The 69,585-nt window shown below is 44.0% G+C and overlaps 3 protein-coding genes across 5 annotated transcripts; 2 read left to right on the top strand and 1 right to left on the bottom strand.

The window, feature by feature from the left end:
• Window positions 1-20,425: 20,425 nt before the first annotated feature.
• On the top strand, window positions 20,426-32,188 carry LOC123150131 (structural maintenance of chromosomes protein 5). 3 transcript variants are annotated; one of them, XM_044569943.1, is made up of 30 exons: window positions 20,426-20,934; window positions 21,144-21,217; window positions 21,303-21,452; window positions 21,578-21,682; window positions 21,782-21,927; window positions 22,327-22,438; window positions 22,527-22,682; window positions 22,857-22,978; window positions 23,050-23,194; window positions 23,282-23,347; window positions 24,148-24,276; window positions 24,672-24,770; window positions 24,863-25,028; window positions 25,111-25,256; window positions 25,342-25,405; window positions 25,470-25,594; window positions 25,689-25,766; window positions 26,092-26,164; window positions 26,630-26,733; window positions 27,542-27,658; window positions 28,319-28,396; window positions 28,496-28,595; window positions 28,682-28,736; window positions 29,368-29,416; window positions 29,518-29,605; window positions 29,734-29,806; window positions 29,945-30,048; window positions 30,138-30,218; window positions 30,447-30,457; window positions 31,877-32,188. In XM_044569943.1, the coding sequence occupies exons 1-28, from the start codon at window positions 20,514-20,516 to the stop codon at window positions 30,194-30,196; spliced, it is 3,204 nt and encodes a 1,067-aa protein (XP_044425878.1). In that variant the 5' UTR covers window positions 20,426-20,513; the 3' UTR covers window positions 30,197-30,218; window positions 30,447-30,457; window positions 31,877-32,188. The 3 variants fall into 3 exon arrangements, 2 of the variants coding, with proteins under 2 accessions (XP_044425878.1, XP_044425870.1); XR_006474972.1 differs by lacking the exon at window positions 31,877-32,188 and having other exon boundaries at window positions 30,138-30,314; window positions 30,398-30,775; XM_044569935.1 differs by lacking the exon at window positions 31,877-32,188 and having other exon boundaries at window positions 30,447-30,775.
• Window positions 32,189-32,841: 653 nt separating this feature from the next.
• On the bottom strand, window positions 32,842-34,554 carry LOC123150121 (putative RING-H2 finger protein ATL12). Its single transcript, XM_044569925.1, has one exon. It carries the CDS (start codon window positions 34,437-34,439, stop codon window positions 33,141-33,143), a length of 1,299 nt encoding a protein of 432 aa, XP_044425860.1. The 5' UTR covers window positions 34,440-34,554; the 3' UTR covers window positions 32,842-33,140.
• A 1,011-nt stretch (window positions 34,555-35,565) lies between these two features.
• Window positions 35,566-37,823, top strand: LOC123150113 (uncharacterized). The gene is made up of 4 exons (XM_044569913.1): window positions 35,566-35,788; window positions 36,228-36,401; window positions 36,501-36,571; window positions 37,131-37,823. The coding sequence occupies exons 1-4, from the start codon at window positions 35,753-35,755 to the stop codon at window positions 37,474-37,476; spliced, it is 627 nt and encodes a 208-aa protein (XP_044425848.1). The 5' UTR covers window positions 35,566-35,752; the 3' UTR covers window positions 37,477-37,823.
• The last annotated feature ends 31,762 nt before the right edge of the window (window positions 37,824-69,585 follow it).

Raw genomic sequence — 69,585 nt, 5'->3', positions numbered from 1 at the left:
GGGGGGGCGCCGGCCCTAGTAGATGAGATCTACTAGGGGGCGGCGGCCTAGGGGAGGTTTCCCTCCCCCCCAAGGCACCTAGGGGTGCCTTCCACCACTAGGACTCCTCCTAGGGGGAAACCCTAGGCGCATGGGCCTATAGGGGCTGGTGCCCTTGGCCCATGATGGCCAAGGCGCACCCCCTACAGCCCATGTGGCCCCCCGGGACAGGTGGCCCCACCCGGTGGACCCCCGGGACCCTTCCGGTGGTCCCGGTACAATACCGATAACCCCGAAACTTGTCCCGATGCCCGAAATAGCACTTCTTATATATAATTCTTTACCTCCGGAACATTCCGGAACTCCTCGTGACGTCCGGGATCTCATCCGGGACTCCGAACAACATTCGGGTTTCTGCATATACATATCTTCATAACCCTAGCGTCACCGAACCTTAAGTGTGTAGACCCTACGGGTTCGGGAGACATGCAGACATGCCCGAGACGCTCTCAGTCAATAACCATCAGCGGGATCTGGATACCCATGATGGCTCCCACATGCTCCTCGATGTTGTCATCGGATGAACCACTATGTCGAGGATTCGATCAAACCCTGTATGCAATTCCCTTTGTCAATCGGTACGTTACTTGCCCGAGACTCGATCGTCGGTATCCCAATACCTTGTTCAGTCTCGTTACCGGCAAGTCACTTTACTCGTACCGCAATGCATGATCCCGTGTCCAACACCTTGGTCACATTGAGCTCAATATGATGATGCATTACCGAGTGGGCCCAGAGATACCTCTCCGTCATACGGAGTGACAAATCCCAGTCTCGATCCGTGTCAACCCAACAGCTACTTTCGGAGATACCTGTAATGCACCTTTATAGTCACCTAGTTACGTTGTGACGTTTGGTACACCCAAGGCACTCTTACGGTATCCGGGAGTTACACGATCTCATGGTCGAAGGAAGAGATACTTGACACTTGCAAAGCTCTAGCAAAACGAACTACACGATCTTTTATGCTATGCTTAGGATTGGGTCTTGTCCATCACATCATTCTCCTAATGATGTGATCCCGTTATCAACGACATCCAATGTCCATAGTCAGGAAACCATGACTATCTATTGATCACAACGAGCTGGTCAACTAGAGGCTTACCAAGGACATAGTGTGGTCTAAGTATTCACACGTGTATTACGATTTCCGGATAATACAGTTATAGCATGAATAAAAGACAATTATCATGAACAATGAAATATAATAATACTTTTATTATTGCCTCTAGGGCATATTTCCAACAAAATCTGCGAGAGGGAGTTGAGTGCCGGGGAGACTATCATTTGAAGCACAAGAGCAAGGAGTTCATCATCAACACACCATCTATTACCTATTGGGAGTGGTGTCTCCTAGATTGGTTAGGTGTCACTTGGGAGCCTCCGTCAAGATTGTGGAGTTGAACCAAGGAGTTTGTAAGGGCAAGGAGATCGCCTACTTCGTGAAGATCTACCCAAGTGAGGCAAGTCCTTCGTGGGCGATGACCATGGTGGGATAGACAAGGTTGCTTCTTCGTGGACCCTTCATGGGTGGAGCCCGCCGTGGGCTCGCGCAACCTTTACCCTTTATATGGGTTGAAGTCCCCACCAACATGGATGTACGATAGCACCACCTATCGGAACCACGCCAAAAATCTCCATGTCTCCAATTGCATTTGCACACTCCAATCCCATCCCTTTACTTTCTTGCAAGTTGCATGCTTTACTTTCCGCTGCTCATATACTCTTTGCATGCTTGCTTGAATTGTATTGTGAATGCTTAAAATTTTGCCTATCTCCTACCTTAATTTGAAAAACTTAAAAACTGCTACCTTTACTTGTTGAGGGTCTAATCACCCCCCCCCCCTCTAGACACCTCTTCTCGATCCTTTCAATTGGTATTAGGGCTTGGAAATTGATGTCAAAGGGGGAGAGAGAAATCACATCAAAGCTTAAACACATCAAAGGGAGAGAGAGACCCTATGGGAGAGAAAGACTTCTTAATCCTCCCAGATGCTTGGTAAACAAAGAGGAGAGAAGCCACATGTCTTTAAGAGGGGAAAGACATGTTAGTTCTTTTGCTCTGTTTTTCATTTGCTCTGATTTTCTATTACCCTATCTTCTCCCATTATCCAATGACAGATTCAGGGGGAGAAAAGACATCTAGGGGAAGAAAATCTTGTTTGGAATTCATTGCATATCTTTATCCTTGGGGACATGTCAACATCCAAATAGAGTACTAAGTACTCACTTTCTACATGTCATCCCAGTCTTGGTACTCTTGTGGTTTCTTGTTCTTGCTCTGTCTAGTGGATTCCTATGTTATCTAACCTTGTTTTCTCAGGTTCATCTCTTCCAAAGTTAGCTCAAGACCACAAGGTAAGTATATGCATCACACTCATGTGCATGTGGATCTCTTGCTGATGTATATATTGTGTGCAAGAAGGACTCATGAACATGTAGGTACATTCTCTGCATTTCACATCATTTGCTCTGATGCATATAGCCAAGATACATATAACTCATTGCTTGCTCTAACATGTTTATGCTTTCACATACTCTTATAATCTATCTTCACATGATTGCATACATGTAGGGGGAGCTAATGCATGTTCCATGTTCTTCCAAAACTTTACTTGTTATACTTTATATATTTATCTAAAGCTTTGTTGTATGTTGTCATCAATTACCAACAAGGGGGAGATTGAAAGCACAAGTGCTCCTTGGGTGATTTTGGTAATTAATGTCAACATATCTTTTGTTGGACTAATACTTCTACCTAGTATATTTCAGATGAGTTCAACATTGGAGTGGCAGGACAAGAGGATGTGGAACCCCTTCAAGATGCTAAGGACAAACATTGGCAAACGCTCAAGACTCTACATTTTCATTTTAGTGATCCAAGATCACATTGAGTCCATAGGAAAAGCCAATACTATTAAAATGGGATGAGGTGTTGCTTAATGGCTTGCTTGCTCAAAGTGCTTAGTGATATGCTCCAAAACCCTCAACCACTTTCTCATTTCCACATATGTCCAAAACCTAAAGTAAAACTCGGCCCCACCGATTTGATTCATCCGCGCCACCGAGTTCACCTGACATAGCCACTGCCAGAAACCCTAATCAGTTCAGTCTCACCAATGGGATCTCGGTCTCACCGAGATGGCCTTGCAAACTCTCAGTTACCTATTGCAGTATTTCGGTCTCACCGAAATGTGTTGTCGGTCCCACTGAGTTTGCATGACCAAGTCTTTGTTTGCTTATTACTGAAATCGGTCCCACCGAGTTCATGTAATCGGTCTCACCGAGATGAGGTTTTTCCCTAACCCTAGCACATCGGTCCCACCGAGTTGACCTTGTCGGTCCCACCGAAAACTCTAACGTTCATATTTTCAACCATATCGGTTTGACCGAGTTGCACTATTCGGTCCCACCGAGTTTGGAAGATTGTGTGTAACAGTTAGATTTTGTGTGGAGGCTATATATACCCCTCCACCCCCTTCTCCATTAGAGAGAGAGCCATCAGAACGTGCCTACACTTCCACTACTCATTTTCTAAGAGAGAACCACCTACTCATGTGTTGAGACCAAGACATTACAATCCAACCACAAGAATCTTGATCTCTAGCCTTCCCCAAGTTGCTTTCCACTCAAATCATCTTTCCACCATAGCCAATTCTGTGAGAGAGAGTTGAGTGTTGGGGAGACTATCATTTGAAGCACAAGAGCAAGGAGTTCATCATCAACACACCATCTATTACCTTTTGGAGATTGGTATCTCCTAGATTGGTTAGGTTTCACTTGGGAGCCTTCGTCAAGATTGTGGAGTTGAACCAAGGAGTTTGTAAGGGCAAGAAGATCGCCTACTTCGTGAAGATCTACCCAAGTGAGGCAAGTCCTTCATGGGCGATGGCCATGGTGAGATAGACAAGGTTGCTTCTTCGTGGACACTTTGTGGGTGGAGCCCTCCGTGGACTTGCGCAATCGTTACCCTTCGTGGGTTGAAGTCTCCACCAACATGGATGTACGATAGCACCACCTATCGGAACCACGCCAAAAATATCCGTGTCTCCAATTGCATTTGGGTTCTTGCAAGTTGCATGCTTTACTTTCCGCTGCTCATATACTCTTTGCATGCTTGCTTGAATTGTATTGTAAATGCTTAAAATTGTGCCCATCTCCTACCTTAACTTGAAAACTTCAAACTGCTACATTTACTTGTTGAGGGTCTAATCACCCCCCCCCCTCTAGACACCTCTTCTCGATACTTTCAGCTGCAACTCCATTGGGTGCAGACAACCCTAGGAACCACCGGCGCCAGGTTTACCCAGGTCTTGTTTGACAAATTGGTGGCGGAGGACATTGTACATTTTTGCCACACTTTGTATTGATTCATTCGCCTGCTATGTATGCCATTCAATCAATTGTCATTGAATCATTTTTTGTGTATGCCACTGAATCTTTTAGTTGCATATGCCATTAGTTTATTTGTGATCATGGTCATTTTAGGAGGTTATCATGACATACATGATCAATGACGGTCAATATCCTATGCATTATGACTTGGGGATACCAACTCTTCTATGTATGATGTCGGGCAAACATCAACCACTCTAAACAAAAACAAGAGGAAGATGCTCAAGGCAATAGGTCTGACATTCCCAATTCAACACATGTTCTCTTGTGTCAAGCTTGGTTGGCCACAAGTATGAACCATATATATGGGCCCGAGCAAAATGGAAATAAGTATTGGGAAAACATCCACAACATTACAATCAACACAAGGAATATGTGGAGTCGAGCCCTAACCATACCACCTGCAATGAGACCTCTCTCGAACATAAATGGTGATGGGTTGATCTGGAGTCCGTTCGGGGCTCCAGAGAGGGGGATTCTTTGCCGTCGTCATCATCAACCATCCTCCATCACCAATTTCATGATTCTCAGCGTTGTGCGTGAGTAATTCCATCATAGGCTTGCTAGACGGTGATGGGTTGGATGAGATTTACCATGTAATCAAGTTAGTTTTGTTAGGGTTTGATCCCTAGTATCCACTATGTTCTGATATTGATGTTGCTATGACTTTGCTATGCTTAATGCTTGTCACTAGGGCCCGAGTGCCACGATTTCAGATCTGAACCTATTATGTTTTCATGAATATATGTGAGTTCTTGATCCTATCTTGCAAGTCTATAGTCACCTATTATGTATTATGATCCGACAACCCCGAAGTGACAATAATCGGGATACTTCTCGGTGATGACCGCAGTTTGAGGAGTTCATGTATTCACTAAGTGCTAATACTTTGTTCTGGTTCTCTATTAAAAGGAGGCCTTAATATCCCTTAGTTTCCATTAGGACCCCGCTGCCACGGGAGGGTAGGACAAAAGATGTCATGCAAGTTCTTTTCCATAAGCACGTATGACTATATTCGGAATACATGCCTACATTACATTGACGAACTTGAGCTAGTTCTGTGTCACCTTATGTTATAACTATTACATGAGGAATCGCATCCAACATAATTATACATCACCGATCCAATGCCTATGAGCTTTTCACATATTGTGCTTTGCTTATTTACTTTTCCGTTGCTACTGTCACAACTACTGCAAAACTGCTATCGTTACTTTTGCCACTGTTACCATTACTATCATACTACTTTGCTACTAAATATTTTGCTGCAGATACTAAGTTATCCAGGTGTGGTTGAATTGACAACTCAACTACTAATACTTGAGAATATTCTTTGGCTCCCCTTGTGTCGAATCAATAAATTTGGGTTGAATACTCTACCCTCCAAAACTGTTGCGATCCCCTATACTTGTGGGTTATCAAGACTATTTTCTGGCGATGTTGCCGGGGATCATATCTCTATTCTTTAAGTCACTTGGGATTTATATCTGCTGATCACTATGAAGAACTTGAAAGATGAAAGAAGTAAGATTTTCCCCTCAACTACGAGGGGAGGTAAGGAACTGTCATCTAGCTCTGCACTAGATTCTCCTTCTGTTTTGAGTAAGCTTGCGACACCTAAACCTGCTACTGCTATGAATTCTGATATGTCGCATGTTATTGATGATGCCACTTCTGCTATGCACGATACTTATGATGAAACTACTTCTATGCTTGATACTACTTTGCCATTAGGTGAATTTCTAGATGAACAACTTGCTAGGGTTAGAGAGAATGAAATTATAGATGATGAAATTATTGAAGATAGTGATGATGAAGGTTCTCCCCCTAAGTATGAAATGCCTGTAGTTCCAATGGGTTACGTTATGGATGAAGAAGCTGCTAGAGCTATTCTTGCTTGCAATGATAGATATGATCTTAAGAAGTTATTAGCTAAATGGAAGCATCAATCTCTGAATGTTAGAATGAAATATGACCTATCTTTGTTACTGATAAGGATTATGAATTCTCTGTTGACCTAAGATAATTCCTTTGGTTGAATCTGATCCTTTTTATGGCTATGAATCTGAAACTGTTGTGGCACATCTTATAAAATTGAATGATATAGCCACCCTGTTCACTAATGATGAGAAATCTTGCTATTATTATATCCTTAAGATATTTCCGTTCTCATTAAAGGGTGATGCTAAAACTTGGTTTAATTCTCTTGACCCTGGTTGTGTGCGTAGTCCCCAGGATATGATTTATTACTTCTCTGCTAAATATTTCCCTGCTCATAAGAAACAAGTTGCCTTGCGAGAAATATATAATTTTGTGCAAATTAAAGAAGATAGTCTCCCACAAGCTTGGGGGAGGCTTCTCCGATTACTTAATGCTTTGCCTGATCATCCTCTTAAGAAAAATGAAATACTTGATATCTTTTATAATGGACTAACTGATGCTTCCAAGGACCACTTGGATAGTTGTGCTGGTTGTGTTTTCAGGGAAAGAACAGTCGACCAAGCTGAATTGCTATTGAATAATATGTTGACTAATGAAAATAATTGGACTCTTCCTGAGCCAATTGAGCCAACTCCTGAGCCTATTCCTAAACCAACTCCGAAGAAGAGGGGTGTTCTATTTCTCAGTCCTGAAGATATGCAAGAGGCAAAGAAATCAATGAAAGAAAAAGGTATTAAAGCCGAAGACGTTAAGAATTTACCTCCTATTGAAGAAATACATGGTCTTAATATACCGCCTGTTGAAGAAACACAATGTCTTGATAACCCGACACAGGTAGTAAAGGTAAATTCTCTCTATAGATATGATAAGGTTGAAATCCCGTCTACTAAATTTCCTAGCCAATGTTTAGATGAATTTGATGACTTTATGGCTAGACAAGAAAGTTTTAATGCTTATGTTGGTAGAGAATTAAAGAGTAATGCTCACATGATTGGACGCTTGAGTGATTATATGGCTAGAGTTAAAGGTGAACTTAAACTCATTAGCAAATATGCTTCTATGGTTACTACTCAAGCAGAACAAGTACTTAAATCTCAAAGTGATTTGCTTGATGAATTAAATAATAAACATGATTTTGCTGTTAGAGTGGCTACTAGAACTGGTAGAATGACTCAGGAACCTTTGTATCCTGAAGGCCACCCTAAGAGAATCGAGCAGGATTCTCAGAGAAATAATTTAGATGCACCTAGTCCTTCTAAAAAGAAGAAAAAGGAAAATGATAAGACTTTGCATGTTTCTAGTGAACCTATTGTAGACACACCTGAGAATCCCCAATGATATTTCTATTTCTGATGCTGAAACACAATCTGGTGATGAACATGAACCTAGTGATAATGTTAATGATAATGTTCATGTTGATGCTCAACCTAGCAATAATAATGATGTAGAGATTGAACCTGTTGTTGATCTTGATAACCCATAATCAAAGAATCAACGTTATGATGAAACAGACTTTGTTGCTAGGAAGCACGGTAAAGAAAGAGAACCATGGGTTCAGAAACCCATGCCTTTTCCTCCTAAGCCATCCAAGAAAAAGGATGATGAGGATTTTGAGCGCTTTGCTGAAATGATTAGACCTATCTTATTGCGTATGCGCTTAACTGGTATGCTTAAAGTAAATCCTTATGCTAAATACATGAAGGATATCATTACAAATAAAAGAAAGATACCAGAAGATGAAATTTCCTCCATGCTTGCTAATTATACTTTTAAAGGTGGAATACCTAAGAAACTAGGAGATCCGGGAGTACCAACTATACCTTGCTCCATTAAAAGAAACTATGTTAAAACTGCTTTATGTGATCTTGAAGCCGGTGTTAGTGTTATGCCTCTCTCTTTATATCATAGACTTGAATTGAATAAGTTGACACCTACTGAAATATCTTTGCAAATGGCTGATAAATCAACTGCTATACCTGTCGGTATTTGTGAGGATGTGCCTGTTGTGGTTGCAAATGTCACTATCTTAACGGACTTTGTTATTCTTGATATTCCCGAGGACGATAGTATGTCGATTATCCTTGGTAGACCCTTTTTGAATAATGCAAGGGCTGTTATTGATTGCAACAAAGGCAATGTCACTTTTCATGTTAATGGTAATGAGCATACGGTACACTTTTCGAGGAAACGACCTCAAGTTCATAGCATCAATTCTATTGGAAAAATTCCAACTATCATTATTGGAGGTTTTGAATTTCCTCTTCCTACTGTCAAGAAAAAATATGATATTCTTATTATTGGGGATGTTCATATCCCCGTTGAGGTAACCTAGTGTTATTCAAAATTTCTCCGGTTCCATGTTATTCAGAATGAGTTTGTTAACAAGACTTGATCAACCTTGTTAGTGGATTCCTTTTGATGATCATGAGATGGATGAAACTAGAAGGCACAACCTTATGTATCCTCTTTTTACTTTCTGTTATTTAAAATAAATAAGCAAAAATTGTATTATCTGTCTGTTTTCTGAATTATCCATGCAATAAAAAAATATCCTGAAAATAAAAGTTATCCAAATGCCCTGCAAATTTAGTATGGTTTTTGATGGAATATTTGAGGATTTTAGGCACTGAGAACACAGCAAGGGGGCAAGCACCTGGCCATGAGGGTCCAGGGCGCGCTCACTCTTACTAGGCGCGCCCCCCTGCCTCGTGGGCCCACGGTGGCCCCCCTCCACTTATTCCTGCACCCACACACTCCATCTTCCTCCCAAAAAATCCCCATCCAGCTCAAGCACGAGTTCTAGCTCATTTTGCTGCGATTTTCGATCTCCTTGATCAAAGCTCCATTCACAAAACTGCTTTGGGAGATTGGTCTTTGGTATGTGACTCCTCCAATGGTCCGATTAGTTTTTGTTCTAGTGCTTTATTCATTGCAAATTTTTGTTGCCTAGGTGACCCTATTCTTGAGCTTGCATGCCAAATTTATGAGGTCCCAAGTAATTCTAATGCATGATATAGGCTCTAGGCACTTGTGAGAGTAGTTGCTATCAATCTTGTTGAGTTTGATTCACTTTTATTTTGAGTTACTAAAAATTTCAGAAATTTTTCAGAGGAAGAAATATGTTTAGGAAAATGTACCAAGGTGGTTCTTCAACAAAGAAAGGACCCAGGCGCGCAATGCGTGAGCAAGACGATGAACCACCAAGGGAAGCCGACGTGTGTCCTTGTGAATGGCCGTCAGAAGAGTTTATGGTAGATGCAGGCATCAAGGATGAATTTGATGCATATGTGCGTAATGCCGATCTTGAGGACTTCATGCAAGATAAGTGTCCTCAGTACTACTACTTGACTGATTCATTCGTGAGAAGGTTTAAATTTTCATCTTCGCGTAATTCTCAAAATGTCATGTTTGATATTTATGATCAATCATATACCATGGACCTAGAAGATTTTACTACTGCTTGCAAACTCCCGCAGTGGGGCAATGTTAATGAACCCCGTAAATCTGAATATAAATACTTTCTTGCTAGTATCACTGTGGGGGAATCTAGAGATATAACACAAGCTACCATATGGAGCATTCATTTTCCTGCTATATATTATTTTGCTCTCTTCATTGGTAGATGCATTAAGGTAAAGATGAAGCATGTCACATGTGCGTCCCCGATCTTTGTGTTCTCAAGAGTGTTGTATTAGGTAATAAAGATTACAATTTGGGGGCAAATGTTGCACGTAGGTTGCATAACAATGGTTTAGTTGGAGATTTGTTTAGAGGGATTTATGTGACCCGTGTTGCTAATTATCTTGGTATACCTCCACGTGAGGGTGATAGGGAGTTGCTTCCCGCTTATTTAGATTATAATGTTATGGTCAGCCATCATTTTCTTGTGAGGAATGAACAATTCCTCCATTATCGACTAATCTTTGACAGACGTCACGCTGTCCATGTTACTCTCCCTGCTCCTTCCCTTTTTGATTATCAGGCAAACAGAAGATATGGTGTAACCAGGGAGGAGGCAACCGAACACGAGAGGAGAGCGGAGGCAGCTCGCCAACATGCCGCAGCTCAGGAGGCAATGGCTGTTGCATCTCAGTATGACCCCAGTTATAACTTCTGATATCAGCCAGGCTATCTATGGCAATAGGCCAACTTAGGCCAAAAGCCTAAGCTTGAGGGAGTACGTATTTCTCACCGACATTACATTCATGTTCACACACTTATTCTAGTTGTCGGTGCTCATACTTTTTCATTGTATTATCCATGCTAGTTTAATTTCTTTTTCTTGCTTTCTTCTTGTGTGTTTGATAAACCTTAGAAAAAAAATAGTTAGTTTAATTTCCATGCTTGTAGTATTAATTAAAAAGAAAACCCAAAAATATTTCTCATTCTTCTTTTGCTTGTTGGGAGCTTTCCCGTGTAAATAATTTTATTTTCTTTTCTTTCCTTTGGGGGTCGAGAGGAGAAGACCATAATGAAAAATGCTTAGTGGCTCTTATATGCATGATTGTTTATTTAACCAAGAGCCCATATTACCTTGTCTTCTCCCTTGAATTAAATGCTTGCAGATTCTAGCTTAGTCCAATGCACGCGCACTATTATTATTATACACACCGTTTGGTCATGCAAATGAAAGGCAATAATGACGATATATGATGGATTGATTGAGATGAGAGAAGCTGGTATGAACTCGACCTCTTTTGTTTTTGTAAATATGATGAGTTCATCATTCCTGATTCAGCCTATTATGAATAAACATGTTTGCAATGACAATTAGAGATTATAGTTGCTTATGTCATGCTTAATTAGCTAGGAGTTTATAATGGTTTACCTTGCATGCCAACATGCTATTAAAATGGTTGTGATGTGGTATGATAGGGTGGTATCCTCCTTTGAATGATTCGAGTGACTTGACTTGGCACATGTTCACACATGTAGTTGAAACAAATCAACATAGCCTTCACGATATTTATGTTCATGGTGGATTATATCCTACTCATGCTTGCACTCAATGTTGATTAATTTTAATGCATGTTCATGACTGTTGTCGCTCTCTCAGTTGGTCGCTTCCCAGTCTTTTGCTAGCCTTCACCTGTACTAAGCGGGAATACTACTTGTGCATCCAAACTCCATAAACCCCAAAGTTATTCCATATGAGTCCACCATACCTTCCTAAATGCGGTATTTACCTGCCATTCCAAGTAAATTTGTATGTGCCAAACTCCAAACCTTCAAATGAAATTCTGTTTTGTATGCTCAAGCAGCTCAAGTGTCAACTAGCGTTGTATGTATGGGTTATTCTCAAGAGGAGTGGACTCCGCTCCTCATTCACGAGAAAATGGCTGGTAACCGGGATGCCCAGTCCCATGATCAAAAAGATCAAAACAAATCAAAATAATTAAACAAAACTCCCCTAGGGTTGTTGCTAGTTGTAGGCACTCGTTGTTTCGAACAAGCCATGGATTGATGCTTGTTGGTGGTGGGGGAGTATAAACTTTACCATTCTGTTTGGGAACCGCCTATAATGTATATAGCATGGAAGATATCGAGATCTCATAGTTGTTGCATTGACAGTGAAAGTATACCTCTCAAAATGTTATTCATCTCTATTTTAAAATCGAGCTCTGGCACCTCTACAAATCCCTGCTTCCCTCTGCGAAGGGCCTATCTATTTACTTTTATGTTGAGTCATCACCCTCTTATTAAAAAGCACCCGCTGGAGAGCACATTGTCATTTGCATGCATTGCTATTAGTTTATATTGGGTATGACTTGACTGGATCTCTTTTACCATGAATTACAATGTTTAGTCTGTCCTTGATCTTTAAAGGTGCTCTGCATTTATGTTTTGCGGTCTCAGAAAGGGCTAGCGAGATACCATCTTGTTATATCATATTATGATTGTTTTGAGAAATTGTTGTCATCCGAATTTTATTATTATTGCTCGCTAGTTGATTATGCCATTGATATGAGTAAACATGAGACCTAAGTGTTATTGTAAATATGGTTAGTTCATAATCTTTGCTGAAAACTTGAATGTTGGCTTTACATATTTACAACAACAAGAGCAAATAGAGTTTGTAAAAGTTTTTCTTTATCACTTTCAGTTTGTCAACTGAATTGCTTGAGGACAAGCAAAGGTTTAAGCTTGGGGGAGTTGATACGTCTCCAATGTATCTACTTTTCCAAACACTTTTGCCCTTGTTTTGGACTCTAACTTGCATGATTTGAATGAAACTAACCCGGACTGACGTTGTTTTCAGCAGAACGACCATGGTGTTATTTTTTGTGCACAAACAAAAGTTCTCGGAATGACCTGAAAATCCACGGAGATTACTTTTGGAAAATATAAAAAATACTGGCGAAAGAATCAAGGCCAGGGGGCCCACACCCTATCCACGAGGGTGGGGGCACGCCCCCTCCCCCTGGGCGCGCCCCCCTGCCTCGTGGGCCCCCTGGAGCTCCACCGACCTCAACTCCAACTCTATATATTTGCTTTCGCGGAGAAAAAAATCAAAGAGAAAGTTTCATGCGTTTTACGATACGGAGCCGCCGCCAAGCCCTAATCTCTCTCGGGAGGGCTGATCTGGATTCCGTTCGGGGCTCCGGAGAGGGGGATTCATCGCCGTCGTCATCATCAACCATCCTCCATCACCAATTTCATGATGCTCACCACCGTGTGTGAGTAATTCCATCGTAGGCTTGCTGGATGGTGATGGGTTGGATGAGATTTACCATGTAATCAAGTTAGTTTTGTTAGGGTTTGATCCCTAGTATCCACTATGTTCTGAGATTGATGTTGCTATGACTTTGCTTTGCTTAATGCTTGTCACTAGGGCCCTAGTGCCATGATTTCATATCTGAACCTATTATGTTTTCATGAATATATGTGAGTTCTTGATCCTATCTTGCAAGTCTATAGTCACCTATTATGTGTTATGATCCGACAACTCCGAAGTGACAATAATCGGGATACTTCTCGGTGATGACCGTAGTTTGAGGAGTTCATGTATTCACTATGTGCTAATGCTTTGTTCCGGTTCTCTATTAAAAGGAGGCCTTAATATCCCTTAGTTTCCATTAGCACCTCGCTGCCACGGGAGGGTAGGACAAAAGATGGCATGCAAGTTCTTTTCCATAAGCACGTATGACTATATTTGGAATACATGCCTACATTACATTGATGAACTGGAGCTAGTTCTATGTCACCCTATGTTATAACTATTACATGAGGAATCGCATCCGACATAATTATCCATCACTGATCCAATGCCTACGAGCTTTTCACATATTGTGCTTTGCTTATTTATTTTTCCGTTGCTACTGTTACAACTACTACAAAACTGCTATCGTTACTTTTGCCACTGTTACCATTACTATCATACTACTTTGCTACTAAATACTTTGCTGCAGATACTAAGTTATCCAGGTGTGGTTAAATTGACAACTCAACTGCTAATACTTGAGAATATTCTTTGGCTCCCCTTGTGTCGAAACAATAAATTTGGGTTGAATACTCTACCCTCGAAAACTGTTGCGATCCCCTATACTTGTGGGTTATCACATTCTCATGAGTGATTCTTGTTTGCTAGATGAGGTTTTGTACCAACAAATCGAGGGAAAGTCCTTCACTATGTGTCATTGTTGGTTGAAATTGAATGGGAAACCAAAGTGGCAAAAACTCAGTGATGACCTCAAGAACGACATTTTTTTTAAAAAAAAATGATGGCTCAAGCTCCCAACAAACCATTGGATTGGGTGACAAAGGTGTAGGAGAGGAGGGACAAGCCAACGTGCCAAAGGGGAACCACCAAGTGATGCGAAACAAGTGAGATAAAAGCAGGGTCTTGCGTGACGTTATGTCGAGCAAAAATGTCTTCCACCATGGAGGAGGAGGAGGAGGAGGAGGAGAGGTACAAGCTCTTCTTGGATGTGAAAAAGAGAGGATAGATTGGGACCGGTAGAGGGTGAACAGCAAGTTACAACTTGAGAGGGAGAAGATAGACTTGGAGGAGCATGAGGCGTATGGCAGATGGAAGCGCGAGAAGGCAAAGACTTTTGGATCAGTTGAGCTCGAGAAAGAGAGGTTGTAGCTGGCGCATTTGATTTCATTCAAAAAGTCTTTCAATATCAATCTGCACCGCTTTTCTAATTTCATCAGGAGAAAATCAAATATTGGCTGGCGTATCTTTAGTGATTAAATGAGCCAATATAGATATTTATTTCATGTTTCTAGAAAGAAATTACATGCACGCATGCAGTATGTTTAGCTTCACATGTGTCGTTAGTATCCGTGAAACAATTATCAAATTAATTGGGTGTCGAATAACTTGCCTTCCGAACACATGCACATGGCACACACCCTGAAGCACAAATTAACGAGAAGTAATAGATTAAATTCAAAAGGTTACACATTACACAGATTCCAACGATCTAATTATTGGTAGCCTCTGTGCCTGTTCTTTTTTGCTTATCACGCCAACTAAAATGACAACAAGACAATAATATAATGCAAAGCAAATTAAAGCTACCAAACATTCATGGTATATCCCTCGCAAAAAATAACATTCATAGTATATGAGCTAGCTTAATTTATTCCTCCATGGCTGATCGAGCAAGCGTCACTAAATATTCTTCCTGTTGATGACCTCTTGAATCATAGGCCCGAGAACCTCAAGCCTCATTGGTTTGGGCACAAAGTCATCAGCACCGGCACTCATGAACACCTCCATGGCGTTATCATCAGCGGACACCCCGACAATCTTTACATCGGTGGCTCCCATAGCACGGATCTTCATGATTGCCTATATGGAGTAACATGTACAAGTGTCGATGAGGTGACCATCCAATATATGTTATGTTCAAGCAAAAAAAGGAAAAAGAAAGAAACTGTAAATTAACTCAAGCACATACCTCAGGACCGGTCATTATGGGCATGTCCTTATCACACACAACAATGTCAAACTTGTTACCCTCAAGGAACATATCAACAGCTTCTTTTCCATTTTTAGCCAGGGTGACCTCACAGTGAAATCTGCGTAGCATGAAGGAGAGAACCATGCTGTCAACCACAGTATCCTCAACAAGCAGTGCCTTGAGGGATGATGCCATGATCAGTTAGCTAAAGTAATTGCAAACATAATTGATAAGGAGATTAGTTATATCTGATAAACACCTAGCTAATAATGTTTTCAAGGAGATTGTTACAAGAATAATCAACACGAAAACCATAATTTTAATGATCAGTAAATCACACTGCAAGTTTGTGCATTTTAGTTGCAAACTAATCGGTTACAAATCATCTGGAAGATCAGCACACGTTTCATAGGCAACAACAACCAGTGCAACATATACTGGCAGTGCACGGTTTAGGCACCGCCTTTAACAGTCTCGATCTTGTATGCATGAAGCCAAATTAAAAATAGTGCACTAGCGGTGATGCAAAAAAAAGGTCAGAAGAAACAAATTGCAAAAAAAAAAGGTCAGAAGAAACAAACTAAGGAAGGAACAGGTACAACCAGCAGAGTACGTAGTTGTTGTTGCAAGAGGTACACTCTCTTAATTGGTAATCTACCCCTTTATGAAATGCTTCACAAAAAATAGCATAATGATACAAAAGTTAAAAAAAACACAACAACAAAAAATGGCCAAAATAGATGCCTATACACGGCTGCTAACAACAACCAGAAAGTGTGCTGCATGGACGATCAAAGCCGATCAAAATGAACTAGCTTCACATGTTTAGGCAGCGCCTTGAACAATCTCGATCGATCTTTTAGGCATGCATGCAGAGAAAACTAGTGGAAGATGCACGACAAGACAGAGATGGAGGACAGTGGCTATGAACCTTTGAGCTTATGACAGTGCCTATGAATCTACGGCTGCTCTGTTGCTTGGGGCTCTGGTGTGGTGTGTGCCATGTACCCGGCCAAGGTACAGGGGTATTTATAGGGGTGGCCGGTCGATCTCGGCCGTCCATTGGTAATCGGGTTGCTTCACACATGCAAATATCCATGTTGCACCGCTTTCTAATTCCACCAGGGAAAATCAAATATTTCGCTGGCTGGCGTATCTTTTGTGTTCAAATGATATATGAAGTATCAAAGTATTTTTCATGTTTTCGGAAAGAACATATACGAAGTACTACAGCAGAGTGTACAGCTAGCGTATATACGAAGTATATCTTTCTTGATCGCCACGTATACAGCTGAATCCCACAACATGATTAAAATTAATTAATTCCTTGTTTAATTTGCAATCAGCTATGTGCGGGTGGCAGTTCATCTCGAGATCAAATAGATCGTGGCAATTAATTCTTGGTTTCACTATGGCAGGAAAAAACAGACGTATTTTGAACACGCCAAGATATATAAAGATCCATAACATATATACCATGTAGTATACTACAGTGTATTCCAGCTAGCATATATACGTTGTATATCTGTCTCCATCCCAGAACATGATTAAAACTAATTTATTTGTTTAATTTGCAATCGGCAATACGCAGGTGCTAGTTCATGTTGAGAACAAATTTGTGGCGCAATGAATTCTTGATTTCATTATGGCAGGAAAAAACAGACGTATTTTGCACGTATAGAGATCCAGACCATATATTGCGTACTACAGTGTATTCTAGCTAGCGTATATATGGAGTATATCTGTCTAGATCCCACAACATGACTACAATTAATTTCTCTTGTTTAATTTGCAATCAGCGATGGGCGGGTGGCAGTTCATGTTGAAATCAAATAGATCGTGGCAATTAATTCTTGGTTTCATTATGGTAGGAAAAAGAACAAATGTATTTTGAACGTGCCAAGATATATAGAGATCCAGACCTTATATTGCATACTACAGTGTATTCCAGCTAGTGTATACACGGGGTATATCTGTCTTCGTACCAAAACATGATTTAAATTAATTCTGTGTTTAATTTGCGATCAATGATGTGCGGGTGGCAGTTCATCTTGAGATTAAATAGTTCGTGACAATTAATTCTTAGTTTCATTATGGAAGAAAAAAAAGACATAGTTTGAACATACCAAGACATATAGAGATCCACACTGTATATTGCATACATACAGTGTATTCCAAACTGCAATAATTAATTAGTTAATGTAAGATCTATACCTTAACTTTATTTTTTATTTCCATGCAAAAAAACTTTATTTTTTATTTCCATGCAAAAAAAACTTTATTTTTTATTTTTTTTACTAATAAAGCAAAGTGCTTTCTCCAATAGATTCATTCGTTCACTTCCAAATTATTTTCTCCAAGGTGGTACTAAATTCGTGTGAGAAAAGCAAAATGGTTTGTCCAGAATTCTGTCTGTGGGCCGCACGTGCTATGGCCCAGCGAAGCCAGCCCACTATTTTCCGACCGATGTAATTGGGAAAACCATATTTGCCGCCTATGCCGGCAAATAGTCGGAGCCTCCCACAGGGTGCCTCAGATTGGGCTGGCCCATTTTCCTTTCTTTCTTTTTTCTACTTCTATTTTTCTTTTTTTTGTTCCTTTCTCTTTTTCTTTCATGTTATTTTTTTCTCTTCCAAGTTTTTTTAGTTTCTTTTTGTAAATTCTAAATTTTCAAAAGACTTTTAGAATATCATTTTTTGTTCTAATTTTTGAAAATTTCTAAACTGTTCGGAACCTTTAAGCTTTTGTTCTTGTTCCAAAATTTATTATTTTTTCTAAAAATCCCATTTTTCAAAAAAAATGTTTGTGTTTTCCAAAATAGTTTGAGTTGAAAAATACATATTTAAAAATGTTCCAACTACAAAAATTATTCTTGTTTTAGTGAGGTTTTCATAAATTCAAGGCAAAAATATTTTAAATAGTCCCACATTGCTTCTTTACATACGGTCATACCAATTTATATACATGTTCGAAACTACATGTACTAATAACTAGATGAAGGATGGATTAAGCTGGACAAAGGATAGATGGATTGGTACGCGAGCTAGCTGGAGTAGGACCCTGAATTGCTTAAAATGAAAAAAAATGTTCCCATTTTTTGAAACATGTTTGTTTTTTCCAAAATTGATCGAGATTATCAAAAAGAAAGATAGCATTTTAGAAATGCTTCAAATTCGAAAAGTATTTTTCTTTTACTGAAATATAAACAAATGCAAAGTAATGTCCACGTTTAAAAAATTCATTTTCTAATACTTTTCTGAATAATCAAAACATGTTCCCGTTTTAAAAAATTGTTCACAAATTCCAAAAAGTTTTGTGTTTTTATAAAAGGTTCATGTTTTCAAAAAATGTTTGTGAATTTTAAAATGTGTTCATGTTTCAAGAAAAGTTATGTTTTTCCTAAAATGTATGGGTTTTTCAAAAAAAATGTTCCCATTTTTAAAAAACAGTCTGGGATTTGAAAAATTGTTCATCTTCCCAAGATTATTTGGCAATTCATAATAATAAATATTTTCTTAGTATTTCAAAAAATTCAAAAGAATCAAATCTGACCCGTAGTGTATTCTCAAATATTCATGTTGGTCATTGGTTAGCATGACGTGTTTGTTTGAGTGGCTGACAACACTTAGCTGGGTCTTTGAGGTTGTGAGTTTGATCCTTGAACTTGTCTTTTTTTTTGTATTTTTACTCGAGCATTACAAACACATGTCATTTTGGTGCCTGGGCCTTTCACAGCCAACGCAAACTACCTGGAAAATAAGGCAATTTTTTTAAAAGAGTCTCGTATTGCTCCTTTACATACAATCATACCAATTTATATGCGTTTGTGAAACTACATGTAGTAGGCTAGATGAATTAAGCTGGATGAGGGACGGATGGATTGGTACGTGAGCTAGCTGGAAAAGGACCCTATTTAAAAAAAAGAAATTAACTCTAGTACATGAGCTAGATTTTTTTTAGACAGTACATGAGCTAGATGGATATATATCTACGTGAACTAGCTACAAAAGGACTGTGAGCTAGATGCATGGAAAAGAGAAGACCCGGCTCACTTCCATATTATGAAACTTCACGCCTTAAATCCCGTCGATTAACGAATGGAAAAATAGCGAAGTAGAATTAACTCCGCTTGTACTATATCGGTGGCTTGTACATGGAAAAGAGAAGACCCGCCTCACTTTCATATTATGAAACTTCATACCTTAAAATCCACTTGAATGAATGAAAAAACAGACTGAATAATTCGCGGGCCTTCTTTGGCGTGCGATGACCTAACAAAACCCTTAAGTCCCCTTGATCATGAACCCCAAAAATAGCGGATTGATTACCTCACATGCGGCGAAACCCAGAACCTAAATGTTTCTTCTCTATATGCACACATGTTTTTGCTTGCACATATAATCCTCACTAAATTTGAATGCACACGATTTGTTTTCTCTCGTCACAACGCGCATGCATATGTGCTAGTCTATGCAAATTAATTCCATCGATTCGCCAGATCCAGCTTTCTTTACTAATCCTTTTTTTGGGGGGGAAAGCTTTCTTTAATAATCTTTATGCCATCCTTAGCGCAAAATCTATCAGAATGTATGTGCAGGCATGTTTTTTATGGTATATATGCATGCATGATTTGGACCATTTTTTGGCGGGAATTTTCGGACCAAGTTTGGTATGTACTGCATTCATTTTCTTTCTCAGAAAAATCATGTGTTCCATCAAGAATTAATTAGTTTTAACTATTGTGGACAATTTGAGGTTTTCATAATAAATAAACCTATAAACCGCTACAAAGCTGGATGCACATGTGAGCCCCTCATTTCCCCCTCAATTAAATCACTAAATTTTCAAAAATCAATAATTTTGAATCCTGCTTGATGGTGAGTAAAATTCGGTGACTTGGTTGGATAGCGTTTTGAAAAAGAAAATGTTGGCAATAATAATAATAATAAAAAATGTTGGCACCGAAAATGAAAATGAAAATTTGGCGACATTGTTGGAGTTGGTTTTATATTTTTTTTTGAGGAAGTGGAGTTGGTTTTATATTGGTGGGCTAAAATGAAAACGTGGGCAGCCCAAGCCCAAAACCGAGGCGATTGCGCCGTCGGCCGCACCCGCAGCCTTGTTCCCTCCCAAATTCCCCACCTCATCCCGCCCAGCAACCACAAACCCCAAAGCCCAAAGCCCTAGCACCGAGGCCATTCCCCTCCGGCCGCCGACCCGCCGGCGATGGCGCCCGCCCGGGCCGCCAAGCGCCCCAAGCTGGAGCGCCCCGCCGCCTCCGCCTCCGCCTCCACCTCCGCCGCGCCCCATCAGCGGGGCGACGACGACTACGTGCCGGGCAACATCGTGGAGATCGAGCTGTGCAACTTCATGACCTACGACCGCCTCGTCTGCCGCCCCGGCCCGCGCCTCAACCTCGTCGTCGGCCCCAACGGCTCCGGCAAGAGCTCCCTCGTCTGCGCCATCGCGCTCGCCCTCGCCGCCGACCCCGCCATCCTCGGCCGGGCCGCCAGCGTCAGGGCCTTCGTCAAGCGAGGGGAGGAGTCCGGCCACGTCCGCCTCTCCCTCCGCTCCGAGGACCAGGGCCGCGACATCGACATCACCCGCAAGATCGACACCAACAACAAGTCCGAGTGGCTACTCGACGGTACAAACCCTATCTATCCCCTTACAGTAGAGATCCCCTTTTGTTGCTGCTTGCTCAACACCTTAGTAGGAGAATTAGGGATTCATCCATTGTCTTGTACAGTAATAATGTTGCAAGAATTAGATCCCCTCTATCAGTAGGATATCATCGACGTCAGAGATTCATTCCTTCGTTCAACACCATAGAGGTTCATTCCTTCGTTCCTGCAGGTGCCACCGTCCCCAAGAAGGATATCATCGACGTCATCAAGAAGTTCAACATCCAAATCAACAACCTCACTCAGGTCTGCGTGTCATCCTCTTTCTTTTCTTCATGGATGGAGTAGGCCACTGCATAGCTATACCTGATGACGATTTCTCTCAATTTAGTTCTTGCCCCAAGATCGTGTGTGCGAGTTTGCAAAGCTCACCCCCATCCAGCTGCTAGAAGAGACCGAGAAGGCCGTGGGCGATCCCAATTTACCTGTTCAGCATCGCCAGCTTATAGAATGGAGCAAGGAGCTCAGGAATCTTGAAGTGGTAAACATCAATCTTCTATGTTTTCCTCAACATCTCAAGCTTCTCTGGTTTCATCGTACACACGGTCTCTTACATACCACTATACCAGCCAATTGATTGACCACCGAGCTTGTGTCGAATTTCAGGCCGTAAAGCAAAAGGAGCAGACCTTGAACAACCTCAAGGCCCTCAACGCCGAACAAGAAAAAGATGTCCAACGTGTCCGCCAAAGAGATAAGCTCCTCAAGAAGGTCCGTTGCATTGTTTCTCTGTGATGAATGCTATCGATATAGTAATTTAATTTCCCATGTCATTCTTATAATACCGTTTGTTGGTTGATTTTGCCATAGGCTGAGCTAATGAAGAAGAAGTTGCCCTGGCTCAAATACGACGCGAAGAAGGAGCAATTCCAGAAGGTACAGGATGAGGAGAAAATTTTCAAGAAGAAAATGGATGATGCAGCCAAGATCTGGCAAGATGCAAAAGCCCCTATCGAGTATGTACCACAGCCAATAGGATACAACTCATGCACTAAATTTCTTCACTTGCCAAATCGCTTTATACATGTTTCTGGAAGTTCCTAGTAGTATTTGGTTCAGTGTTTGCAAGACCTTTTTAATTCGAATGCACACTGTTTTGTTGATCTGTCACTTTTGAACTAGTATTCTTTTAACACTTCTGAAATAGTATTCCTTCGTACAGAAAAAAACTTAACTGGAACTCAATTTCCGGTTACATGGGTGATATATAGCATAATGCTTAATTTTGACATCGAATTTCTGGTTCAGTAATGTTCCTATTTCATGAAGTAACCTTCTGTGTCTTCTTGAGATACCTAAGATTGAGGTTCCAATTTCTAATGGAATACACATCTTTCTTTACCCTGTTTATGTAGAGGGCTCAAGAAAGAGAAAACGACAATTACTTCAAGTATGAAGAAGATAACCAACCAAATAAATCAAAACACAAACAAGCGTCGGGAAGTTACAGACGACGAGATTCAGCTGGTGCGTACTCCCCTTTTCCCCCTGCTCAAATCCGCTCCTGAGTGCAGTTTGATCTGTTGTCAATCCTTGACACATTTCGTTGTATCAGAGTGCACGATTGAAAACCACGCTTGATGACATAGAATATCTGAAAAGGCATGAAAAGAATCTGCAACAAAAGATCTCAAAGGCTAAGGAAGGTCTTGCTGCTGCTGAAAGGGAATTTCAAGATCTACAACCATATGAACCACCTAGAGATGAAATGGTTAGTTTTGTCACTTTAGTTTCCATGATCTTTTGCTTTCCATGTTTCCATCTGTACAGCTCTGTTGGCACCTATAACCAACTGGTATCCTATCCATATCCAGTTTATGTGCTCACAATAACAGAGTATCCAACTGGTATCTACGCCTGTGGCTAAGTTATTTATTTTTTGCAGACACAACTAACAAATGATATTGGACATAAAATTTGTGGCATAAACGATCTAAAACTCAAACGGAAAGAGAAGGAGTGGCAGTTATCACAAGAGAGAGAAAATCTTAGGAAGTGTTCCGACAGGTATCCATCCAGCTTATCAACTACCATCTACACTATCCGTGACATGGCTACCTAATGCACGTTTACTACAGGTTGATGCAAATGGAAAGTAAGAACAATAAGTTACTCCAAGCATTGCAAAGAGCTGGTGCTGAAAGAATCAATGAAGCATACTCTTGGGTGCAGAACAACAAAAATATGTTCAGGGGAGAAGTTTATGGGCCTGTTCTGCTTGAGGTTTGTTTAGTTGGTTGTATGCCTACCAACTGCTGCTTTCTCTGCATCCAAGATTCTTATGATGATACTTCCTTTGACTGATTTCAGGTCAATGTTCAGAGTAAAACTCACGCTGGTTACTTGGAAAGCCATGTTCCGAACTATATATGGAGGGTACTAATACTATGATAATTTTTCATGTTCAGTTGCTAAATCCTGGTGTGCTTGCTACTTATTGTTTTCCTTTAACTTAGGCCCTGTTTGGTTCACAAGTCCTAGGACTTTTTTTAGTCCCAACTTATAAGTTCCAAGTCTCTAAAAAGTCCCTACCTGTTTGGTTCCTGGGACTTATAAGTCCCTATAAGACCATATTACAACTATAAGTCCCTATAAGTCCCTCCTTGAGAGTCTTATTTCATAAGTCCCAAATGCCCACTTTAAGTCCCTATAAGTCCCTCCTGTTTGGTTTAGATGGGACTTATAGGGACTTTTTAAGTCCCTAAACCAATAAGTCCCTGAAAACAAACACCCTCTTAGCATTTCACTGAATATACCCTCTCAATTCATAATATGTTCGGCTAGCATACCTAGGAGGCACAAAATTGGAGTAATACTTGACAGGACTCAGAAGAGTCCTATCCTATACTTGCATTTTGTGCCCCCTAGGTAGTCATGCTGGGCATATATTATGAACTGGAGGTAGTATAAAGCAAGGAGCCTTTGATCGAGCCGGTGCAGGTTTCTGCCGTTGTGCACATGTCCTGTGAATGATTAATATGCAGTGTAGACTGATTGTCCAGTTACTGAAGATGATTAGTGTCCAATAAGACAACATGCCTGCAATTTTTTTTAGATATTATTCCTTTACTTACTGTCTGTATTTCTTTTGCAAATCTTGTCAATTATCTTATTGATTTCCATGTGAAAACATTATATCTGCAACAAATTAATTGCCATTTCGTTGTGTGTGCCAGTCATTCATTACACAGAATGCTTCCGACCGTGACCTCTTGGTTAGACAACTGAAGCAATATGGTACTCCTATTCTCAACTACACAGGGGCCAATAGCATCATGGGTGAGCCATTGAACATTACCCCAGAGGTCAGCACCTATATGCCAATCAAAATTAGCATTTTAGGGCATCGATTTGTTTGTTACTTATTGTTTCTCTCCTGTTTGTTTTATGAGCGCTATTTTGTTTTGAAATCTTTGTGCGTGTTACAACGTGTTTTACAATGCTCGAAATCTTTGTTTCTCTCTTTCATTAGTTTCATCCTCTTCTCTAATTGTTTATGCATGAACAATTCACTTCACCACACAAATCGTCATCTCTCATCTTAGGTACACACTTAATGTGAGGCCATCATAGTAAAGTAATCGTCTTTGACTAAATTAATATTGGATCTTTCTTTATCGTTGTACCCAGTTAAAATGTGCTCAGCAAAAATAAAATCAAGGGGTTAAAATATCAGTGTCTGTTAATTTCATTTTGACAGATGAAGCAACTTGGGATCACATCAAGACTCGATCAAGAATTTGATGCTCCTCCTGCTGTAAAAAATGTTTTGATTACTCAGGCTTCAGTGGATCAATCGGTATAACACTGCTTATATCCGGTTCATGAATCTGCACCAAGTTGCAGTGGTTATGACTTTAAAGAATTTGCTTCTTTTTTATGTCCATTCAGTATATAGGTACAAATCAAGCGGATCAAAGCGCAGATGATGTGGTAAAGTTAGGTATTAATGACCTTTGGACTCCACGTAACCATTATCGATGGACCAGATCAAGATATGGTGGCTATTTGTCAGCAAATGTAGATTCAATCTACCCGTCGCGCCTCTTCATGTGCGGTATGTGTTATGATCTCAGCCTTGATAAGTTATTCGATTATATGGTTAACCTATGCCTAATGCTTGTCCGCTTTTCTTGCAGACGTGAATGTTAGTGACATTGAAATGCTTCGATCTGAGAAGGATGAACATACAAGAAATGTTGAGGGCATGGAGGAAGCCTTAAAAGAGCTCCAGAAAGAGCAGAGAAAATTAGAAGATGAAGAGGCAGAATTCCGCAAGAAAAAGGTTTCAAATATTTTAATGTCATTCAATAAAATATATTAAACTATATCCCAGTTGTTTCTGATAATGGTTATCTTTTGGTTGTCAGGAAGCGATTACTGACAGGGTGAGGCTTGAAAAGAAGAAGCGAGAAGACATACAAAGGCGTATCGGTATGGTATTCTTTTCTCTTTTCTTCTGCATGTAGCTTGTATAATATGTTGTTCTTCTATCTAGATTTGAAAAGAAGAACTCTGGAGGACATATCAAAAGAGGAAGATGTGGAGTCCAGCACAAGAAAGCTTACTGATAAGCTAGCTAAGTTAAATGATGATCGATTTCGAGCATTGCTAAAACTCAAGGTTAGCACCTCCTAAGCTAGCTACCGATATTTCATTTATCTTGATCATCATCAAAGACTATGTTCTTACTTCAACTTGATTTTCATCCTCTCAGAATTTACTTGTTGAAGCTGTTGCTCTCAAATGGAGTTATACAGAAAAGAACATGGCTTCTATTGAGCTTGATACAAAGGTATGCTCATTAAGCAGTTACATCTGCAAAATTGAAGTTCTTAGATTGGATGTCCTTACAAATTGTTTCTGTAAGACAATGGTTCATGCTAGTAGTTTGGTGTTACTTCCATCAACAGTGCACAAACCAGAAATAATGGCATAGGAAAATGAAGAGCTCATTCAACAACAATAGATAGGTGCTTATATTTATGTTGATCAATGTCTCTAAACATTCTCGTGACATAAAATTATTTGGCCTGGCATCATTAAATGGAAATATTAAAAGTTTTGGATATCCAACTTCTGTGTGTGTTTTCTCTTTGACTGTTGTTTTCATCTCATAGATATGGGAGATGGAAAAGGATGTGAAGAAACACGAAAAGGATGTTCTTAGTGCTTCCAGAGACTATGAAAACTGTGAGTTGTTGCCACAAGCCCACAATCAGTTGCGTATCTTTTTTTTGACAAGCATATTGAAATAATTGTTTGTTGGTAGTCGACACAGTATTAATGGGTAGAGTGACTAAGCTGTTCTTTCTTCCCTTTGTGCGTTAAGATTTTGCCATGCTATGATATCTTTGGGTCTACAGTTTCCGGACACAAGTTTTATGTAATACACACCATGCAATCCATGCTGCATATTCATTGTTTTGTAAGGTTGTGTTACAAAATATCAGCGAATAATTTATATTGAGTTGTTATTTTAATTTTCAGCATGATTTTGTGTGTTACTGCCCAATGCAATGTGTTGTTGCTGCACTGCTTGCTGATCAAAATAGATCTCAGCTGAATAGTTGATATTCCTCGACATTGATTGACGAATAGTTTAGCATATGGTACCTTACTGTTTCATAATGGGAGTTTTGTAAATTTTACCATCAGGTAAAAGAATCACTCAAGAGCATAAGCAGCTGGTGCTTAAGGCAAAACAGCATGCGGAGTCAGTATCTATGATCACGGACAACCTTGCAAAAGAGTTTGAGAAGGTATACCCTGAACTAATTTTAATAAACTCTGCTAAAAAGTTATTGTAGTATTTCAATTTTTTTGCAGTAAAAGTTCAACATATAAGTACTCAAATGTATAAATGATGCAAATGAGACATTTGGGAACAGAACAGAACAAAATTGTAGTATCTATGTTTGTTGTAGTTTCATTTTTTATCACAACTATGGCGCCTAGTGAGTTAGGAGGTGTAAACTTTTTGATGCAAGAGGTAGAAATCTCTCTACCTATATTAAAAGCATCAAAAGTGTCACAACAAGGTTAAAAAGTGCAATAGAAACACCAAGTGCGAACACCCTTCAAGACTTCAACCAATGGAGTGTGTATTTTGTCAGTTATTTGAAGTACCTTTTCTTTTGGATTTTGTGCTTCCTGAGAGAGAATGGTCAGAACTCTCTTTGAATCTTACTGTGATACCCGATACTTCACAATAGGGTAATGGGCCAATAGCCTCTCAGCTTCTGACCCATTCACCCAGAGCGTTGCTCTTTTCTTATAATGAAAGAAAGTTCATTTGACCTTAGTTCCTTAGAATGCTCCCCCTCTACAAATCCTCATTCTGTGTGCTTGTCAAGAGTTATCTTATCATGGCCATATATCAGTGTCTGATGTATTGCTGTTCACGTGTTTGGATTGGTTATGCTGTTTTCCCGTCTAGCCCATCTAGTTTTTCTGTTCATTCTTGGAATCTGCAATATCCTATGTGCTGGTGTTTTCTTGGACCAGATAAACAAATTGTTGTCTTAGCTGTATACTTATGCACTTAACCCCCATAATTTGATGATGCAGATGCCGACCACCATAGAGGAATTGGAACTTGCAATACAAGATACTGAATCAGAAGCAAATTCTATGCTATTCCTCAACCAAAATGTTTTGCAGGAGTATCAAAACCGGCAACGTGAGGTACAAGAAATCTACCTACCGATGAGTGCATACTTGCCTTTTACTTTTGTTCAGCAGGGAGTATTTCTTTTTCATTGTTTTTGGTTATCGTTAGCAGAGTTTCCTTGACACAGACATAGCAGTAGCCTTGCGATGGAAATATCAACATGTGCTTCTTGAAACTTGCTCTAGAGCGTAACTGAGGGAATCAATGGTGGGGTTATGACAGGAGAATTATAGCTTGTGGAGGTTGCTCATGCTAGAGCGATGTTCCCTTAAAGGAATAATTTCCTTTGTAGGCAGAATGTGCCAATATTTGACTGCAGGAAAGAAAGATCTCCCTACAGAATCTACATATTTGTCAGTTGCTATCCTTGTCCTAATATAGTACTACTTCTGTCCCTGAATATAAGACGTTTTTGCAGTTAAATTTGAACTGCAAAAAATGTCTTATATTTAGGGACAGAGGTAGTAGCATAGATAAAGGTAGATTGGAACCTTGTATCAGTATGATCTGATAGATTCAGAGTTTCAGAATTTGAGCCGATAGATTCACGCCAAAGAAAATCTCTTCATGTGCCAGATTATAATATGTAACTTTGAGCTGCTCATCAGTCTGCTTCTTGCCTACTTATACATGGATTATTGCTGACAGAGACATTGCTTATCTCCATTGTGTAGATTGAATCAATATCAACAAAACTGGAAGATGATAAAGCAGAATGTGAGAGGTGCTGCTCTGAAATAGAAACTACAAAGGTTTGAACATTTCATCTGATGACCTATATTGCCATCACTTCTCAACCTTTTGTGATCTTGTCACTCCCAAGTCCTGACTTGACTTTGCTGATTTTGTAGGGTAAATGGCTTCCAACTCTCCGAAGTCTTGTTTTAAAAATAAATGATACCTTTAGTCGCAACTTCCAAGAAATGGCTGTTGCTGGAGAAGTTTCACTTGGTATGTATGTCTGATCTGTTTTATGTCATTGTTTGTACACTTTTGTGTAACACTAAGTGTTGTATGAAATTTTCCTTTCCTGGCAGATGAGCATGGTCTTGATTTTAGTCAATACGGTATTCTTATAAAGGTGAAGTTTAGGTAAGTTTCTTTTCCCATTGAATGTGCTGTTTTATTATTTCTTGCAATTGGGCAAAGAATAACTTCCACCGCTGAACTTTGCTCAAAATTGCACTGTTTCTTGATGCCTGATAGCCACCACACCAGTTAGTGCTTATGTCAGTTTACTTAAACCTGTAGTGGGATGGGGTAGCCATGATTAGTTGTACCGCATGATTGTATTCTAGGATGTGTTTAACCATAATCCTGTGATAAGCAGTCTTGAGTTTTATTTATTATGAGAAATAACCTGTTGAAATCGATAATGTATCATGCACTTTTTTTACAGCCTATTTCTTCTTTCCCGCCCGTTCTTGACTCTAGTTCCTAACCTGAGGAGCTTTGGCCAAGTTGATGCGTGGTCCTTGCATGCACTCCCATCATGAGATGTTTATCTGTTATACTGTTATTAACATCTACTCCCTCCGTTCCTAAATGATATAAGTCGTTGGGGGGTTGTGAAGTCCCAACGACTTATATATTTCGGAACAGAGGTAATAGTTCGTCTAGCATATATAGGCAATCTATCAAGTGTTGTTTCAGAGAAGAACACTGGTTATTTGAATGGTTTTAACAGGATTGTAAAATTTACTGTGAGTGTTATTTTGGTCAGGCAAACTGGTGAGCTGCAGGTGCTAAGTGCTCATCACCAATCTGGAGGGGTATGGATAAACGCTGTCTGTCTTGGATGTGTTTTGTTTTTTAATCTCTGCTGTGTGTTGTTGTTATAGTTGGTATTTATTCTCATGTGATTTGTTTGCAGGAGCGGTCAGTTTCCACGATCCTGTATCTTGTATCGCTCCAAGACCTGACCAACTGCCCATTTAGGGTGGTTGATGAGATAAACCAAGGCAAGCTTATTATGCTTTTTGTTTTGCCATGTGCAGTTCTAGTCAACATTGTTAGACCTGCATGGATGAATGAATGAATGAACGATGCACTAGCTTACTTGTTCACCCCCCAATAAACATGCATGCAGGAATGGATCCGGTAAACGAGAGGAAGATGTTCCAGCAGCTTGTGAGGGCGGCGAGCCAACTCAACACACCACAGTAAGTACAGTCTTGCGCAACAAACAGTTTGACCTAGCTTGGATCTGCTGGCGTTTGCTTGCTTTCCTTGTAACTAACTAAGTAAGCTGGTATGGTATGGTATGGTTCATCGAATGTGGGTGGTGTGTGTGTGTGTAGGTGCTTCCTGCTGACACCCAAGTTGCTGCCTGATTTGGAATATAGCGACGCGTGCAGCATCTTGAACATCATGAACGGTCCCTGGATTGAGAAACCAGCCCATGGTAATGTAGTTTTTATTTATAGTGGATATGGATAGTTGACTTGGTTCATCCCCTTTTGGAAGCTGACGATGAGTGGCTTTGGAATGCAGCTTGGCGCGCGGGAGATAGTTGGAGAACGGTCATTGGCCTGGGGCTGGCTGGGAACTGAATTGATTGACCCACCACTTGGAAGCTGCTGTCTGCTGCCTGCTGCCTGCTTTTGGGATGTAAATATAGCTAGCTAGCTAGCTGATTGCATAGCTTTATTATTATCATTATCCACAATCGGAGTACTCCCTCTGTAAACTAATATAAGAGCGTTTAGATCACTAAAATAGCGATCTAAACGCTCTTATATTAGTTTACGGAGGGAGTACTTATTAAGTTAGTAGTAATTCAGTTGAGTATACTAGTCCCTCCGTTCACTTTTGTAAGTCATTTCAGACAACTAAAAATAGACTGATTTGCACATTGTCTGAAATGTCTTCAAAGCCTTATAAAAGTGAACAGAGGGAGTAGTATTTATCAGCAGTTGGTAATTGGGTCGGTGTGAATAGTTAAATTAGGGGGGCTGTAATCGGAGCAGGTAAGGATGATGTATCTGAGACTAAACTTTTATCCTTTTCATTGACACAAGTTGTAGTATCAACTAACTAGTTTGAGTTTGAGTTTGACTCTTGCTCTCTTCTTCTGCTTGTGCAATATTATTATTATTATTATTTAATATTATTATTATAAGAAGAAGCTACCATCAGAATTAGATTGCAAAGGATACGAGCCAAGCTAGCTAGCAAACACAATAGTGATGATGCTCGCTCTGTTGGGCATTCGTCATGACAAAACTGAAACTGGGTATGTATGTATGTATGTATGTATGTATGGATTCTCTTGTGTTTGTTTTGTTTGTTGTTGTTATACGAGCCAACATATATGCACAAGTAATTATTTTTTGTTTTGTTTATTAAACTAATAATATATATAAATAGGCATACGTCAAGGACTGACAAGTATTGATTTTACACGTATGAATGGAGAGAGCAGAGCACTTGTCTAGATAGATTATTCCATTTTCTTCAACCTATCGCTGACCTCACGCCGTGCAGTAATTCAAAGCCAAGATGATGTTTGGTTTGATTGCCTCAGCTCTCATGCTTGCAACTAGCCTTGGGACTATTTTTTATTCTACACACACAAATAGTACGAGTGTACAAGACAGCACTTGTGTGCTACGTCTTTAGTTAGCTAGTCACAAGCTAAGTAATTTACATCTAATATTATTCCATTTCCTTCAACCTAGTTACTATTCCCTCCGTTCTTAAATATAAGTCTTTATAGAGATTTCACTATCAACTATATATAGATAAGTGTAGATTCGTTCATTTTGCTTCGTATACAGTCCGCTTAGTGGAGTCTCTACAAAGACTTGCATTTAGGAACGGGAGAAGTACTATATAAGTAGTTATCGCCGCTGACCTCAATGGGTTGGGTTGGCAGTAATTCAAAACAAAGATGATGTTTGGTTTGCAACTAGCCTTTCTTTAGTTTTGTCTTCTTTTGTGCTAGATGGATTCTTTCTTTCTTTCTTTCTTTCTTTCTTTCTTTCTTTCTTTCTTGTATCTAGATAGATATATTTGAACATACATACATACATACAACCACATTGGTTTGGTTTGGTTTGGTTGACCTCATCACCATTATGCATGCAATCCAATTCAAGTACAAACGAATAAATATATTCCTATGTATGTATGTAATGTGGCGGCCGGGAAGAAGATGCAGTATATTCTATCTGTCTCGTCAGCATATATATCTATCTATCTAGTAATATCTGGTGCATCATCCATGACAGGTGCATATTATTCATGTCCAGCTCCAGCTCCAGCCAGCCATTGATCAAGCTCCAACTGCAACGGTGGTTGAGCAAGCTGATTAGTATTTTGTTTGTTTGAATAAGCAAGTTGAATTATTTGACTACATCAAGCAATTAACTAGTCTAGCACACACCCTACCTATTTGTAATCTAATCTTGCTGTTTGTTTGTGCATACATACATGCTAACTAAACTCTAGCAGCCAACCACATGCAGGTACTAGTTGTAATTCTCAGCCAGAGCCAGACTCACATGTTGGCCGGTCTAATATACTAATTTCTCTCATAGTCATGGCAGGCTCAGTGGTGAGAGGTGCATCCAAATTATATACATAGATTTATGTATGTATGTATGTATGTATGTATGTATGTAACATGCATGTAGCAGCAGCAGTTAGACCTGGCTACCAATTATTGCATCCTTTTCTCAATTGCCTCCTCACATGATTTTTGCTGTCAGATTAAAATCATTACTCTACACACTAGTAAATATTAGAGATTGCATCATCATGCATGTTCACCTCAAATTCTTTAATTTTTGGCGGCTAAAAGGAAGACTTCTCATTGGCCAGCCCAGGAGAAACAGGATTTTACAACCAACCCAACCCAACCCAACCCAACCCGGGGAAGACTTTTGGATGCTACACTTGAACTTGATGTGCACGGCGATCAATCTTGAAGAAGATGATGCTGTGTTTGAACATGCATGCATGCTGAATTGCCATCACTAGCTAGCTAATCTTTTCTTTTTTGAATCTTGATTGATTGATAGCTTAGCGCCCTTCCTACCTACTCCCTCCGCTCCGATTTACTCGTCGTGGTAAGACGTTTTTTGACACTAACCATCTTATTTCTTTACATACGGAGACGGTCGGTCGGCGGCGTTGACATCATCCTCCCTCTTGTTGCTCCTCTGTCTCTAGTAAATTTATTTTTGTGGCATTTTTCAGTATAATAATTGTATTGTAGTAACTAGTAATTCCATGCATCGCATGTACATGTGTGCTAGCTAGCCTATGCACAATTGTATTGTATTGTACATACACACAACCAGTCAATACATGCCTTGATGTGCAATATGAGATCACCATCTTCTTCTCTTCTCGTCGTCCTCTCAACATTTTTGTCATCTGCTTGCCTTCCTTGAGCTAGCACTGGATTGATTTGATCTTTGACTCACTCACTGATTCATTGATTGATTGATAGCGCCCACCGTTACCGTAGTTTCTTTTCTTCACATTACATTACACACGGAGGCGGTCGGCGGCGTTGACGTCCTCCTCCCTGCTCCTGCTCCGGCTGGCCAACCACCGCGCCGTCCGCCGCGCGATGGGCACCCACCGCTGCCGCGCCCTCTCCTCCTCCTCCGTCCTTACCGCCACCCGAGGCAGCCGCACGATCTCCGACATAGACCGCACGCCCGACGACACCAGCCTCGACGCCGCGCGCACCGACGATGGCTCCACGGCGTCGGAGCCGCCGCACCCTCCAAGTCCACGTACCAGGCTGGGCGCCGCCTTGCTGCCGCTCCCGCTCTCCACGTCCAGCAGCCGCTTCCTCTCAATCTCAATGGACACGCCGGCGCCGTCGTGATCGTCTCGGTGGCCGCGCTCCTCCGGCGGCTCGTCTCCTAGGAAGATAATGTCGTCGTCGGGGTAGGGGTAGGGGAAGCGGCCGCTGGAGACGGAGCGCAGCATCTCCGTGTCCAGCGCGATGAGGTCCGCCGAGTTGAGGTCGCTCCACCGGCTCTTGAACACGCTGTCCGACACCACGATGCGATGCCGGTGCCGGTCCAGCTTAGAGTTAGACTCATCAGCAGCACCAGCATCATCACCGGCGCCAGCGTCTCCTATGCCGCCGAAGCGCGCCGACGGCACGCGCTCGACGAAGATGCCTGCGAGGAGGTCGCGGCCGGAGGACGGTGCGGGGGCGGCACCAACGGCGGCTGCGTTGTCGCCTGCTCCGAAGACGAAGCGCGCGCTGGCGGCGGCGTACTTGAGGCCGAGGTCGGCGTCGTCGGGGTGGACGCGGGCGCGGCAGAGCGGGCAGCTGGCGCTGGAGTGCAGCCAGCGATCGACGCAGTCGAGGTGGAAGGCGTGGCGGCAGCGGGGGAGCAGGCGGAGCAGGTCGGCGTCGTCGAAGCGGGCCAGGCACACGGCGCACTCCAGGCCCTGCCGCGCCCCGCGCAGCGCCGCGAACCGGAAGAAGGGCAGCGACTCGATCACCGCCTTGCCCACGCCGGCGCTGGCCTCCGACTCGATCAAGGCGTCGGGGGCGGGCGCGCGGGAGGGGCTGGCGGTGGTGGTGGCGGGGAGGAGGGGCGTGTTGGCGGGGTGGCAGAACTTGGCGTACATGAGGAGGAGGAAGGTGAGGGAGAAGATCATGGTGAAGATGCCCACCACGATGGCCACGCTCGGCCGGAACGACACCTTCACGCCCGCCCCAGGCGGCGTCTCCTCCGCAGCCGGCTGCGTCGGCGCCTGCGCGTGCGCGTGTGCCGCGATCGTCGCGCAGAGCAGCAGGAGCAGCATGGTTTTCGCCATGGCCACGTACGTACGATTCAGAAGGATCGGCGGCGATCGAGGAAATGGCGGTGGTTGTCGTCCAGGTGAGGTCAGTAGTGTGGGAGCGAGTACCGCGCCATGGATAGGACCGGGAGCGGAACCGAAGGAAGGAATGAGCTAGCCCGACGACGACGACGACGATGATGATGAGAGAAGAAGAAGTAGCCGCTGAGGTCTATCACAAATGGAAGTGGGGTTCGGTTTGGTTGCTTGTCTTGTTCCCTCTGTGCCTACGTGGTTGCTTACTCGTATATCATCACCATGGCCAGGCCACTGACTTCCTCCTCGGTGGGCCCCCTTCATCCACCAGTGCATGTCATGCCATCTGTCTTTTCCTTCCATCTCTTTTATTTCGACATCGAAAGTCGTCGTCGTCTTCTTCTTCTTCTTCCTCTTCTTCTTCACCGGACCGCCGGATCATACATACGCAAGGGCGGCCACATATATGATTTGATGTCGCCTGTCATTTTTCTTCATCAATTTTTCTGTCATGACAAGTACCTATCGATCGATGGTGTATGAGCTAGTATATCATTTTTCTTCTTCTGATAAACATAGGTTTTATTGACTTTTGACGTCGCATCGATGCCATGTAACCATACATAATTCACACTCAGCTACCCTGTGCACAACTCATATTGACCCACGCAAACATTTTGACCAACGGTTTGACAAAATGAAGGAAAGCCAGTTCAACAAGACAAGACATGCCCGGTAAAAAATCCTCCTTGCTTCTATTTCTACCTTGTGCTCCAGCGGATGTAATACTGGGAATGAACTACCTAGTAGTACTACAGAGCCAATGTAAGTATACACGTGTGTTTGATCTCCGAGTCTCATGTATGATGACTTGTTGTGGCCGCATGCAATGCGTTTGTGTAATGAATATATATGTGTTTATTTCAGAAAGAAAAAAAAAAGATCTTTTGTTTTCTATACTAGGGAAGATGTGTGTGTTGTTGGGTTGGCAAAAAAACAAGGAGTTGTGGGCTTAGCTTAGCGTAGCTGGGCTGGGTAGTTTGCCCAATGGATGTGTGATTTGGATTGGATTGAAGGGAAAAAAAAGTGTTGATGGGTTGGGGTGGGGGAAAGGAAAGGAAAGGAAGTTTGTGTCCGTGTCGCACTGAAATCCACGCCACCCCGCCCCCAACCCCACCCCACGCCAAGCGCGTGCTATTATATCCTCTGCACCGCTCCTGATCTGAATTTCCCCTTTCCTCTTCTTCTTCTTCTTCTTCTTCTTTTCTTCTTCTTGTGTCTGTCGCTCGCAGCTCGCAGTTGAGCTGCCGGAGATGTCGTCCTCCTCCTTGTCCAAGGCCAGATTCGAGGTCAGTAATCTCCTCTTCCCCCTCTCTCAAGTCAATTCCTCTACCCTACCCTACCTACTTCATCATCTTCATCATCATCATCATCATCATCATCTCATATACACTAGATAGATAAGATGATAATTCACAGGGCAAGACCAGAAATCGAATCTGACATCAATTGCAACCTCAATTGTCTTGCTAATTATACATTACATACCATACATACATACATACTACTAGTAATTGCACTAAGTAAAGAGGATGGGATGGATTACCTCTCCTCTCCTCACCTCAACAATTGCTAGGCCTAGTACCAGTACCAGGGGGTGCTGATTCTTTCCAAGCAAGCAGAGTAAAGCTTGCAATTGCACTTGAGCTTCAACACCAGCCATGCCGTGTCCGTCTCATCTCATCCGCTCTCTTGTCTTCTCTTCTCTTGTCGTTGGCGTGCGTGCAGGGTAAAGGAGGCGGAGCCGGGAGATCCATATCGCTGGCCGCCTCCAGGGCCAAGCTCGCCGCAGCCACCAAGAAAGCTACTACTACTAGTACAGCCGGAGGCGGGCGGGGCAAGGGCAAGGCGGCCAAGAAGGTCTTCTCCCTCACCGGCCAGAAGTTCGAAACACCAGAGGAGGTCTCTCTCAAATTCTTCTTTCATCATACTCCTACTTGTAGTATGTATCTCATCTGATCTGCACAAGAAAATTCTCTACTGATTTGATTTCACTCGCAGAGGGAGCCCCTGAGGATCTTCTATCAATCGCTCTCCAACCAGATCCCATCCAGCGACATGGCCGAATTCTGGTACCTACCCACCCCACCTCTGCTCCACCAATTGCTCACCTGTTACTATACTAGTGCTTGCTTGACCACAAGTTACTAGTGCTAGTCTGATCCATCCATCCATTGATTTCTCTTCTCTGAATGTCACTCAATCTAGATACGTCCATTTTCGAGACAAGTAATTTCGAACGGAGGCACATCTACAGTTTGCGACCTAATTACACTAGTAGTAGTATTCACAGACAACTTCACTCTCAAACTCTGAATTACACCTCCATAGTTCACACACACTTGAAAAATGTATCCTCTTCCAAATTTACTACTCCATCAATATTATACTGCTGCTGCAGACTTCCCTATACTGCTACTCCACCAATATTTTACTACAGCAACAACAGTCGGACCTCACCTCAAGGGGTTACACACAGAATCACCTACTAGTAGTTTACTGCAGCAATATGTATGTTATACCACCACACCATTGCTCTGCAATGTATGTATGTATGTATGTATGTATATATGTGTGTATGTAATAATACTTACCTGACAGACACAACACACACACACACACATCTTGCAGGCTAATGGAGCACGGCCTGTTATCTCCGGAGAGAGCCAAGAAAGCCTACGACAGGAAGCTCAAACGGCAGCAGCAGATCAAATCAGGGATCCCCATCAAGTCGTCAAATTCCACCACTGTCAACAAGCACAATAACAACAATAAACCTGCAGAGAGCTGGAAGAAACCTGTACCAGTGGTTTCTTCTTCTTCCACAGCGCGTCACAACACAGATCATTCCGCCGGCAAGGCCAAGAGAAGAGTCGAGTACAGCAGCGACGACGACGACGACGACAAAGAATTCATTGTCAAGCTCAAGAGACCCAATTTCAACTCCAACTCCAATTCCACTTCCAGGGGTGGCTGAACTGCTCCTCAACTTGATGAATGGGCCTGTCTGTCTGTTTGTTTGTTTCTTTCCGGCTAGCACATATCCTACTACATGGATCATCAAGCAATACCATCTCTGATTCAGATTCAGATCACTAACTCGACTTTTATTTATTTTGTTTTTCACCCTACAAGTACAACAACGAATTGGCTCTTCTGTTCTGACTACATATATATGTCTGTCTGTGTATTTGATTTCAGAGACAAGATAGACCTTACCTTTTTGTTGTAAGCAATGCCTATATTGTGAAAATAATGAATGAATGAATAAATGAACACACTCAGTCTGTTTCTTCCCGATGAGGAAGAGGAGTTTTTTTTTTTTGGATTGATAAAGAGCTTTTTTTGTTAACTCACTCATAATGCAGCATCAAGCTGATAGAATGCAGCCCCTGCATGATTAGGATGCACACTAGCATAACCTGATAAGAAATAAAAAGGAAATATAGGAAACAGTAAAGCCACATGAGGCCGAAACTATGCCTATGTCGAAGAGGATGGTGGTCCTATTCAGAGAGTATGCCGCTATCCATGATGGATAAAGGACCCTAATAAGTGCCACACGTGTGGCACCAACACATGCCAACTCCAAAGTTTTTGATAGCAATTTTAGTGACGCGAGGATGACAACTTTAGTTGTCAAGCATCGCAATTTTTTTTTCAGATAGCAAGTTCCAGTTTTTCTAGTTTGTTTTTTCTTTTCGAATGACAACTTTAGCTGTAAAAAAACATCAGGACCGGAGTGAGGGAGTCCTGGACTAGGGGATCCTCGGGCTGCCGTTCTATCTTTTATGGGCCGGACAGGTGGGCCGCTCTGTGATTATTATTGGAAGGCCGAGCTATAAGGCGACTCTGTGTTCACCAAGGAAACCTCCAAAGCCTTGGTGTGTCCTCCAACTCAAGATGGTAGAATCGGCAAGATTATTCCGTGATGGCAACCAACCATGTGTAACCCTAGGTACCCCTGATGTCTATGTAAACCAGAGGGTTTAGTCCGTAGAGGCTAGAAGAACCATCATCCTACTCACCTAGGGTTTTGTTCATGCGATCTCGTGGTAGATCAACTCTGTAACAGTATACACACATCAATATAATCAAGCAGGACGTAGGGTTTTACCTCTCCGAGAGGGACCGAACCTGAATAAATACTGTCCCTGTGTTCCTTGTTCCCCATTGATCTAAGATCCACAGCTCGGGACCCCCTACCCGAGATCCGCCGGTTTTGACACCGATATTGGTGCTTTCATTGACAGTTTCGTTGTTGGATCGCCGAAGGATTAATGGCTCCCCTAGTCATCGGTGATGGCATCCTCATTGGGGACATCTTCATCCCCGGACAACTTTTCACATTCAGCAGCATTGTTCTGCACACCAATTCGACTGGTCACCTTGACCAGGTCGACAATTTTGCCCCTGGGCAGGGAATCAGGTTCGGCGGCCTAGAGTACGTCACTGACTCCTGGGGCGATCTGATCTTTACTGGGTTCTCAGCTTCACCTGAGGAACCTGCGAATCCCGAAGCCTCAATTTCGGATCCTCTTATTCGCCCTGCCTCGTGGGTGACCCTCACCTCAGATCCAACCTTGAGCTCGGATCCGACCCCAGAATCCAGAAACCGGGAATCAGCCCTCGAGCACGCCCTTTGTGCGGTCACGCGTGAGGATAACTCCGATAGAGGCCACAAGACGAACCCGGGTGACCTCTCGCTTTTAAACGAGACACTAGATCGGATCCAGTCAATAAGCATTGCAGATGGGCCATCTTCAGTCTACGATCAGATCAGATCAGATCGGAGGCGCTCCACAAGTAATTTTACATCCCACTGACCACCCACTTAGTAGCCACTGTCCAAAATTTAACCAATATGTTGGACTACACCTCTGAGGAGGCCGAGGACATGGACGAGGACGTCGACGCCATGGCCTATACCGCAAATTCCCAAACCACCCCAACACCGGAAAGTGGACTACCACTTTCACGTATGACGTCTACACGGTGGACACCCCCAACGATAAGGGCAATAACACCACTGGGAAGAACGACGACGGCACCCCTAGAAGGAACGACGATAAGCCCGACGAGTAGCCGCCCAAACGCGGACGACAGTGCAGACGATCCAGGGGGCGTAAGAGTAGGGAAAGCAACACGGACACCGAAGAAAATGATACCCCGGACAACATGGAAGACCTCGGCGACCATGTTGCCCCGAGAAGCAACCCAATGGCTTGGAAGAGCACGAGGACCAGGGTGACTCCGACGACCTCAACGACTCCGAGGAGAGCAACTACCTCCCTCGTTCCGAGGATGAGGAAAGCCTCGGAGCTGAGGACTTCATCGTCCCGAAGACCTTTTGGGACAGGAATGGTTTAAACGACAACTAATAGCCACCGCCTGAAGCATAAAAAAGAAGCAGCAACAACTAAAAGGCGAACAGAACACCCTCAATAATAGGTGGACGATGGTCTTGGCAGCTGAAGAAGGCTTCGAGAATCAGCGGCAGGACCAAACCAAAAGCTACCCAAAACGGCGCCTACTGCCACAATTCGACGACGAGGCCCTTGAGCCTATACCCCCCATACATACTCAAGCACACCAGCCCGACCGCCCTCCTTCAGGACGGGACATGACGACTATAGAAGCCGAATATTCACCTGCTCCCCCTCGCCGAAGAGGCAAGGAGCCAATGCAGCCGAAAGACCCATACGATCTTCCGCACGACTTAACCACCAGAACATGCCATACAAGATCCATCTATGGATCTAGAGGGTACGCTCCCGCTGTACGGGACGGATACCAAGCCTGGTGCGATATAAACGATAGAGCCTGGGAGCAGCACCATGCTCAGATGGCAGCCGGTCTCTGGCGTGATGTAGCTCGGGTCAGAGGCGCCACACACCCGATTGTTGGGGAACGTAGTATTTAAAAAAAAATCCTACGATCATGCAAGATCTATCTAGGAGAAGCATAGCAACAAGCGGGGAGAGTGTGTCCACGTACCCTCGTAGACCGAAAACGGAAGCGTTTAGTAACGCGGTTGATGTAGTTGAACATCTTCGCGATCCAACCGATCCAAGTACCGAACGCGCCGCACCTCCGCGATCTGCACACATTCAGCTTGGTGACGTCCCTCAAACTCTTGATCCAGTTGAGGCCGATGGAGAGTCCCGTCAGCACGAGGGCGTGGTGACGGTGATGATGAAGTTACCGGCGCAGGGCTTCGCCTGAGCGCTACGACGATATGACCGAGGTGTGTAACTGTGGAGGGGGGCACCACACACGGCTAAAAGATCAACTTGTGTGTCTTTGGGGTGCCTCCTCCCCCGTATATAAAGGAGGGGAGTAGGAGGACGACCGGCCCTAGGGGGCGCGCCCAAGGAGGGGAGTCCTACTAGGCTCCAAGTCCTAGTAGGATTCCACCAAGAGGGAGAGAGGGGGAAGGAAGGAGAGGGAGAGGGAGTAGGAAAGGGGGGGGCGCCGCCCCCCTTCCCTTGTCCAATTCGGACTCCAGGGGGGCGGTGTCGGTGTCAAAACCGGCGGATCTCGGGTAGGGGGTCCCGAACTGTGCGTCTAAGGCTAATGGTAACAGGAGCGGGGGACATAATGTTTACCCAGGTTCGGGCCCTCTCTATGGAGGTAATACCATACTTCCTGCTTGATTGATCTTGATGATATGAGTATTACAAGAGTTGATTTACCACGAGATCATAGAGGCTAAACCCTAGAAGCTAGCCTATGATTATGATTGTTGTTGTGCTACAGAATAAACCCTCCGGTTTATATAGACATCGAGGGGGCTAGGGTTACATAGAGTCGGTTACAAAGAAAGGAATCTACATATCCGACTTTCCAAGCTTGCCTTCCACGCAAAGGAGAGTCCCACCCGGACACGGGATGAAGTCTTCAATCTTGTATCTTCATAGTCCAACAGTCCGGCATAAGCATATAGTCCGGCTGTCCGAGGACCCCCTAATCCTAGACTCCCTCAGTAGCCCCTGAACCAGGCTTCAATGACGATGAGTCCGACGCGCAAATTGTCTTCGGCATTGCAAGGTGGGTTCCTTCTCCAAATACTCCAAAGAAGATATTGAACACAAGAATCGTGTCTGGCTCTGCAAAACAAATTCCACATACCACCGTAGAGAGCACAATATTCCACAAATCTAATCTGCTGACAACTTTTGCTTAGCATGACATCACGCCGTGGCCCAGTCATGATTCGAACCGTTTTTCTCAAGCTGCTATTGCACACCTTGCGAGGCGGTTTCATTGGCACGTCTTGTCGAAGCAGAGATCGTGTCCCCTTATCACGGGATACTCATCAATACGGGTGTGGGTGAGGGAGTCCTGGATAAGGGGGTATCCGGACAGCCGAACTGTGTACAATGTCCGGACTATTGAAGCGTGAAGATACAAGACTCAAGACTTCGGCCCGTGTCCGGATGGGACTCTCCTTTGCATGGGAGGCAAGCTTGGCGATCCTGATATTATATTTCCTTCCTTGTAACCGACTCCATGTAAACCCTAGCCCTCTCCGGTGTCTATATAAACCGGAGAGGTTGGTCCTTAGAAGGCCGATCACAATTACAATCATACCATCATAGGCTAGCTCCTAGGGTTTAGCCTCTATGATCTCGTGGTAGATCTACTCTTGTACTACCCATATCATCAATATTAATCAAGCAGGAAGTAGGGTTTTGCCTCCATCGAGAGGGCCCGAACCTGGGTAAACATCTGTGTCCCTTACTTCTTGTTATCATCAGCCTTGACGCACAAATCGGGACCCCCTACTCGAGATCCGCCAGTTTTGACACCGACATTGGTGCTTTCATTGAGAGTTCCTCAGTGTCGTTGCTATTAGGCTCGATGGCTCGTCTCATCGTCAAGGACGACATTACTTCGGAGGGAGCTCTGGCTGTAGGCCAAACGCTCCGACTCGGCGGCTTTATTATGGCCTCCCCATCGGCGGTTGCACCGATGATGGCCTCTCGGGTCATCAATCATAACCTTCACGTCAGTTCGGAACTTGCCGAACAGATGGACCCAATGGAGCTCTCCTCCCTTAATGAACTCTTGGATCGCATCGCCGCTCTGGGAGTCGCTACAAACTATGACCGGATTGGGCTTAAACCCGACCGAAGGGACATCAGGTCCCGCCGGTCACCCATGAGGTAGCGATAGTGGAAGAACCACACGCGGATTGTCCCTCAACTTTGAGGACGAAATATGTTCGGATTACCGAACTCCTTGAGCCGAAAACCTGCTCAAAGGGAAACACGACCCATGCCCCGGACTTAGAATCGTGCACCGGGCCAAAGGAACTGGCGATATTCCGGATTCTGAGCTGTTAAGCTCGGAACCGCCCACGCCCTTGGGCATTGAGTCGGATCAAAATCTGGATTCTGCTGACAACACCTACCTAGACCTAAATTGTCTCTCCCGCATCAGGCAAGAGCCCCAGGAAACGGTACATCATTACTGGGCCAGATTCCTCCTTGCGCTCAAGGTCAAGGACTGCAGCAAGGAGAACATGGTCTCGCTCTTCTGCAAAAACTGCACAGACGAAGGGCTCCTCAATGCTATAAGCCGCCATGACTTAGTACGCTTCGTGGACTTGGCAATCATAGTACGGAAGTACTGTGTGATGGAGAGAGCTTGGAAGACCCAAACAGAATTTTGGGATAGTACCGCTCTCACCAAAACCTTTGCCCGAACTAAACGGACGAACTCTCGCAGGACGTTCAATCCAATCCCCAAGAAACCAAAGCCCACCCCAGGGCGGGGATCCGTATTGGAAGAATGGCTCGACGGGCCATGTAAGCTCCATAGTACGCCGGATACAATACCAACTCATAGCCTTAGGGCATGTTGGATACTCCGACAGGTGGCAAAGAGTGGCGAGGATCTTCTTGTAAGCCATAAAGCGGAGCAACATCCTGCCAGCGGACACAATACGGTACTAACAGTCTTCGAGACTTTCGCCTCAAACAACAGGCGCAAGCGAGCTCACCGAAGCTCTACGGAAATTTGCCATGTGGCAAAGTTAAACCCCTGGAACGACATGACTATAACTTTCAATGCCAGTGATGAACCTTGATTCCAGACTGTTCGGGCACCGGCCGCTCTGGTCCTTAGCCCAATCGTGGACGGATTCCGGCTCACCAAAGTACTCATGGACGACGGAAGTGGGCTAAACTTGATCTATGAAGAAACACTCAACAAAATGGAAATTGATAAAGGCCGCATTGAGCGAAGCGGTACCACCTTCAGGGGAATCATCCCTACGCGGGAAGCGCGGTGCGCGGGAAAAATCACACTCGATGTGGTATTCGGCACCCCGGAGAATTATAGGTCCGAAGAAATCACATCCCAAGTGGCTCCCTTCAGCAGCGGATACCACGCCCTTCTAGGGCGGGACGCGTTTACAAGCTTTCAAGCCGTTCCCCATTACGGGTACATGAAGCTTAAAATGCCCGGGCCCAACGGAATCATCACTCTAGCCAGTGATCCGGACGTCGCACTTCACGCTGAAAACAAAACCGCATCACTAGCCCTGGAAGCATTATTTGAAGCCCTAGCAGCCGAGGAGTTAATAACATTGCGGGCCACCGTGGACAGGGACGACGTGATACTCGACAAACGACCCAAGTCCACCTCATTTAAACCTGCAGACGAGATAGTCAAATTCCAGGTCCATCCAACGGATCCCACGAAGACGGCATCCATTGGGACACAGTCGAGCCCCGTGATGGATGCCGCACTGCGAGATTTCTTACGCGAGAATTGGGATATTTTCGCCTGGCACCCTTCGGATATGCCAGGCATCCCACGCCGGCTGGCCGAACACAGCCTCAATATACTAAAGGGATACAAACCGGTCAAACAGACCCTAAGGCGGTTTTCAGAACCCAAACGGCAAGCCATGGGAGAAGAGCTGGCCAAGCTGCTTGAGGCCGGATTCATCAGAGGTATTAAACATCCGGATTGGCTCGCAAATTTGGTAATGGTACCAAAAAAGGACAAATCTTGGCGCTTATGCGTCGACTTCAAAGACCTCAACAAGGCTTGCCCCAAGGAACCCTTTCCTCAGGATAGACAAAACCTTCCGGTTGTATCACATACAACCTTTCCTCAAGAATCGTCGAGGAAACAATGTTTTGACATCCTATCTGCAAGATTTCATAAATAATGCAGTAATTGCTAATATAATTCCAACAGACTCTTAGCATCGCTACGAGTGAGAAAGTCTCATCGTAGTCAACTCCTTGAACTTGTCGAAAAACATCTTAACGACAAGTCGAGCTTTCTCAATGGTGACACTTACCATCATTGTCTGTCTTCCTTTCAAAATCCATATGTACCTAACAGCCTTACGACCATCAAGTAGTTCTTCCAAAGTCTACACTTTGTTTTCATACATGGATCCTCTCTCGGGTTTTATGGCCTTGAGCCATTTATCGGAATCCGGGCCCACCATCGCTTCTCCATAGCTCGTAGGTTCATTGTTGTCTAGCAACATGACTTCCAAGACAGGATTACTGTACCACTCTGAAGTAGTACGTATCCTTGTCACCCTACGAGGTTCGGTAGTGACTTGATCCGAAACTTCATGATCACTATCATAAGCTTCCACTTCAATTGGTGTAGGTGCCACAGGAACAACTTCCTGTGCCCTGCTACACACTTGTTGAAGTTACGGTTCAATAACCTCATCAAGTCTCCACCATCCTCCCACTCAACTTTTCGAGAGAAACCTTTCCTCGAAAAAGGACCCGATTCTAGAAACAATCCCTTATTGCTTTCGGATCTGAGATAGGAGGTATACCCAACTGTTTTGGGTGTCCTACGAATATGCATTTATCCGCTTTGGGTTCGAGTTTATCAGCCTGAAACTTTTTCACATAAGCGTCGCAACCTCAAACTTTTAAGAAATGACAGCTTAGGTTTCTCTAAACCATAATTCATATGGTGTCATCTCAACGGAATTACGTGGTGCCCTATTTAAAGTGAATGTGGTTGTCTCTAATGCCTAACCCATAAACTATAGTGGTACTTCGATAAGAGACATCATGGTATGCATCATATCCAATAGGGTGCAGTTATGATGTTCGGACACACCATCACACTATGGTGTTCCAGGCTGTATTAGTTGTGAAACTATTTCCACAATGTCTTAATTCTGTGCCAAAACTCGTAATTCAGATATTCATCTCTATGATCATATCATAGATATTTTATCCTCTTGTCACGACGATCTTTCAACTTCACCCTGAAATTACTTGAACCTTTCAATAATTCAGACTCATGATTCATCAAGTAAATGTACTCAACATCCACTCAAATTATCTGTGAAGTAAGAACATAACAATATCCACTACATGCCTCAGCACTCATTGGACTGTACACATCAAAATGTATTACTTCCAACAAGTTGCTATCTTGTTCCATCTTACTGAAAACGAGGCTTTTCAGTCATCTTGCCCGTGTGGTACGATTTGCATGTCCCAAGTGATTCAAAAATCAAGTGAGTCAAAAACGGTCCATTTGCATGGAGTTTCTTCATGCATATATACCAATAGACATGGTTCGCATGTCTCAAACTTTTCAAAAAACGAGTGAGCCCAAAGATCCATCAATATGGAGCTTCTTCATGCGTTTTATACCGATATGACTTACGTGGCAGTGCCACAAGTAGGTGGTACTATCATTACTATCTTTTGGCATGAACATGTGTATCACTACGATCGAGATTTAATAAACCATTCATTTTAGGTGTAAGACCATTGAAGGTATTATTCAAATAAACAGAGTAACCATTATTCTCCTTAAATGAATAACCGTATTGCGATAGACGTAATCCAATCATGTCTATGCTCAACGCAAACACCAAATAACAATTATTTAGGTTTAACACCAATCTCTTTGGTAGAGGGAGCGTGCGATGCTTGATCATATCAAGCTTGGAAAAACTTCCAACACATATCGTCAGCTCACCTTTAGCTAGTCTCCATTTATTCCGTAGCCTTTTGTTTCGAGTTACTAACACTTAGCAACCGAACCGGTATCTAATACCCTGGTGCTACTAGGAGTACTAGCAAAGTACACATTAACACAATGTAGATCCAATATACTTCTATCGACCTTGCCAGCCTTCTTATCTACCAAGTATCTAGGGTAATTCTGCTCTAGTGGTTGTTCCCCTTATTACAGAAACACTTAGTCTCGGGTTTGGGTTTTACCTTGGGTTTCTTCACTAGAGCAGCAGCTGATTTGCCGTTTCATGAAGTATCCCTTCTTGCCCTTGCCCTTCTTGAAACTAGTGGTTTCACCAACCATCAACAATTGATGCTCCTTCTTGATTTCTACTTTCGCGGTGTCAAACATCGCGAATACCTCAAGGATCATCATATCTATCCCTGATATGTTATAGTTCATCATGAAGCTCTAACAGCTTGGTGGCAATGACTTTGGAGAACCATCACTGTCTTATCTGGAAGATCAACTCCCACTCGATTCAAATGATTGTTGTACTCAGACAATCTGAGCACAAGCTCAACAATTGAGCTTTTCTCCTTAGTTTGCAGGTTAAGAAAGTCATCGGAGGTCTTATACCTCTTGACATGGGCACGAGCCTGAAATCCCAATTTCAGCCCTCAAAACATCTCATATGTTTCGCGACGTTTCAAAAATGTCTTTGGTGCCTCAACTCTAAACCGTTTAACTGAACTATCACGTAGTTATCAAAACGTGTATGTCCGATGTTCGCAACATCCACAGACGACGTTTGGGGTTCAGCACACTGAGCGGTGCATTAAGGACATAAGCTTTCTACTGTCCGCATAATCGCTACTATCAACTTTCAACTATATTTTCTCTAGGAACATATCTAAACAGTAGAACTATAGCGTGAGCTATGACATAATTTGCAAAAACCTTTTGACTATGTTCAGGATAATTAAGTTCATCTTATGAACTCCCACTCAGATAGACATCCCTCTAGTCATCTAAGTGATTACATGATCCGAGTCAAACTAGGCCGTGTCCGATCATCACGTGAGACGGACTAGTCATCATCGGTGAACATCTTCATGTTGATCGTATCTTCTATACGACTCATGTTCGACCTTTCGGTCTCCGTGTTCCGAGGCCATGTCTGTACATGCTAGGCTCGTCAAGTTAACCCTAAGTGTTTCGCGTGTGTAAATTTGTCTTACACCCGTTGTATGTGAACGTTAGAATCTAACACCCGATCATCACGTGGTGCTTCGAAACACGAACTGTCGCAACGGTGCACAGTTAGGGGAGAACACTTCTTGAAATTGTTGTAAGGGATCATCTTATTTACTACCGTCGTTCTAAGCAAATAAGATGTATAAACATGATAAACATCACATGCAATCAAATAGTGACATGATATGGCCATCATCACTTTGCTCCTTTTGATCTCCATCTTCGGGGCTCCATGATCATCATCGTCACCGGCATGACACCATGATCTCCATCATCATGATCTCCATCATCGTGTCTTCATGAAGTTGCCTCGCCAACTATTACTTCTACTACTATGGCTAACAGTTAGCAATAAAGTAAAGTAATTACATGACGTTTAAGTTGACACGCAGGTCACAAATAAATAAAGACAACTCCTATGGCTCCTGCCGGTTGTCATACTCATCGACATGCAAGTCGTGATTCCTATTACAAGAACATGATCAATCTCATACATCACATATATCATTCATCACATCCTTTTTTTTGGCCATATCACATCACATAGCATACCCTGCAAAAACAAGTTAGACGTCCTCTAATTGTTGTTTGCATGTTTTACGTGGCTGCTATGGGTTTCTAGCAAGAACGTTTCTTACCTACGCATGAACCACAACGTGATATGCCAATTGCTATTTACCCTTCATAAGGACCCTTTTCATCGAATCCGATCCGACTAAAGTGGGAGAGACAGACACCCGCCAGCCACCTTATGCAACTAGTGCATGTTTGTCGGTGGAACCGGTCTCACGTAAGCGTACGTGTAAGGTTGGTCCGGGCCGCTTCATCCCACGATGCCGCCGAATCAAGATAAGACTAGTAACGGCAAGCATATTGAACAATATCGACGCCCACAACTACTTTGTGTTCTACTCGTGCAAAGAATCTACGCAATAGACCTAGCTCATGATGCCACTGTTGGGGAACGTAGCAGAAATTCAAAAATTTTCCTACGTAACACCAAGATCTATCTATGGAGAGACCAGCAACGAGTAGAAAGGAGAGTGCATCTACATACCCTTGTAGATCGCTAAGCGGAAGCGTTCAAGTGAACGGGGTTGATGGAGTCGTACTCATCGTGATTCAGATCACCGATGATCCTAGTGCCGAACGGACGGCACCTCCGCGTTCAACACACGTACAGCTTGACGATGTCTCCCACGCCTTGATCCAGCAAGGAGAGAGGGAGAGGTTGAGGAAGACTCCATCCAGCAGCAGCACAACGGCGTGGTGGTGATGGAGGAGCGTGGCAATCCTGCAGGGCTTCGCCAAGCACCTACGGGAGAGGAGGAGGTGTCACGGGAGGGAGGGAGGCGCCAAGGGCTTAGGTATGGATGCCCTCCCTCCCCTCCACTATATATAGGGGCAGGGGAGAGGGGGGAGGCGCAGCCTTGCCCCTTCCTCCAAGGAAGGGGTGCGGCTAAGAGGGGGGGAGGAGTCCATCCTCCCCAAGGCACCTCGGAGGTGCCTTCCCCCTTTAGGACTCTCCCCTTTTTCCTATATCTTGGCGCATGGGCCTCTAGGGGCTGGTGCCCTTGGCCCATGTAGGCCAAGGCGCACCCCCTACAGCCCATATGGCCCCCGGGGCAGGTGGCCCCACCCGGTGGGCCCCCGGGACCCTTCCGGTGGTCCCGGTACAATACCGATGACCCCGAAACTTGTCCCGATGGCCGAAACAGGACTTCCTATATATAAATCTTTACCTCCGGATCATTCCGGAGCTCCTCGTGACGTCCGGGATCTCATCCGGGACTCCGAACAACATTCGGTAACCACATACAAACTTCCTTTATAACCCTAGCGTCATCGAACCTTAAGTGTGTAGACCCTACGGGTTCGGGAGACATGTAGTCATGACCGAGATGTTCTCCGGTCAATAACCAACAGCGGGATCTGGATACCCATGTTGGCTCCCACATGTTCCACGATGATCTCATCGGATGAACCACGATGTCAAGGACTCAATCAATCCCGTATACAATTCCCTTTGTCTAGCGGTATGGTACTTGCCCGAGATTCGATCGTCGGTATACCGATACCTTGTTCAATCTCGTTACCGGCAAGTCTCTTTACTCGTTCCGTAACACATCATCCCATGATCAACCCCTTGGTCACATTGTGCACATTATGATGATGTCCTACCGAGTGGGCCCAGAGATACCTCTCCGTTTACACGGAGTGACAAATCCCAATCTCGATTCGTGCCAACCCAACAGACACTTTCAGAGATACCTGTAGTGTACCTTTATAGCCACCCAGTTACGTTGTGACGTTTGGCACACCCAAAGCACTCCTACGGTATCCGGGAGTTGCACAATCTCATGGTCTAAGGAAATGATACTTGACATTAGAAAAGCTTTAGCATACGAACTACATGATCTTGTGCTAGGCTTAGGATTGGGTCTTGTCCATCACATCATTCTCCTAATGATGTGATCCCGTTATCAACGACATCCAATGTCCATGGTCAGGAAACCGTAACCATCTATTGATTAACGAGCTAGTCAACTAGAGGCTTACTAGGGACATGGTGTTGTCTATGTATCCACACATGTATCTGAGTTTCCTATCAATACAATTCTAGCATGGATAATAAACGATTATCATGAACAAGGAAATATAATAATAATCAATTTATTATTGCCTCTAGGGCATATTTCCAACACGACGGCCCGAGAAGACGCACATGACCTTGTCCAACATTGCGTCGGCTGCCAGCTCTTCGCCAATCAGAGTCATATGCCCCCTATCGCTCTCCAAACAATCCCCATAACTTGGCCCTTCGCGGTCTGGGGGCTGGATATGGTCGGACCTCTTAAAGGGGGGAAGCCGTAAGAAAAAATACTTATTGGTCATGGTGGACAAATTCACCAAATGGATCAAAGCCAAACCAGTTAAAACGGTTGAATCCGGACCAGTAATAGACTTCTTATCCGGGGTCGTACACCGATACGGTGTCCCTCACAACATCATCACTGATAATGGCTCAAATTTCATAGCCGATGAAGTGAAAAATTGGTGCGGCAAAATGGGCATTAAGCTCGACTACGCTTCCGTCTACCGCCCTCAAACAAACGGCCAGGTCGAACGGGCAAACGGTCTCATTATGAGCGGCATCAAACCTAGACTAGTGCGATCTTTAACAGAATCGGATACATACTGGGTAGAGGAGATCGACTCCGTACTCTGGGGGCTGCGGACCACAGCGAATCGAACCACCGGATATACACCATTTTTTATGGTGTACGGCGCGGAAGCAGTACTACCCTGCGACATAATACATGATTCGCAACGCGTACGCATGTACGAAGAGAAGGAAGCCGAGTTAGATCGGCAGGATAACTTGGATGCCCTGGAGGAGGAGCGCGATGTCGCAAAAGCCCGTTCCGCATTCTATCAGCAACAGGCTCAGCGATATCAAAGCAGAGAAGTGCGGGCCAAAACTTACAATATTGGCGAACTCGTTCTACGCCTACCGGAGAAGAAGAAGGACAAACTCAAACCCAGATGGGAAGGTCCCTTTGTCATTGAGAAAGTTCTCACCGGAGGAGCGTACCGTCTACGTAATGCAGCTGATAACAGACTCGAGCCGAACCCATGGAACGCGGCTAGACTCCGGAGATTCTACGCCTAACTCCGATCACAGTGTTTGCCTCCTCACCCCTCCTTTTTTAATTATGCTCCACCTCTTTTCCTCTCCTTTCTTGACTTTTTCTTTTTTCTTTTTCCTTCTCTCCTCACACAAAGTATTTAATACAGTGCGGGTTACCGGATCATTCCGGCCGTACTATGTGTGTAAGCTATAGATGGGGGCTTCCTATTCGGAAGCTAGCAATAATTACTTTAAATGGCTTTTTGCCCATCGCATATGCGTTCCTTTTCCATATGTGCCTTTCTTCACTATTTTATGCATTGATATGACTTAAGATGTGGCCAAGATGGGTTGCCTGGATCTTGTGTTTATGCCCTACGTTCCCGTTAATTCGGCTAGGGCATAAGGGGAGCACCTCTGCGATTGTTACTGCCGGTTAAGCCGGATGTGTACCTCAGACTGGGTGAAGCCGAAAGCTAGTTTCCTTAAGAGAATATTCGATCAGTGAACAAAGGATGTATTTGTTGGTTACAAAAAAAAACCCAAAAGCTTTTTATCCTGCGCCATAGTTCGCAGTCCGGACATGTGCATTGACACATGCATACCCAGGGAAAGGAACCCCTAACGGAACTATTCTCCCTGGAAGATATTTCTTGCTATCCATGCAATATAACATAACTAGTTGGGTACTTGTCTGTTCAAGCACTTATGACCCCCATGCCTGGTCTCCACGCATACCCCGGTTCTTGTATAACCGAGCGGGTATTCGGACACACCCCGGACTATAGGGTCCGGGGGCTGAAGCGAAAAGGTCTGCCATGACAAATGATTTCAATCCGGCTAGGGGCTGTTTATGCCAATTAAATTACAAAGTCACTGAGACTGACTATACTCCTCCTCTATACCATCTAACAGGCTATCTAGCCTACAATCCTGCTGAGAATACTTAGCGGCTAACGCTACCTGGTCATATACCAGGCTCACGGGAATTTCTTGCCCATCGGGCCCCGCCGGTCCCACTTCGGCCATATGGTTCGGGTCCAGCTTTGTGTAGCGCGTCTTCACCATTGCCCAGGCTTCTCTTGCTCCTTGCCGGCAGGCTGATATCTTCCACAGACGGAGGCACCGCCGGACTCCTTGAAGCAGGTCCGCAAGCTCCCCCATGCCATTCGCCAGAAGGCTTGATGGCCATAGGGACTGAGCAACGCCATGCATCACCTGCCGAGCACGTTCGTGCATCTATGACAGTTCTTGCAGCAAATCACCTGCAGATGAGGGCATATCCTCTTCAGGGCGACCAGTTAACATTCCTGCAAGGATTTTTTTTAATAAACTTCCTCACTGAACTATCAAACAGTTCGCTTGAGCTCTTACCATAAATGCCACGTCGAAGTTTTTTGTTCTCCTTCATGGAGTCCGCCAGTTGAGCGCGAACGTCCTTTAATTCCAGGTCCAAACGAATATTGGCATCATGAAGCTTGTTCTTCTCTCGCGTCACCTGCGTAAGGATGCACTCACCGGCCTTTAGTTGCCGTTGGAGATGCGAGTCGTCACCCACTGCGCCCTCCGGATTCACCCTGGGATTGTCTGTAGAATTTACTGTTAGACTAAGCGCACCAGCCATTTATTAACTAGTACATCTGCGTATAATGGAGACAAATATTCTCAGAGGGGGCCTTTCGGGACCCCTCTAACTTGGCGACCGCATCAGACAACTGGGCCTTGCATGCCTCTAGCTCCCGCGCCAATTGTTCATTCTTGTCCACAAGGACCTGCGGATATATTGAGCCTTCAAACAGTTGTCCCAACTATTCTAAGTCTCAGGGGCTACTGCTAGGCATACTTATCAAGATTTCTTACCAGTATATCTTTGGTATACTGGCTTGTCGCTTGGGCAAGCCCGCCTCGAGCGGCTCGGACATATGCGTCCGCCGAATTGAAGGCATTAAAAGCCTCTTCAGAAAAGATGTTGTGCCGGAGCACGGCCCTCCGGCGCCGGTGGTTCATGGCCCTCTCCTCTTTGGAGTTCGTGGCCAAACACATATCTGCATCCTCCGTCGGGGGGCTATGCGGTGTTGGCCCCGTGTCCGCCTCCGCTCCTGAAGCCGGTTCTGGAACCCAGCTGGTGGAGGCGTGATTGGTGGGGTCCCCGGATATAGTCCGGTTATTCCTCTTCCTGCCAGACACGGTGGGCGCGGTCATATTTCAAACTCTGTAAGTTGCAGGACAGGTCATTACTTTACCTCTGTAGCGGTGTGTCAACCATCACTGCCTTCCTCTTGAGCCTACCCGATCCGGACGCCCGTGGTTGACGAGTCCCTTGGGGCTCGGCCCTTCGCTCCGACCGTCATTTCTGCAAATAGAACGACGCCTCAGGGGTAAATTACAATACCTGGGAGGAATCCTCTTCGGAGGATAGGGTTTTTTGGCCCAGCTTACACGCGATGCGGGGAGCAGTCCGGGGTAGTCGGCCATAATGGCCACTAGGGCGCCATCCCAGCTGGCCTGATAAAATACCCCGTTGACAAGCTCCACTGTAATATCCGGGTCTACCTTGAGTCCCGGATCTAGGGCCCTTCCAGGGTCCTCTGATTGCGGGGAGGGGCTGAATATTCCCTCTATGGCCCTCCTCAGTTCCTGCTCAGAAGCATTGATGCAAGTAATCTCAGCGGAAGGACGCTAGAGTAAGCAAAGCTGGGAAAAGAATGGCAACTTACCCATTCTGGGGGGTTGTACATGGAGAATCCGTCCCGCGTTTTTATGCGGAGGAATTCCTCCTCTTCCCCTTTGTACAAATCGGACAATATCCTTGCCAAAGCAGCGACAGAGTCCGAACCCTTACGGCCGCAACGGGTGGCATCGTCTTCCCCGTTGAAATGCCACATGGGATTCCCCCGATATTGGAGCGGTTGCACCCCTCGCCTTATGCATATCGCCATGACCTAGACTATTGTCAGTCCGGATTTGGCCAGCAACTTTATCCTGTTCATCAGGAGGTATACCTATCATTACTGGGCTTTGGTTTCTTGGGAATTGGATCGGACGTCCTGCGAGAGTTCGTCCGTTTAGTTCGGGCAAAGGTTTTGGTGAGAGCGTACTATCCCAAAATTCTGTTTGGGTCTTCCAAGCGCTCTCCATCGCATAGTACTTCCGTACTATGATTGCCAAGTCCACGAAGCGTACTATGTCACGGCGGCTTATAGCATTGAGGAGCCCTTCGTCCGTGCAGTTTTTGCAGAAGAACGAGACCATGTTCTCCTTGCGGCAGTCCTTGACCTTGCTAAGCGCAAGGAGGAATCTAGCTCAGTAATGATGTACCGTTTCCTGGGGCTCTTGGCTGATGCGGGAGAGACAATTAGGTCCAGGTAGGTGTTGTAAGCAGAATCCGGATTTTGATCCGACTCAACGCCCAAGGGCGTGGGCGGTTCCGAGCTTAACAACTCAGAATCCAGAATATCGCCCAGTTCCTTTGGCCCGGTGCCCGATTCTAAGTCCGGGGCATGGGTCGTGTTTCCCTTTGAGCAGGTTTTCGGCTCAAGGAGTTCGGCAATCCGGGGGTGCCAACTTAAGCGTGCCCTCGGCGGGGCGTTGCTGAAATTGGGGAGACCTATCCGGACTGGATCCGGAAGGGGAACGTCATTTATATAGAACCATTCCGAAGGCCAGTTTTTTGGTGCCTTCTTAGGAGTGCCGGACAGGTATCCGGTCTCGGCAATGCACCATACTTCGGCCCCGCCCACTTGATATAGGGACTCTCCCTGGGTGCGGGGGACAAGGAAGAATAGCTTCCTCCATAATCCGAAGTGCGGTTCGCAGCCTAAAAACAACTCGCAAAGGGTGACATACCCCGCTATGTGCAAAATAGAGGATGGGGTAAGATTGTGTAACTGGAGGCCGTAAAACTCCAGGAGCCCATGGAGAAACGGGTGGATAGGAAACCCGACGCCCCTCAGCAGATGCGAGATGAGGCATATCCGCTCGTCTGGAGATGGGTTAGGAGATCCCTCGGCTTGTTCCCCTCCGTCGTAAGTGGCTATTCCAGCTCGGACGGGGACCATGAATGCCGGTGGAGAAACCCTTGAGTTTATAACTTCACCAAACGACTGTGAGGAACTGAGCACTCTCCCCAATCCCCCGACTTAGAGCGAGGAGGGCAAGTAGAAGAGTTGTGACGGCCGGCCATGTTGGAATGGCTTTTCGCGAAGCGCTCTAGGATGCTAGCTCGAGGGAGGAGAGTGAGGTTTGGATCTGAGAATCCCTGTCCCTTCAAATAGACGGTTGGCCCGGAGGATCGAGGATGGAAAATGCAAAAATACCTTGACTCCTTGCATTCGCTCGACACGTGGAGATGGTCATTACTAAGGCGCTGAAGCCGAGGAGCACAACATTGATTGGGGATCGGACATAATTCGTCGTAATAGGTACTTTGGAGTATTCAGAGAAGGAACCCGCCTTGCAATGCCGAAGACAATACTGCACGCCGGACTCATCGTCATTGAAGCCTGGTTGAGGGGCTACTGAGGGAGTCCTGGATAAGGGGGTATCCGAACAGCCGGACTGTGTACAATGTGACTATTGAAGCGTGAAGATACAAGACTCAAGACTTCGGCCCGTGCCCGGATGGGACTCTCCTTTGCGTGGGAGGCAAGCTTGGCGATCCAGATATTATATTTCCTTCCTTGTAACCGACTCAATGTAAACCCTAGCCCTCTCCGGTGTCTATATAAACCGGAGAGGTTGGTCCTTAGAAGGCCGATCACAATTACAATCATACCATCATAGGCTAGCTCCTAGGGTTTAGCCTCTACGATCTCGTGGTAGATCTACTCTTGTACTACCCATATCATAAATATTAATCAAGCAGGAAGTAGGGTTTTACCTCCATCGAGAGGGCCCGAACCTGGGTAAACATCTGTGTCCCTTACTTCTTGTTACCATCAGCCTTGATGCACAGATCGGGACCCCTACCCGAGATCCGCCGGTTTTGACACCGACAATGGGTAACCCAACCGCGCCATCAACACGGTGCTTGGGAATAAGCGAGTTTCCAGGGCAAGTGGGGATGCGTATGGTTTTACCGCCTTTATAAAGAGATAAGGATTCCCCCTTTTCACCCATGCCTTCTTCTTCCTCTGCTCATCCATTCTCGAGCTCCATCGGCCAAGTTTTCACCTTCTCCACAAAGCCATTCCAAGCATGTCCGGAGCGGGAGGCAAGTGGATGGCCTCCTCCGTTATGGAGGGAGACATCACGAAGCTTCGGGAGGCCGGATACCTGCCCGCGAACATTGCGCATCGGCTTCCGGCCGAAGGGCAGATCGTCCCTACCCCGAAACCCCAGGAAAGGGTAGTATTCCTTTCTCACTTCGTCCGTGGACTGGGATTCCCCCTCCACCCATTTGTCCGCGGACTTATGTTCTACTACGGGCTGGACTTCCATGACCTGACCCCCAACTTCATCCTCAACATCTCGGCGTTCATCGTCGTGTGCGAGGCCTTCCTCCACATCACGCCCCACTTCGGCCTATGGCTGAAGACCTTCAACGTGAAGCCAAAGGTGGTGGGCGGCCAGCAAGCGGAGTGCGGGGGCGCCATGGTGGGCAAGATGCCCAATGTCACCTGGCCCGAGGGCTCCTTCGTGGAGACTGTGAAGGGGTGTCAATCGGGGTGGTTCTACATCACCGAGCCGCGCGACACCAACTGGGCGGCGACCCCCGAATTTCGATCCGGCGTCCCCATGCGGCTCACCTCCTGGAAAGAGAAGGGCTTAGCTTGGGGCTCAGCGGTGGAGCTGGCCGGACTCCAGACCTGCGTCAAAAATATGATAGGCAAGAAAATCAAGCTTGTCAACGTGGTCCAGGTCATGCTCATCCACCGGATCCTTCCGTGTCAGAGACAGGCTTACAATCTGTGGGAGTTCGACCCGGCCGAACACCAGATGCTGCAAGAGCTCTTCGGCACGACGCACGAAGACGTCTGGAAGGCGCTCTTCAAGGCCAACGAGGTCCCTCCTCCCATAACCGAAGATCGCGGACTCAGCACGAAACGCCAAGCCCATCTGGTGCTTTTTTATATTTTGCAAGATGTGCCTTTCACCAGCACATCCGCGGGAGGAAACTAAGCCTCCATGCTGATTTAATCAGGACTGGGTATCGATAGCGGAGCGGATTTACTGTCCGGCTCCGCTACCTGAAGATCCAGAATCGTCTCTTCTAACGAAGATGTTGTTTCCGGCACCCTATGAGGTGCCAGAGAAGAAGGCCAAGAAGAAGGCCGCGGGGACCAGGAAAGGTCTCCGGCGCAAGGTTGCATCAGACGTGACGTCCGAAGACACCAAGGCGCACTCCTCCAACATAGACGAGAAGGAGGAAGAGGAAATCCCTCCCCCCTCAACCGGGGGGGGGGGGAGGGGGGAAGAAGAGAAAGGATGCCCCGTCTAGGGAGGCCGAGGAGTCCAAGAAGGGCAAAACCTTCCTTCTGGACCATTCCACCATAGCCACCTACAACAGCGAGGAGTGGGAGCCCAGGGACAAGCCCCTGGCTAAGTCGTAAGTATCCGGACACTATAATACTTCCAGTATGTTTTGTTTTATTGCTTCTTATCATGCCGAACATGCATATGCAGTCTGGACAAATCCCACATCGAGGTATCCTCCTCGGAGGGGTCTCTGGGCCCGTCGGCGATGAACAACGATTCACTCCCGACAGCCTCCTCCCCCAGGCCCGCGGATGACACCGAGGTGTTGTCTGAAAGGATACCGGGCCAAGGGGAGACAGTTCTGGAGACGCCCCCAGACGAAATCCTAGTCACCAGGCGCATGGGGGGGGGGGGAAGACCCCCATGGACTCTGATAACGACGGCCGCAACCAGTTTGGCCCCCAGCCGGATACGGCTCCAGAACCCCCAGCGAGCCGCCTGTACCGATGACCTCTGTCCATCCAGATGCATCAGAAAACTTGCTGAAAGCGCTTCGTGGCGCTTACATTGATGAAGAACACCGTACCATTATGAGTACGGTGATTGAGAAGGTCCGATCCGCCAAAGGCGGATTGACCGAAGCCTGCGCTAGCCTCCTAACAGGCTTTGTGGTAAGTAATAAAATTGTTAGAAGATATCACAGTATAGCCAGTAGCCCCTGATGCTCTATTTGGTGTTCGGAAAGAAAGGCCGAACAGAGGATCAAAATAACATTCACATGAGTCTAATAGAAGATGTCTATGTGAATAAGCAGGCGTCGCTGCTGGCCGCTGCCGCTCGTACTGCGGAGTTCTCCGGGCTGAAGCGGGACCTGGAGCGGACCGAGGGAGAGCTCGGCCTCGTGAAGAGGCAGCTCGAGGAAAACAAAGGTACACAACACCCCGTCTGTATATTTATAAAGGAAAAATGGTTTCTGCTAATAGAAGCGTGATACGTCTCCAACGTATCTACAATTTTTGATTGTTCCATGCTATTATATTATCCTTTTTGGATGTTTATGGGCTTTATTTTACACATTTATATCATTTTTGGGACTAACCTACTAACCGGAGGCCCAACCCATATTGCTGTTTTTTTTTGCCTATTTCAGTATTTCGAAGAAAAGGAATATCAAACAGAGTCCAAACGGAATGAAACCTTCAGGAGCGTGATTTTTGGAACGAACGTGATCTAGAGGACTTGGAGTGCAAGCCAAGAAGCTGCCGAGGCTCCCACAAGATAGGAGGGCGCGCCCCCCCTGTAGGGCGTGCCTCCTATCTTGTGGGCCCCTCGGGCGGCCACCGACGTACTTCTTCCTCCTATATATACCTACGTACCCCGAAAACATCTAGGAGCAGGACGAAACACAATTTCCACCACCGTAACCTTCTGTATCCGCGAGATCTCATCTTGGAGCCTTCGCCGGCACTCTGCCGGAGGGGGAATCGACCATGGAGGGCCTCTACATCAACATCCTTGCCCCTCCGATGAGTTGTGAGTAGTTTACCACAGACCTACGAGTCCATAGTTATTAGCTAGATGGCTTATTCTCTATTTTTGGATCTCAATACAATGTTCTCCCCCTCTCTTGTGGAGATCTATTCGATGTAAACTCTTTTTGCGGTGTGTTTGTTGAGATCCGATGAATTGTGGGTTTATGATCAAGTTTATCTATGAACAATATTTGAATCTTCTCTGAATTCTTTTATGTATGATTGAGTTATCTTTGCAAGTCTCTTTGAATTATCAGTTTGGTTTGGCCTACTAGATTGACCTTTCTTGCCATGGGAGAAGTGCTTAGCTTTGGGTTCAATCTTGCGGTGTCCTTATCCAGTGACAGAAAGGGTTGCAAGCCACGTATTGTATTGTTGCCATCGAGGATAACAAGATGGGGTTTATATCATATTGCTTGAGTTTATCCCTCTACATCATGTCATCTTGCTTAATGCATTACTCTGTTCTTATGAACTTAATACTCTAGATGCTGGCAGGAGTCGGTCGATGTGTGGAGTAATAGTAGTAGATGCAGGCAGGAGTCGGTCTACTTGTTATGGACGTGATGCCTATATACATGATCATGCCTAGATAATCTCATAACTATGCGCTTTTCTATTAATTGCTCGACAGTAATTTGTTCACCCACCGTAATACTTATGCTATCTTGAGTGAAGCCACTAGTGAAACCTATGGCCCCCGGGTCTATCTCTTATCATATTTGCTTTCAATCTACTTTTATTTGCATATTTACTTTTTGCATCTATATTATAAAATACTAAAAATATATTTATCTTATCATACTATCTTTATTAGATCTCACTTTTGCAAGTGGCCGTGAAGGGATTGACAACCCCTTTATTGCGTTGGTTGCGAGTTCTAAGTTTGTTTTTGTAGGTGTGCGGGACTTTTGAGGAGCCTCCTACTAGATTGATACCTTGGTTCTCAAAAACTGAGGGAAATACTTACGCTACTATCGCTGCATCACCCTCTCCTCTTCGAGGAAAACCAACGCAAGCTCAAGACGTAGCAAGAAGGATTTCTGGCACCGTTGCCGGGGAGGTCTTCGCTCAAGTCAAGACATACCAAGTACCCATCACAAACCCATCTCCCTCGCATTTACATTATTTGCCATTTGCCTCTCGTTTTCCTCTCCCCCACTTCACCCTTGCCGTTTTATTCGCCCTCTCTTTCCCAATCTCCTCCTCTCTTTTTCGCTTGCCTTTTTCTGCTTGCTTGTGTGCCTGTTTGTCCTTATGGCTTCGCCTAAGGGTCCTGACCACCTTCTCAGAAGGATGGAAGAGATTGAATCAAATATTAGAAGCTTTATGAATATGCAATTTGAGCATAATAATTTTTTTAGAAAAGAGCTTAAGGAACAAAAAGTTTTTTTGGGGTTTATGAACAAAGAGCTTGATGATATGAATAAAGAATTTTATGGTGTTAATGCTCAAATTACCCGTCTCGAAAATGTTATAGCCAAAATTTCTGATAAGCAAGCCACCTTAGTCAATAAGATGGCCGCTAAACCAGAAAAGTTAGATGAAAATAATGATGAGGATCTTAAAGTTATTGATGCATCTACTATCAGATCTATGTTTTGCAATATGAATTTTGATAATTATGGGACTGATGATGAATCAACTTTGCCTAGAAGGCGTCCCAAGAATTGGGAGTCTTTAGATCTTGATGCTAAATTTGGTAAAAGTGAGATTGGAGAGTCCTCAACTTCCAATAACATTGAACCTACTATCTCGGATTTCAAGGAATTTGATTATGATAATTGTTCTTTAAAAGGTTGTATTTCCTTGTTGCAATCCGTTGTTAATTCTCCTCATGCTTATAGTCAAAATAAAGCTTTTACCAAACATATCGTTGATGCCTTGATGCAATCTTCTGATGAAAAACTTAATTTGGAAATTTCTATACCTAGAAAACTTAATGATGAGTGGGAACCTACTATAAAGATATGGACTAAATATTATGAGTGTTTTGCTTTGTGTGATTTGGGTGCTAGTGTTTCCATGATTCTGAAAACTTTATGTGATATTCTAGGTTTCCATGATCTTGATGATTGCTCTTTAAGTTTGCACCTTGCGGATTCCTCCATTAAAAAGCCAATGGGAAGGATCAATGATGTTCTTATTGTTGCAAATAGAAATTTGGTGCCCGTGGATTTTATCGTTCTTGATATAGATTGCAATCTTTCTTGCCCTATTATTCTTGGTAGACCTTTCCTTAGAACGATTGGTGCGATTATTGATATGAAGGAAGGGAATATTAGATTCCAATTTCAATTAAAGAAAGGCATGGAGCACTTTCCAAGAAATAAAGTCAAATTACCTTATGAATCTATCATGCGTGCTACTTATGAATTTAGTGCCAAAGAGGGCACTCGTTAGATCTATCTTTGCTTTTATGCCTAGCTAGGGCGTTAAACGATAGCGCTAGTTGGGAGGCAACCCAATTTTCTTTATGTTTTTGTTTTTGCTCCTGTTTAGTAATAAATCTTGCATCTACCTTCTGTTTAGATGTGTTTTTATCTTCTAATTAGTGTTCGTGCCAAGTAGAACCTATAGGATAACCTACGATGATAGTTGATTTGATTTTGCTGAAAAACAGAAACTTTGCACGCACGAATATAATTTTATTAAATCACAGGAACGTGATTTTGCGTTGATTTTTTTGCTTACGTTCAATAAACAAATTGTACAGGACTTCCTATTTTTGTAGGATTTTTAGAGTTCCAGAAGTTTGCGTTAGTTACAGATTGCTACAGACTGTTCTGTTTTTGACAGATTCTGTTTTTCGTGTGTTGTTTGCTTATTTTGATGCATCTATGGCTAGTAAAATAGTTTATAAACCATAGAGAAGTTGGAATACAGTAGGTTTAACACCAAAATAAATAAATAATGAGTTCATTACAGTACCTTATGTGGTTGTTTTGTTTTCTTTCACTAACGGAGCTTATAAGATTTCCTGTTGAGTTTTGTGTTGTGAAGTTTTCTAGTTTTGGGTAAAGCTTTTATGGACTTTGGAATAAAGGGTGGCAAGAGCCTAAGCTTGGGGATGCCCAAGGCACCCCAAGATATTCAAGAATAGCCAAAAGCCTAAGCTTGGGGATGCCCCGGGAAGGCATCCCCTCTTTCGTCTTCGTTCATTGGTAACTTTACTTGGAGCTATATTTTTATTCGCCACATGATATGTATTTTGCTTGGAGCGTCGTGTATTATATTAGTCTTTGCTTTTTAGTTTATCACAATCATCCTTGCTGTACACACCTTTTGGGAGAAGCCTATTTGATTAGAATTTGCTAGAATACTCTATATGCTTCACTTATATCTTTTGAGCTTGATAGTTTTTGCTCTAGTGCTTCACTTATATCTTTTAGAGCACGGTGGTGATTTATTTTTATAGAAATTACTAGTCTCTCATGCTTCACTTATATCTTTTATAGCATGGTGGTGATTTATTTTTGTATAAATTACTAGTCTCTCATGCTTCACTTATATTATTTTGAGAGTCTTTTAGAACAGCATGGTATTGCTATGGTTATAAAATTGGTCCTAGAATGGTAGGCATCCAAGTTGGGTATAATAAAAACTATCATAGGAATTGAATTGGATGCTATGATCAATTTGATACTTGATAATTGTTTTGAGATATGGAGGTAGTGGTATTAAAGTCATGCTAGTTGGGTGATTATGAATTTAAAGAATGCTTGTGTTGAAGTTAGCAAGTCCCGTAGCATGCACGTATGGTTAAAGTTGTGTAACAATTTTGAAACATGAAGTGTACCTGGCTTGTGCATCCTTATGAGTGGCGGTCGGGGACGAGCGATGGTCTTTTCCTACCAATCTATCCCCCTAGGAGCATGCGCATAGTACTTGGTTTTTGATGACTTCTAAATTTTTGCAATAAGTATATGCGTTCTTTTAACTAATGTTGAGTCCATGGATTATACACACTTTTACCTTTCCGCCTTTGCTAGCCTCTTCGGTACCGTGCAGTGCCCTTTCTCACCTTGAGAGTTGGTGCAAACTTCGCCGGTGCATCCAAACCCCGTGATAGGATACGCTCCATCACACATAAACCTCCCTATATCTTCCTCAAAACAGCCACCATACCTACCTATTATGGCATTTCCATAGCCATTCCGAGATATATTGCCATGCAACTTTCCACCGTTCCGTTCATCATTATCATGACATACTTTACTTTTGTCATATTGCCATTGCATGATCATGTAGTTGACATCGTATTTGTGGCAAAGCCACCATGCATTATTTTTCATACATGTCACTCTTGATTCATTGCACCATCCCGGTACACCGCCGGAGGCATTCATATAGTCATATCTTGTTCTAGTTTCGAGTTGTAGTTCTTATGTTGTAATCAATAGAAGTGTGATGATCATCATTATTAGAACATTGCCCAAAGAAAAAAAAAGAAAAAAAAGAAAGGCCAAAAATAAAAAAAAGAAAGGCCCAAAAAAAGAAAAAAAATAAAAAAAATAAAAAGGGCAATGTTACTATCTCTTTTTCCACACTTGTGCTTCAAAGTAGCACCTTGTTCTTCATGTACTGAGTTTCATATATTGTGCTTCAAAGTAGCGCCATGTTTTTCATATAGTGAGTCTCATAAGTTGTCTTTTCATACTAGTGGGAATTTTACATTATAGAACTTGGCTTGTATATTCCTACGATGGGCTTCCTCAAATGCCCTAGGTCTTCGTAAGCAAGCAAGTTGGATGCACACCCACTAGTTTTCTTTTGTTGAGCATTCATTTATAGCTCTAGTGCATTCGTTGCATGGCAATCACTACTCCTCATGTTGACATCAATTGATGGGCATCTCCATAGCCCGTTGATTATCCTCGTCAATGTGAGAATTTCTCCTTTTTTTGTCTTCTCCACACAATCCCCATCATCATATTCTATTCCACCCATAGTGCTATATCCATGGCTCACGCTCATGTATTGCATGAAGGTTGAAAAAGTTTGAGATTATTTAAGTATGAAACAATTGCTTGGCTTGTCATCGGGGGTATAGAAGTTGGGAACATCTTTGTGTGACGAAAATGAAGCATAGCCTAACTATATGATTTTGTAGGGATGAACTTTCTTTTGCCATGTTATTTTGAGAAGACATGATTACTTTGATTAGTATGCTTGAAGTATTACTATTTCTTTTATCAATATGAACTTTTATTTTGAATCATTTGGATCTGAATATTCATGCCACAATAAAGAAAATTACATTATGAATTATGCTAGGTAGCATTCCACATCAAAAATTCTCTTTTTATCATTTACCTACTCGAGGACGAGCAGGAATTAAGCTTGGGGATGCTTGATACGTCTCCAACGTATCTATAATTTTTGATTGTTCCATGCTATTATATTACCCCTTTTGGATGTTTATGGGCTTTATTTTACACATTTATATCATTTTTGGGACTAACCTACTAACCGGAGGCCCAGCCCATATTGCTGTTTTTTTTGCCTATTTCAGTATTTCAAAGAAAAGGAATATCAAACGGAGTCCAAACGGAATGAAACCTTCGGGAGCGTGATTTTTGGAACGAACGTGATCCAGAGGACTTGGAGTGCAAGCCAAGAAGCTGCCGAGGCTCCCATGAGATAGGAGGGCACCCCCCTTATAGGGTGCGCCCCCTGTCTCGTGGGCCCCTCGGGCGGCCACCGACGTACTTCTTCCTCCTATATATACCTACGTACCCCGAAAACATCCAGGAGCAGGACGAAACACAATTTCCACCACCGTAACCTTCTGTATCCGCGAGATCTCATCTTGGAGCCTTTGCCGGCACTCTGTCGGAGGGGGAATCGACCATGGAGGGCCTCTACATCAACATCCTTGCCCCTCCGATGAGTTGTGAGTAGTTTACCACAGACCTACGGGTCCATAGTTATTAGCTAGATGGCTTCTTCTCTCTTTTTGGATCTCAATACAATGTTCTCCCCCTCTCTTGTGGAGATCTATTCGATGTAAACTCTTTTTGTGGTGTGTTTGTCGAGATCCGATGAATTGTGGGTTTATGATCAAGTTTATCTATGAACAATATTTGAATCTTCTCTGAATTCTTTAATGTATGATTGAGTTATCTTTGCAAGTCTCTTCGAATTATCAGTTTGGTTTGGCCTACTAGATTGACCTTTCTTGCCATGGGAGAAGTGCTTAGCTTTGGGTTCAATCTTGCGGTGTCCTTACCCAGTGACAGAAAGGGTTGCAAGGCACGTATTGTATTGTTGCCATCGAGGATAACAAGATGGGGTTTATATCATATTGCTTGAGTTTATCCCTCTACATCATGTCATCTTGCTTAATGCGTTACTCTGTTCTTATGAATTTAATACTCTAGATGCAGGCAGGAGTCGGTCGATGTGTGGAGTAATAGTAGTAGATGCAGGCAAGAGTCGGTCTACTTGTTATGGACGTGATGCCTATATACATGATCATGCCTAGATAATCTCATAACTATGCGCTTTTCTATCAATTGCTCGACAGTAACTTGTTCACCCACCGTAATACTTATGCTATCTTGAGAGATGCCACTAGTGAAACCTATGCCCCCCAGGTCTATCTCTTATCATATTTGCTTTCAATCTACTTTTATTTGCATCTTTACTTTTTGCATCTATATTATAAAATACCAAAAATATATTTATCTTATCATACTATCTTTATTAGATCTCACTTTCGCAAGTGGCCGTGAAGGGATTGACAACCCCTTTATTGTGTTGGTTGCGAGTTCTCAGTTTGTTTGTGTAGGTGCGCGGGACTTTTGAGGAGCCTCCTACTGGATTGATACCTTGGTTCTCAAAAACTGAGGGAAATACTTACGCTACTATCGCTGCATCACCCTCTCCTCTTCGAGGAAAACCAACGCAAGCTCAAGAGGTAGCAAAGCGTCATGAATTTTAATAGGGGCCACGACCAAAGTGGCGGCCCTTAAGAAGGCGCTAACCGAGGCTAAAGACAAAGCGGCCAAGGAACGTGCCGAGCGCGAGAAGCAAGAGGCCCGGGTCAACAAGGTCCAGCAAGAGCTCCAGGATTTCGTCCAGAAATACGAGTCCTTGGAGCGTGACTCTAATACTCAAGAGTCCGAGCTTGCTAAGGCCCTCCAGAGCATGCAAGACGCCAAAGCCAAAGCCCAAAAAGCCCTCCAGGAGATTCAGGCGGTCAAGAAGATTGCGGCGGGTAAGGCATTCATTATGCAAAGCAAGCATGTGAAGGAGACTTTCCTTTTACTTACCCAAATTTGGAGCTCTCCAGGAGCGTTCGCAGATCTACCATGCAGCATATCTGATGCCGCAGAGTTCTACCGAGCCGAAGAAGGGAGCTCGACGGAGAAGTTGTTCTGGTCTCAGTATCTTGGGACAGAACATCCGATGCCCTTGAGCCACCAGCTGAAGCAACTGGTCGAACTGCACAAGGCAGCCGAACTGGCCATGAAGGACCTCATAATCCGGCTGTGGCCTGCCGAGCCTATGCCCAGCAGCTACTTCGGCCTCGTGAAGTATCTTGTGAATGCCTGCCCGCGGCTTGAAGTCATAAAGCGGTCAGTTTGCATTGAAGGTGTGCGTATGGCCTTCGCCCGTGCAAAAGTGCACTGGGCGAAGATGGATGCCGAGAAGCTGATGACCGAAGGGCCACCAAAGGGCAAGGAGCACCGCCGGCCCGAAAAATATTATGATAGTGTCCTGAAGGGCTCCTGCCTTGTGGCAGAGCAATGTGCTAAGGATGTAATCTTTGAGTGAATGTACTCATTTTATCCTGTAATATGAAACAAGTTCATTTGCGCAATATAACACTTGTTGATTTAAAATTTTACCTTCTGTGCGGCCGTTTATTAAATCTGAGAGTTGGCCGGTCGTCGGCTTCTACCCCATGTAAGTAGTACAAGGGTGTTCGGGATAAATCTAAACACTCTTTATCCAAACTTTTGGTCCTTTAAGGAGGTGTTTAGCGCAACGAACAAGGAAATCGGACTATACAGCTTTATCACGCTCACTTAGCCATAGAAGTTCTATAATTTTAAATTTTGGCGTAGCCCATGGTATTCGGAAGGCCGAACTTGGGGCGCTATACATGCCTAAATCGGACAAAGGCCGATTCCTCGCCCAAAGCGGAAAAAATCATTAAGGATTTGAAACCTCTCGAACAGCGACCAGCTCTCGCCGCATCATGATAGTCAGTTTTCGGCTTTCTCTACTGAGGTGCTCGTCCGGAAGAACTGGGACACAATCGCAGTAGTTCTGCCTGCGCCACCTTAGCCGGTATAGCGAAACGTAAGGCAGCAAAACATGGGAGCCGGGCAACCCAACTATTGACCCAAGACATGATTCAGAGCTGATGCATATAATGCTATAAGTTTGGGTTGCCGCATTGTCGAAAGTGTTCGGGCTTTCTTGCCGTGTTATGGGGTACACTGAAGCCCCTGGCGAACTGAACATACCAGAGTGTACGGGTGCAATTTGTAATAAATAAACAGTCAAGGAAAAAGGAGAAGAAATGTAATAATAAGGTGACGCTGTACATTATTTTCCATTGTTTATTTAAATGATACGTCAAGGCATATGTATACAAGTAGTGCGATAAGAAAAATAGGACTATTTGACATGTCCTAACCAAGAGCGAGCTGCGTGTGGGTATGTAAAACAGGTATAGCGATCGTTATCAGAGACCACCTGGGGATTCCCTCGCACGTCAAAGCTTCTTGGCACCTTGGTGTTTCTGTCTCGTGATGGGTCCGATGATCAGGTTATCGGAAGAGCCTCGAGAAGATAGGGACCTGAAAGAAATAAAAGGGTGAAGTGATACGTCTCCAATGTATCTAATTTTCCAAACACTTTTGCCCTTGTTTTGGACTCTAACTTGCATGATTTGAATGAAACTAACCCGGACTGACGCTGCTTTCAGCAGAACTGCCATGATGTTGTTTTATGTGTAGAAAAGAAAAGTTCTCGGAATGTCCTGGAAAACCACGGAGGCACTTTTTGGAATTAATAAGAATTTTTGGCGAAAGAATCAACACCAGGGGGCCCACAAGCTGTCCACAAGATAGGGGGGCGCCCCCCTAGGGCGCGGCCTCCTATCTCGTGGGCCTCGTAGACCTCTACCGACCTCAACTCCAACTCCATATATTCACGTTTGGGGAGAAAAAAAATCAGGGAGAAAGTTTCATCACGTTTGACGACACGGAGCCGCCGCCAAGCCCTAATCTCTCTCGGGAGGGCTGATCTGGAGTCCGTTCGGGGCTCCGGAGAGGGGGATTCGTCGCCGTCGTCATCATCAACCATCCTCCATCACCAATTTCATGATGCTCACCACCGTGCGTGAGTAATTCCATCGTAGGCTTGCTGGATGGTGATGGGTTGGATGAGATTTGCCGTGTAATCAAGTTAGTTTTGTTAGGGTTTGATCCCTAGTATCCACTATGTTCTGAGATTGATGTTGCTATGACTTTGCTATGCTTAATGCTTGTCACTAGGGCCCGAGTGCCATGATTTCAGATCTGAACCTATTATGTTTTCATGAATATATGTGTGTTCTTGATCCTATCTTGCAAGTCTATAGTCACCTATTATGTGTTATGATCCGACAACCCCGAAGTGACAATAATCGGGATACTTCTCGGTGATGACCGTAGTTTGAGGAGTTCATGTATTCACTATGTGCTAATGCTTTGTTCCGGTTCTCTATTAAAAGGAGGCCTTAATATCCATAAGTTTCCACTAGGACCCAGCTTCCACGGGAGGGTAGGACAAAAGATGTCATGCAAGTTCTTTTCCATAAGCACGTATGACTATTTATGGAATACATGCCTACATTACATTGATGAATTGGAGCTAGTTCTATGTCATCCTATGTTATAGCTATTGCATGAGGAATCATATCCGGCATAATTATCCATCACTGATCCATTGCCTACGAGCTTTTCACATATTGTTCTTCGCTTATTTACTTTTCCGTTGCTACTGTTACAACTACTACAAAAACCCAAAAACATTTATCTTTACTTTTGCCACCGTTACCTTCATTATCATACCACTTTTGCTACTAAATACTTTGCTGCAGATACTAAGTTATCCAGGTGTGGTTGAATTGAAAACTCAACTGCTAATACTCAAGAATATTCTTTGGCTCCCCTTGTGTCGAATCAATAAATTTGGGTTGAATACTTTACCCTCGAAAGCTGTTGCGATCCCCTACACTTGTGGGTTATCAAGACTAATTTCTGGCGCCGTTGCCGGG

This window comes from Triticum aestivum, chromosome 1B (assembly GCF_018294505.1).
Source record: "Triticum aestivum cultivar Chinese Spring chromosome 1B, IWGSC CS RefSeq v2.1, whole genome shotgun sequence".
Lineage (NCBI taxonomy): Eukaryota > Viridiplantae > Streptophyta > Magnoliopsida > Poales > Poaceae > Triticum > Triticum aestivum.
Note: the sequence above shows the minus strand (reverse complement) of the source record. Positions and strands in the feature narration are given on the sequence as shown.

Coding starts and splice junctions, on each gene's coding strand:
- LOC123150131 (XM_044569943.1), top strand. CDS start 20,514: ATGGCGCCCGCCCGGGCCGCCAAGCGCCCCAAGCTGGAGCGCCCCGCC. Junction 22,439..22,526: donor CAGACGACGAGATTCAGCTG/GTGCGTACTCCC, acceptor TCGTTGTATCAG/AGTGCACGATTGAAAACCAC. Junction 24,277..24,671: donor CATTGAACATTACCCCAGAG/GTCAGCACCTAT, acceptor TCATTTTGACAG/ATGAAGCAACTTGGGATCAC.
- LOC123150121 (XM_044569925.1), bottom strand. CDS start 34,439: ATGGCGAAAACCATGCTGCTCCTGCTGCTCTGCGCGACGATCGCGGCA.
- LOC123150113 (XM_044569913.1), top strand. CDS start 35,753: ATGTCGTCCTCCTCCTTGTCCAAGGCCAGATTCGAG. Junction 35,789..36,227: donor TGTCCAAGGCCAGATTCGAG/GTCAGTAATCTC, acceptor GCGTGCGTGCAG/GGTAAAGGAGGCGGAGCCGG. Junction 36,402..36,500: donor AGTTCGAAACACCAGAGGAG/GTCTCTCTCAAA, acceptor TTTCACTCGCAG/AGGGAGCCCCTGAGGATCTT.